At 36.6% G+C, this 72,089-nt stretch overlaps 2 protein-coding genes, 1 long non-coding RNA gene and 1 other non-coding gene across 9 annotated transcripts; all 4 read left to right on the top strand.

Annotated features, from left to right (window-relative positions):
- The first annotated feature begins 39,326 nt into the window (after nucleotides 1–39,326).
- Nucleotides 39,327–52,755, top strand: LOC110626416 (L-ascorbate peroxidase 3). 6 transcript variants are annotated; one of them, XM_021772299.2, is made up of 11 exons: nucleotides 39,327–39,624; nucleotides 45,744–45,821; nucleotides 47,430–47,627; nucleotides 47,708–47,832; nucleotides 47,937–47,986; nucleotides 48,726–48,791; nucleotides 48,868–48,916; nucleotides 51,575–51,657; nucleotides 51,741–51,820; nucleotides 51,915–52,017; nucleotides 52,322–52,644. In XM_021772299.2, the coding sequence occupies exons 3-11, from the start codon at nucleotides 47,515–47,517 to the stop codon at nucleotides 52,346–52,348; spliced, it is 696 nt and encodes a 231-aa protein (XP_021627991.1). In that variant the 5' UTR covers nucleotides 39,327–39,624; nucleotides 45,744–45,821; nucleotides 47,430–47,514; the 3' UTR covers nucleotides 52,349–52,644. The 6 variants fall into 6 exon arrangements, with proteins under 6 accessions (XP_021627991.1, XP_021627989.1, XP_021627990.1 ...); XM_021772297.2 differs by having other exon boundaries at nucleotides 39,328–39,624; nucleotides 47,427–47,627; nucleotides 52,394–52,755; XM_021772295.2 differs by having other exon boundaries at nucleotides 39,329–39,624; nucleotides 52,394–52,755.
- An 880-nt stretch (nucleotides 52,756–53,635) lies between these two features.
- On the top strand, nucleotides 53,636–53,707 carry TRNAQ-CUG. Its single transcript has one exon. It is a non-coding gene; the product is annotated as a tRNA-Gln (tRNA).
- Nucleotides 53,663–57,054, top strand: LOC110625965. The gene is made up of 2 exons (XR_002489640.2): nucleotides 53,663–53,930; nucleotides 55,935–57,054. It is a non-coding gene; the product is annotated as an uncharacterized LOC110625965 (long non-coding RNA).
- Nucleotides 57,055–59,784: 2,730 nt separating this feature from the next.
- LOC110625916 (myb-related protein 308) lies at nucleotides 59,785–61,071 on the top strand. The gene is made up of 2 exons (XM_021771614.2): nucleotides 59,785–60,293; nucleotides 60,399–61,071. The coding sequence occupies exons 1-2, from the start codon at nucleotides 60,031–60,033 to the stop codon at nucleotides 60,895–60,897; spliced, it is 762 nt and encodes a 253-aa protein (XP_021627306.1). The 5' UTR covers nucleotides 59,785–60,030; the 3' UTR covers nucleotides 60,898–61,071.
- The last annotated feature ends 11,018 nt before the right edge of the window (nucleotides 61,072–72,089 follow it).

Below are 72,089 nucleotides of genomic sequence, written 5' to 3'. Positions count from 1 at the left end.
GAGCATTTCCTTCTTGGGACACGTGGTATCAGCAGAAGGGATTGAGGTAGACCCCAAGAAGATAGAGGTTGTAGCTAACTGGCCCAGACCCACGACAGTGGCTGAGATTAAAAGCTTTTTGGGACTGGCAGGTTACTATAGGAGGTTCGTTCAGGACTTCTCGAAGATAGCTGCTCCTATGACCAAACTGACTCAGAAGAACCAGAAGTTTATCTGGTCAGACCAGTGCGAAGAGAGCTTTGAGGAGCTTAAGAGGAGATTGACTTCAGCCCCAGTGTTAGCTCTGCCTGTTAGTAACGAGGATTTCACAGTGTTCTGTGATGCGTCTCGAGTGGGATTGGGTTATGTTTTGATGCAGAGTGATAGGGTGATTGCTTATGCTTCTAGACAGTTGAAGAAGCAAGAGTTGAATTACCCCACCCATGACCTAGAGATGGCAGCAGTTATCTTTGCACTCAAGATGTGGAGGCATTACCTCTACGGGGTTAAATGCGAGATCTTCACTGATCACAAGAGTCTACAATACATCTTGAGCCAGAGAGAGCTGAATTTGAGGCAGAGAAGATGGGTAGAATTGCTTAGTGATTCCGAGTGTAAGATCCAGTATCATCCGGATAAGGCGAATGTGGTGGCAGACGCCCTAAGCCGGAAGTCACTAGGCAGTTTATCCCATATAGTAGTAGAGCGGAGACCAGAAGTGATGGAGCTTGATAAGCTCATTGAAGAAGGGTTACAGCTAGAGTTGTCTGGTACGGGTGCATTAATAGCACAAATGAGAGTGACACCTGTGTTTCTGGAGCAAATAGCTCAGAAACAGCATGAGGACCCAGAGTTGATGAAAATTGCCAGGACTGTTCAGTCAGGCAATAGTACAGAGTTCAGATTTGACAGCAAAGGGATCCTTCGCTATGGGAGTCAACTTTGTGTACCAGATAGTAGCAGTTTGAAGGAAGACATTATGAGAGAAGCTCATAATACGAAGTATAGTGTTCACCCAGGAGCCACCAAGATGTATCAAGACCTGAAGAAGGTATATTGGTGGCCAGCTATGAAGAAAGAAGTGGCGCAATTCGTGACAGCCTGTGAGGTTTGTCAAAGGGTGAAATTAGAACATCAGAAGCCGGCTGGAATGCTTAACCCACTACCTGGAAATGGGAGAATATAGCTATGGATTTCGTAGTGGGCTTACCGGCAGCATCCAACAGGATAGACTCCATATGGGTGATTGTGGACAGACTCACGAAATCTGCTCATTTCATTCCAGTTAGGAGTAACTATTCTGTGGATAAGTTGGCACAGGTATATCTGGATGAGATAGTGAGATTGCATGGAGTTCCAGTGTCTATAGTTTCAGACAGAGGACCTCAGTTCACCTCTAGGTTTTGGCGAAGTCTGCAGAGTGCGATGGGCACGAGGTTGGATTTTAGCACTGCTTTCCATCCGCAGACTGATGGACAGTCAGAGAGGACCATCCAGACCATAGAGGATATGCTCCGAAGAATGGTTCGGCCGCCGAACGTGCTGAGGAGGTGGCTTCGGCTGCCCAAACTTGCCCCCGAGCTTTTGGACTTTCGGCTTTGGAGGGGAGTTTCGGCCGCCGAAGGTGCAGCCGAAGGTTAGAGACTTTCGTCTCTGGAGTGCCTTTCAGCCCCCAAAACTTGCCCCCGAAAGGGTTCGGCTGCCGAACGTTGAGATTCGGCCGCCGAAAGTGCATGAGTTTCGGCTCTGGAGAGGACTTTCGGCCGCCGAACCTGCCGCCGAAAGTGTTCTATCCAGCCTTCCTTTGCATGCTTTGCATGGATGTTTGCGTGAGTTTAAGGGGAGTTTTGGGGAGGTTAATAGAGTTGTTCTTGAGTTCGTTTGGTCCCTCATTTGAGTTTATCTGTGCTTACATAGACCAGAGGAACCAGAGAGAGCAGCAATGAGTACTGCTCCAGAGTTTACAGAGCCTGCAAAGTCAGTCCAGATAGCCAGAGGTGAGTGGAACTAAACTTAATTCTTTTAATTGAGAAATGGAATGTTTTCAGCATGTTTCATGCATCATGGTTATGCAGTAGGTTGATTGCATTAGAATCCACGAATATGTTGCATTGCATAGTTCTTTGTTGATGTGGGTGAATGCTGAATGATCCAATAGTCACTGAGATAAGTCCAGGAGCCTTTGACTACGCCCTGGCAGGTATAGAAGTCCAGGAGCCTTTGACTACGCCCTGGCAGGTATAGTAAAGTCCAGGAGCCTTTGACTACGCCCTGGCAATGGTAAGTACAGGTTTTATATACACATATACATATATGAGACAGGAAATCCAGGTGCCTTTGACTACGCCCTGGTATGAGATACTGGGACTATTTGGTGACAGGTTTACCCTTGATGTGGATTGTCTGTGATATGATGCATTCCATAAGATCATGTGTTAATGACTTGTTTTACTGTTCTACTCACTGGGCTATAGAGCTCATCCCACTCCCTTAACCCCAGTCTTGCAGGTTCAGTGTACAGTGTATAGGGGAGATCAGTAGAGGACAGCAAGAGTAAAGAGATTTGTAATAGCTTAGAGTGGACATGTAATATTAACGAGATGTACTAGTTGTGTATACAGTTACAGTTGTGCTTGACTTAGTTTCTAATACCCGGCTAGACTCTGGTATCGGAATTCCTACCGTCCGGTGGAATCTCGGGTGTCGGAGACCTCTAGAAGGGTAAAATCATGTTTTTATAAAATGCTTTAATGTATTTCATGTTTTTAAGCTAGAAAGAAAATGAGTTTTTGCATGAAAATAATCTTGGAGGAAGACCCAGGTTAGGCCGCTGAACCTCACGTTCGGCCGCCGAACATTCATGTGCTTCGGGAGGGCTTTAGGCCCCCGAAAGCATAAGTGAGGGAAGTCCAGGTTCGGCCGCCGAACATGGCATGCATGCGGAGGCACGTTCGACCCCCGAATGTGGCCTGGCCAGCCACCTATAAAAGGGTCCCTTAGCCGAAACGGGTGAGCTTTTCTCCCCATTTTCGGCCAAGGTGAGCTCTCCGCCGTCCCTCACCGATCTTGAGTTTCTTCCTTCAAATCTTTCGCGATTTTCACTAGTTTTCACTTTATTTTGAAGATTTTCAAGCATAAAGCAAGTTTTGGAGCTTTGAGGTTCAAGAAACTCAATCTCTCCCATCTCCGAGCTAGGGTCGTTTTCCTCTCGATCTTCAAGAGGTAAGGGCCGATCTTGAGCTCACTATGTGTTTTAAACAAGTTTTAAGTTGATCTATGGGGTAGAAATGCATGTTTAGGTTTTGGTTGGTTTTATGGGTTATGTTAAGTTTTTGAGCAATGTATGATGTTTGTGGTTGCTTGATGTGTTGTAGTTGGGGTTTATGATAGTTTGAAGCCCCTAGGAGCTTGTATGCTTGTGTATGCATGTTGTAGATCAGATTTATGCATGTTTGAAAGGTTTGGGAGGCGTTTGTGCATGATGGAGTTGAGTTTCTGCCACTTTGGAGAAACTCAGGTTCGGCCGCCGAATGGACTTTCGGCTGCCGAACCCGCTTGTGGAAGCAGCCTTCGGCTGCCGAAGCCTGCCCCCGAAAGAGGACTTTCGTCTCTGGAGGGCAGTTTCAGCCGCCGAAAGTGCCGCCGAACATGCATGAGTTTCGTCTCTGTCTGGGAGTTTCAGCCGCCGAAGGTGCCGCCGAACCTGCCTGACTTTCGGCTCTGGAGGGACTTTCGGCCGCCGAACCTGCCGCCGAAAGTGCCCTGTTCAGCCTTCCTTTGCATGCTTTCCATGGATGTTTTGAGGTGTTTTAAGGGGGTTTTTAGGGAGTATTTTTAGAGTCATGTTCTAGTATGTTTGGTCCCTCATTTGAGTCCACCTGTGTAGGTTCGGACCAGAGGAACCGAGGACCCCAGCAGTGAGTCAGCTGCTTCAGTCATTGTCAGAGCTAGCTGAGGTGAGTAGAATAAACTCTTATCTTTTAATAAATGAAAATTTTAGCATGAATCATGCATCACGGATGCCATGTGATATTTTAGGTTGTTTGCATTAGAAATCACGAATATGTTGCATTGCATAATATGTTGTTGATGTGGATGAATGTTGAATGATCCTTTAGCCGCACTACGTTATGATATGATGTGGAAAGACCAGATGTGGCCTGCACTACGCCCCTGGCACTATGTAAGAGAAAGACCGAAAGTGGCCTGCACTACGCCCCCGGCATGATTGGATATGTTATGATATGTTATGTATAAGAGAAAGACCAGATGTGGCCTGCACTACGCCCCTGGCACTATTGGATTCAGTAGTGGGCTATTGGTGACAAGTTCATCCTTGATGTGAATTGTTTATGATATGTTGCATTTCATGAAAGCATGAAAAATAAATTGAATGTTATATTATTCTGCTCACTAGGCTCTTATAGCTCACCCCTCTCCCCTTATCCCCCAGGTTTGCAGGTACAGGGTAGACCAGGAGGTCGGCAAGAGTAAAGTCTGATTTCATGTAATAGTTAGAAGTTGTGGACATGATGAAATTGTAATGTAATGCTTTATGTAGTCATGATATGTAATGATGATATTGAGGATTAGAGGTTGTGCTTGACCCTATGTGTATGGTATCCCTTTTAATGCATGATCACTATTATTATTGATGAGATGAGTAATCAAGCTTAATGTATGTTATTGATACCCCATTGGAGCATGTGATGAGGGCTCCAGTGCGAGGTTTACGGTTATGTTAGTGTGCATGCATAGGTTAAGCTTGATTTATGAAAGAAAAAGTTTACATATTCATGTATTGTATGATCATGTATGGGATTACACAGGTTCTCAGGTTATATGTCAGGCTTGCTACGGGTCCCGGCGGCCTTAAGCCGATCTGGATCCTAGCGCTGGTAGCGATCCGGTTTTCGAGTCGTTACATAGTTATTTTGCGTTGTAAATCTTTTGTTATGTACATGATCTGTATATGTATATGTTTTATAGAGTATGTGGAAAACCAGGCTTAACAGGTATGAGTTAACCCATCTAGAGCAAGCTCTAGTCAGGGTACAGAGTACAGAGTACAGAGATAGTGCATGCACAGGTTAAGCCTTGGTTCAGAAAAGAGTGTTTATTTTCACAGAAAATGTATGATCATGTATGAGATTTACAGGTACACAGAAAGTATAGCAGGCTTGCTACGGGTTCTGGCGGCCTTAAGCCGACCTGAATCCTAGCGCCGGTGACGGTCCATTTTCGGGTCGTTACAGACAAGTTTTTAGAGCTGTTGCCGTATGAGGGGCAAGCTTATGATACAGACCAGAAGAAAGCAAGGAGGTATACCATGAGACTTCAGTCCAGATATTCCTCTTTGATCCAATCAGTAGAGAGGGAGAGTTTCCATGCTATATTGGATATGGCTCGGAAGATGGAGGCTAGTGCCATCATTCAAGGGACAATTAAGTAGTCTGTGGCACAGTCTTCAGGTTCCAAAATCCCGGGGACAAGTGATGTTAATCTCTCCCCTCTGAGCGAGGCTGTCACGAAGAGTAAGAAGGGAGGCAGAGGCCTCAGAAGATCGAAGAAGAATAAGTTCTGGAGCAAGTTAAAGTCTGGTATGGGAATAGGTGATGGTTCGAGCTCTGGTTCGGATGGCTCCGGGTGTACGAGGTGTGGTAGACCGCACAGGGAAGTCTGTCGGATTGGGACAACAGCATGTTACAGGTGCGGACAAGAGGGACACATGGTACATGAGTGTCCCACTGCGACCTTGTTGGTACAGTCCCAACGGACAGCTTTAGACGGTATGGCTCAACCAGTAGCTCCAACCATGTCTCAGGGCAGTGGTAGAGGCAGAGGAAGGGGGACGGCCCCTTCGTCAGCAGATTCCCTAGGTGAAGGTCCATCAGTTCCAACTCGGATCTTCTCCATGGCTCAGCAGGAAGCTAACACATCGGACATGGTGGTGACAGGTAATCTCACTCTCTTATGTTTTGATGTGTATGCTTTAATGAACCCCAATGTGTTTCTCTTTCCTTTTTGCTTAGAGAGTCGTAGAGAGGTTGGATTTGATAGCTTATGGGTTAGAGTATCCCCTTTGGGTCAGTGGACCCAAGTGTGATCCATCAGTGGCAGAGTTAGTCTGCCGGTATAGTTCAGAGTATGTTGAGCGTAGATGCCTTCCAGCAGACCTAGTGGTTCTAGATTTGACTGATTTTGACGTCATTCTAGGGATGGATTGGCTTTCTACTCATGGTGCTACCTTGGATAGCTGAGACAAGGTAGTCAGGTTCAGAGATCAGGATGGATCAGAGGTAGTCCTTAGAGGGGACAGTGTAGGGATACCTAGAGGTTTGATATCGGCCCTACAAGCTCGTATGTTGCTCAGGAGAGGTTGTCAGGGGGTTTTTAGCTCTTGTGAGAGAGTTCAGTAGTCAGGTCAGGGAACCCACCTCAGTACCAATAGTCAGAGAGTTCTTAGATGTTTTTCCAGACGAGCTGCCAGGTTTACCATCTGCTAGGGAGGTAGAGTTTGAAATTAAAGCGATGATGGGGACCAGACCTGTCTCTACCCCTCCCTACAGGATGGCACCTGCAGAGTTAAAGAAGTAGGAAAAGCAAGTTGCAAGAGTTGGTAGTTGAGGGTTTCATCCGACCGAGTACTTCACCTTGGAGTGCTCTAGTGTTGTTTATAAGGATGAAGGATGGACCCCTAGGACTTTGTATCAACTATAGGCAGTTGAACAAAGTCACTACCGAGAATAAGTATCTGTTACCTTGGATCGACGATCTATCTTAGACCAGCTAACTGGAGTGGGTTGCTTTTCAGAATAGATCAGAGATCCGGGTACCATCAGTTAAGAATGAGAATAGAAGATGTACCGAAGACGGCATTCAGAATCAGATATGGGCACTATGAGTTCCTAGTAATGTCGTTCGGGCTAATAAAGGCCCCTACAGCGTTCATGGATCTCATAAGCAGAGTTTTTAGCTAGATTCTGGATCACTTTGTTATTGTCTTCATAGATGATATCTTGGTGAATTCCAGAAATACAGAGGAGTAGGCCCATTATCTGAGGACAGTTTTGCAGACATTGAGGGAACATGGCTAGTATGCCAAGTTCTCCAAATGTGAATTCTGGTTGAGGAGCACTTCATTATTGGGGGATGTTGTATCAGAAAAAGGAATTGAAGTGGACCCCAAGAAGTTAGAAACTGTAGTTAACTAGTTTAGACCCACCATGGTGTCAGAGATCAAAAGTTTTCTGGGTTTGGCAGGTTACTACAGGAGGTTCGTCCAGAACTTCTCTAGAGTTGCCGCTCCTATGACCAGATTGACCAAGAAGAACCAGAGGTTTGTATGGTCTGATCAGTGTGAAAAGAGTTTTGAAGAGCTGAAGAAAAGGTTGATGTCAGCACCGGAGTTAGCCCTGCCTACCAGTAATGAAGTTTTCACAATGTTTTGTGATGCGTCCCGTGTGGGACTAGATTGTGTGTCGATGTAAAAGAACAGGGTAATTGCTTATGTTTCCAGACAGCTGAAGAAGCATAAGTTGAATTATCCTACACATGATCTAGAGAGGGCAATTGTCATCTTTGCACTCAAGATGTGGAGGCATTACCCGTTTGAGGTATGATGTGAGATCTCTAAAGATCGAAAGAGATTGCAGTACATCTTGAGTCAAAAAGAAATGAACCTGAGGCAGGGAAATGGGTAGAACTGCTTGGTGACTATGATTTCAAGTTTCAGTATCATCCAGGTGAGGCAAATGTTATGTTAGATGTCCTCAGCCGGAGATCACTTGGCAGCTTATCCCATATTACAGTAGAGAGAAGGCCGGTGGTTAGAGAAAGAAGTAGAACTGCTGTGAGTCAGCAGAAGAGTTATGTAGATGTCCGCAGGAAGCATGTAGAGTTCCAGAAAGAAGAAGAGTTTTATCAAAGTGCGCAGCGGAAGTATATTGAGGTTCAGGAGAAGGTTGGAGTATTGATGGAGGTGTCTCCTAAGAGAGGGTGATTCGTTATGGGAAAAAGGGTGAACTAACTTTAAGATACATCAGACCCTTTGAAATCCTGCAAAGGATTGGGAATGTATCCACGAGTTAGATTTGCCTACTTCAATGGAGGAGATCCATCCGTTTTTCCATGTTTCCATGATATGTGAGTTCGTGTCAGATCCGAGCGAGGTTCTTAAAGGACCAGAGGTGAAGATCTCAGGGGAATCTCACCTATGTTGAGTAACTAGTACGGATCGTAGACACACCAGTCAGAAAGTTCAGGAACAAGGAAATCCCGATGGTGAAAGTCCCTTAGAATCACCCCAGTATGAGAAGTACGCCTGGGAGACCGGGAGTTCTTACTCCAATAGTACCGTGTTTCTTTTAAGGCTAGAGTTTATATGTTTTTTTATGTTTATGTTATGTGTATGCATGTGCTAGTTGAGGAACATTCGGAGACGAATGTTCTTAAGGGGGGGGAGAATGTAATACCCGGCTAGACTCCGGTATCGAAATTTCAACTTTCCGGTGGAATCTCCGTTGGAATCCGAAAATCTCGGAATGTCGGAGCCTTCTAGAAGGGTAAAATAAGAGTTTTCTAAAATGTTTTTAAGTGTTTTAAGGTTTTGAATGAGAAAGAAATTGAGTTTTGAAAGAAAAGACCAAGGAGGGAAGAACCCAGGTTCGGCCGCCGAACATGGGGCTGTTTAGGGGGCACGTTAGGCTTCCGAAAATGGCTTCCTTTTGCTGCCGCCGAACCCCAAGTTTAGCCGCCGAACGTGGGGGAGTGGCGGGAGCAGATTTAGCCGCCGAAGGGAGTTTAGCCGGCCACCTATAAAAGGCCCCTTGTCTGGAAAATGGGCGAGTTTTCTCTCTCTTTTCGAGCATAGGTGAGTTCATGCTCTCCTTTGATTGTTTTTATGCTTTTTCATCAAATCCCTCAAGTTTTCATGAGTTTTATCCTTGTTTTGAAGAGTTTTAAGCTTAGAACGAAGTTTTGAAGCTTGGAGTCCGGGGCTTGGATTCTCCACATCTCCAAGTTTGGGTCGCACCAGCCCTCGATCTCCAAGAGGTAAGTGTAGATCCTCATCCTTTACAATGTTTTAAGTAAGTTTTATGAAGGATTTTGGGGTAGAGATGCATATTTAAGCTAAAAGTAAAAATGTTAGAGTTATGTGAGTTATGAGGTATTGTGTGTTGTGATGCATGTTTAATGTGATGTTTGTTGGGGTTTAGGCTAGTTTGAGACCCCCTATATGTTTACATACATGTTTATGTACGCTTGTGAGTGTTGTAGTTGAGTTTGGAAAGTTTGGAAGGCTTTTGTGCATGTAAGAGCTGAGTTCTGCCACTTCTGGAAGAACTCAGGTTCGGCAGCCGAAGGCACTTTCGACCGTCGAACCTGCCTGTGGTGGCTTGTTTTGGCTGCCGAACCCTGCCTCCGAAAGTTGGACTTTCGTGTAACAACCCGGAAACCGGACCGCTACCGGTGCTAGAATCCAGATCGGTTTAAGGCCGCCGGGACCCGTAGCAAGCCAAACGTACATCCTGTGTACCTGTTAAATCCCATACATGATCAAACATATACATAAAACATTAAACTTTTTCATTTCATTTACCAAGCCTAACCTGTGCATGTACAACTCATAAGCATAAAATCCCACATTGGAGCCCTCATCAAATGCTCCAATGGGGCAACATATCATATATTAAGCTTGGTTTATATAAACATCAATAAATCATTTCCTCAACAAGATCATGTACTGAAAAGAGGATTTACCAACATACTAGGGTCAAGCACAACTCTAAATCTCAATAAACATCATTACATTACATTACAATACTATACTTTACATTACATCATTTTCATGTCCACATCTAGCTATTACGTAAAGCATGACTTCTTATTCTTGCTGACCTCCTGATTCTATCCCGTACCTGTAACCTGGGGGATTAAGGGAATGGGGTGAGCTACTAGAGCCCAGTGAGCAGAATAATAAAAACATTTAAAACATATGCCATCATGGAATGCATCACATCACAAACAAATCACATCAAGGATGAACTTGTCACCGATAGCCCACTACACATTCCAATAGTGCCAGGGGCGTAGAATGGGCTTTACTAGTCTTTCTCTTACATTAACATAACATAACATTCCAATATGCCAGGGGCGTAGAATGGGCCTCACTGGTCTTTCTCTTACATTAACATAATATAACATTCCAATATGCCAGGAGCGTAGAATGGGCCTCACTGGTCTTTCTCTTACATAGTGCCAGGGGCGTAGAATGGGCCTCACTGGTCTTTCATACCGTATCATCACTATCTCATATCATATCATATCATAGTGTGGGCTAAAGGATCATCCAACATTCATCCACATCAACAACATAATATGCAATGCAACATATTCGTGAATTCTAATGCAAGCACCCTAATATATCTCATGGCATTCATGATGCGTGAATCATGCTAAAACTTTCATTATTTACTTTGAAATATAAAGAGTCATTCTACTCACCTCAGGCTAGCTCTGACAAGACACTGAAGCAGCTGTCTCACTGCTGGGGTCCTTGGTTCCTCGGGTCCGAACCTACACAGGTGGACTCAAATGAGGGACCAAACATACATGAACATAACTCTAACATACTCCCCAAAAACCCCCTAAAACACCTTAAAACAATCATAAAAAACATGCAAAGGAAGGCTGAACAGGGCACTTTCGGCGGCAGGTTCGGCGGTCGAAATTCCCTCCAGAGCCGAAACTCAACCACTTTCGGCGGCACCTTCGGCGGCCGAAAGTCCCTTCCAGAGACGAAACTCATGCATGTTCGGCGGCACCTTCGGCGGTCGAAACTCCCTTCCAGAGCCGAAAGTCCACTTTCGAGGGCAGGGTTCGGCAGCCAAAGGCTTGCCTCCACAGGCAGGTTCGGCGGCCGAAAGTCCCTTCAGCTGCAGAACCTGAGTTCTTCCAAAGGGCAGAACTCAGCCTTCACAATGAACATTTGCCTCCCAAACCATCTAACATGCATTTAGCTATTCTACAACATGCATACACAAGCAAATAAGCATTTAGGGGTCTCAAACTATCCTAAACCCCAACACAAACACATAAAGCAACTCAAACATCATACATTACTCATAAACTCAACATTAACCCTAACATACAATCAACTAACTTACACATGCATTTCTACCCCATAAACTTCATAAAACTTGTTTAAAACATACAAGAAAGGTAGGATCTAGGCTTACCTCTTGAAGATCGAGAGGAAAGACGATCCTAACTTGGAGATGGGAGAAATCTAGCTCCTTGAACCTCCAAGCTCCAAAACTTGCTCTAAGCTTCAAAAATCTTTAAAACCAAGTTAAAACTTGTTAAAACTCGAAAGATTTGAGGAAGGACACCAAAACCGACCATGGGAGGGCATGGACTCACCGTTGGCCGAAAATAGGGGAGAAAGCTCGCCCATTTTCGGCCATGGGCCCTTTTATAGGTGGCAAGCCAGGCCACCTTCGGAAGCCAAAGGCAACTTCAAAATGCATGCATGTTCGGCGGCCAAACATGAGGTTCGGCGGCCAAACATAAGCCGCATTTGGAAGCCTAACGTGCCCCCCTAAACTATCCCACGTTCGGCGGCCGAACCTGGAAATACCTCCATGGTTTTTTTCATTCAAAACTCAATTTCTTTCTTACTTAAAACCTTAAAATACATTAAAATATTTTATGAAAACATGATTTTACCCTTCTAGAGGTTTTCGACATCCGAGATTCTACCGGACGGTAGGAATTCCGATACCGGAGTCTAGCCGGGTATTACATTCTCCCCCCCTTAAGAACATTCGTCCCCGAATGTTCCTCAACTAGCACACTGTTAATGTATATGCCCTAGGCCATTATCTTGGACCTTTTTGTATGTCATTTTGGTTATTAATAAAAGAGATTTTTATCATTATTATTTGTTTGCATGTTACGTAATAATGATTATCATCCTTGGTTTCTTATTATTATGTTGATAATAATAAAATATAACTGGTATGATTATTGATTGATAATCATGAGATGATTATGTATATGTTGATATAATTCAATAATTATAAATACTTGTTAGAGAACAAAGTATTGGATGGACCCGCATTGAGATCACTACATGGGTCATTATCATAAGTGACTCTCAATGTAGTTATGTCTTAATCCTTTGACTTGAGATTGTCATAGTTTCCAACATAAGGACTATTATGTTTTGACATAACCAAACGTTGTCTTTAATCGAACAATCATAAAGGTTATGATTGAGCATAATAGAAATTATGTAGAGGATAATGAACAATCAAGATAGGATTTGTCCCTCTCTATGAGAGAGATATCTTCTGGACCCCTCGATAAGTGAGATTGAGAAATGCATGGCCGTGCTCAAATGAATTGATAGTGTGATCAAAATCATTTGAATTTATCAGTCTACTTTAAGATCAAGAAATCATAAGTTTGAACATTATAAGTTTGACATTGACCATGACTTATGTTCAAACTAGATATCGTGTGACAAAAGGATTAATACATGTTCTATTTAATAGGCTATATCGGACTATTGATACTCATATTAGTTGGGTAGTCATAATGTCTTGCTAGAGGCCACTTATAACTTATAGGCCTTGTTGGACTGGGCCTATTGCCAATTAATGTGAGCCTATTGGGTCACACACAAGAACGTTATTGATGTGCTATATTAATGGGCTAAAAGCCCATTAGTATAATTAATAATAATAAAGTGTTATTATTATTAATTATTTATTATTATAAGATAATAATATTTAAAAGATCTGCAGTCTATCTGTAACTGTTACAGATAAAGAACTCTATCACATAAAGATATTTGAGTATCTGTGAGATTGTGATAGTGGGTTCTGAATACTACTCTTTTGGGAAAAGAGTAGTACAACTCTTTTAGGAAAAGAGTTGTGGGAAAACAAAAAGACTGAAACATATAAATACTCTTTCTACGAAGAGAGTGTTGACGACAGTTTTTAGAAAATTCAGTCTAACTGCTGCAGATTGTGGAGCACATAATCTATCCATTCTTGAGAGAGCTAGCACTCTAGAAGGATAGAAGACGTTCGTGTGGATACCATTGAGGGTGTTCGTTTTAAAAGGCAGCACCATCAATCCGGCATTGTATCTTCTTGACGAGATTAACAAGTTAGTCTCATATCCTTCTTTTGAATTAAACGAAGCACTCGGATTCTGGAAAAGGAAATCAAAAGAGATTTTATTTTTCCGTTGTGCAACTGGGTTGCAATAATCTCGGGATTTCCCAACAGTGCTATCAGAGTATACCTGTGCTTTTCGTTTAAATTAATTATGTCATAATTGATATTATATATGCGATATATATTTATTAGAATGGCATGATAATTATGGATAAATGATTGGATCATTTAGAAAATTTTAAATTTTTATTAGAAAAAATTAAAATAAATAAATAATTAAATTAAAAAAAAAGGGAAATCAATTTCTGGAAATCATGTTCACGAGGAACACGATTCTTGTGGCCATGGTCAGCTGCTGTGAATAGTGCGGTAGAAGATGGGCCATGGTCAGCTGCTGTGAATAGTGCGGCAGCGGCTAGGGAAGAAGATGCAGTTGCAAGCCAAATTATGATTTGGTCCCTGCAATTTTGAAGATTTTTCAAACATAGTCTTTTGGGCAGAAAATAAATTTTAAATTATTTTCTTTTAGTCTTTAAATTAGATTTAAATGACTATATTTTATTATTTTGTCATATATTAGTATGAGATACTATGCATTTTTGTCTATATATATATGTATGCATATAGGATGCTATAATATATATATGCAAGACAAAATAATTATAAGAAAATAAATTATTTTATTTTAGTCTTTAAATCAGATTTAAATGACTATGTAAAATAATTTTATTTTAATTTTTATTATTTTGTTATACATTTGTAATACCCGGCTAGAATCCGGCATCGGAATTCCTGCCCTCCGGCGGAATCTAGGGTGTTGGATCTCTCTAGAAGGGTAAAATGTATTTTCTAAATGTTTTTATAATGATTTCAATGGTTTTAATTGAAAAAGAATTGAGTTTTGAAGAGAAAAGACCAAGGAGGAGTCTGCCAGGTTCGGCCGCCGAAAGTGATGTTCGGACGCCGAACATGGTTTGGTTTCGGGTGTGCCTTTGGCCTCCGAAAGTTGAGTTGGGCAGAAACCAGGTTCGGCTGCCGAATCTCCATGTTCGGCCGCCGAACTTGCATGAGTTTTGGAGGCACGTTCGGCCTCCGAAGGTGTTTTTTGCCAGCCCTATAAATGGACGCCATGACCGAAACAGGGAGTTTTCTCCCCATTTTCGGCCACGGTGAGTCCCTACTCTCCCTTGGTTCATTTTTAATGATTTCTCCTCAAATCTTGTAAGATTTAACGAGTTTCAACTTGGTTTTGAAAGATTTGAGCTTTTGAGCAAGGTTTTTGGAGCTTGGAGGTTCAAGAACCAAATCTCTCCAACCCCCGAGTTTAGGTCGTCTTCCTCTCGATCTTCAAGAGGTAAGGGTCGATCTTGAACTCTTTTTATGTTTTAAATAAGTTTTATGAAGATCTATGGGGGGTTAAAGGCATGTTTAGTTCATGAATAGGTTTATGGGTTTATGTTATGATTTGAACAATGTATGTTGGAAATGTGTTGTTTGAAGTGTTGTAGTTGGGGTATATTATAGTTTGAGACCCCTAGGTGTGATGTATGATGTGTATGCATGTGTAGAAACAAGTTTATGCATGATTTGAGGTGTTGGGAAGCAAATGTGCATGAGGAGCCGAGTTTCTGCCCTTTGGCAGAAGCTCAGGTTCGGCCGCCGAAGTGACTTTCGGCCGCCGAACCCTCTTGTGAAAGCAGTTTCGGCTGCCGAAGCCTGCCCCCGAAAGTGGAGTTTCGGTTCTGTCTGGGACTTTCGGCCGCCGAAGGTGCCGCCGAACCTGCCCGAGTTTCGTCTCTGGAAGGAACTTTCGGCCGCCGAAGGTGCCGCCGAAAGTGCTCTGTCCAGCCTTTTTCTTGGGTGTTTTCCATGCATGTATACGTGATGTTTAGAGGGGTTTTTGGGGGTATGTTTATGAGTTGTTAGAGTATGTTTGGCACCTCATTCGAGTCCACCTGTGTAGGATCGGACCCGAGAGACCGAGGAGGCCATTAGTGCTAGCAGGTGCAGAGTCAGTCGGCGTCTGCCAGGAGGTGAGTAGAACTAAACTTAATGTTTTATTTTAAGAAATTCTAATGCCTAAAGCATGAGCATGCATCATGATTATGTATAGTAGGTTGATTGCACTAGTTCACGAATATGTTGCATTGCATTATTTCATGTTGATGCTGAGGTAGGTTTGGACCAAGGCGACTCCAATAGCCCATATCTGTCATTGAGTCTTGTCTAAGTCCTTTGAGAGCCGGACGAGTACCTGTAGGAAAGTCCATGTGAGCTCTCTGTGGACCAGACACCATGTTATGTCTATGTTAGTCCTGTGAGCTTCTTTGGGGAGCCGGGCACCGACAGAGGGATTTTTGGGGTCATGTCCGATCCTTGAGAGTAAAGATGCTAGCAATTCAAGAGTACTCTCAGAAAACACTCCGTGGGGAATAGTTATCTGCATGAACCCCGAGACGGACCAGAGAAAGTTATGTGATTTACTTGTGTTATGACGCATTTCATGAAAGCATGTAATTAATGAATGATTTTTTTCTGTTTCTACTCACTGGGCTTTTTAGCTCACCCCTTTCCCCTAACCCCAGTGTTGCAGGTTTAAGTCAGAGTCCAGAGGCTGCAGGGTAAAGTCAAGGTTAAGATATGCATGTTGTAATAGCTTAGATTATGTTTATGTTTAGTATGTTAGAGTGGACATGTATTATAAATTCATGTAAGATAATGTAATGTTAAGTAAAGTTGTGTCTATGGATTAGTTGTGCTTGGCCCTATAGACTGGTTAGTCCCTGTTAATGCATGGTTATGTTTATGTTATATGTTGAGTTGAGAACCAAACCTGAGGCATGTAATGTTACCCCATTGGAGTATATGATGAGGACTCCAGTGGAGGTTTTATGATTTTATGATTTTATGATGTATGTTTCATGTCAGGATACATGCACAGGTCAGGTTTGGGTTCAACAGATGTTCAGTTTTTTTCATGTTTTTATGGTTAAGTTTTAATCATGTATGGGATTTGACCAGGTAATAGTATGTATGTTTGGCTTGCTACGGGTCCCGGCGGCCTTAAGCCGATCTGGATCCTAGCGCCGGTGGCGGTCCGGTTTCTGGGTCGTTATAGAGTGGTATCAGAGCTTAGGGCCTCAAGAGTACGATGTGTTGAGCGATGTGCTCAGGGATTTGAGATATCTCACATCGGAAAGAGGTTGTCATAGAGGTTGTGTTAGTAGGGCAAGCACATTAAGAAAGATTAAGAGTAAGAGCATGTCCACTAGGATAGGATGTCGAGTCCTGTCTTGCTATGATGATGTGATATGCCATGATTTCATGCATGTGCATAAATGCTATGATGTATGACATGTTATGTATGCTATGTATGTATGATGTAGGTTCATGTGTTTCCACATGGACCGTATGATGCTGATGTTGTTTGCATGCTTGTGTGTGTGCTTCAGAGGAGTCAGGATGTGGGGTACTCGTCGATCTGTGGAATCGACAGGAGTTCCGTCAGAGAGGGAAGGTATGGACACCTTTCCCCCTACCCTGCCGAGAGCGCAGTCGTGGGGAGTCAGTAGATGGAGGACATCAAGGGACCCTAGGAGGTCTTTTGATGCAAGCAGAGAAGGTATGGATCTAAGGAGGATGTCAGCTAGTATGAGAGAGCCTGAGATGGATGTTCAGAGGAGAGATATGAGTTTGGATGTGGCTATGTTTGGAGAAGGTATGGGAGATTCCCAGGAAGATGCTCAGACCCAGGATTCTAGAATCTCGGGTTCAGGAGGGATTGATCCCTCCACTCTGAGTACAGCTGCCACGAGAGGTAAGAAATGGAAGAGAGGTCTCAGGAAGTCGCAGAAGAAGTTTTGGCAGAATTTGAAGGCCAGTCTGGGTTTTGGTGGTTCGAGCTCTGGTTCGGGTGCAACTCGTTGCAGGAGGTGTGGTAAGACACACCAGGGAGTTTGTCTGGCTAGGACGACAGTGTGTTTTAGATGCAGACAGGAGGGGCACATGGCACGTGAGTGTCCTAATAAGCTCCGGTCAGCTCAGTCTCAACGGGCAGCTTCAGGTGGAGCGACTCAGCCAGCAGCTCAAACGATGTTTCAGGCTAGTGGTCGAGGCAGAGGGAGAGGGGCAGCCTCTTCTTCAGCAGGTTCCCTTAGAGGAGGTCCGTCAGCTCCGGCTCGGATCTTCGTCCAGGCTCAGCAGGAGGCAGACACATCGAACACGGTGGTGTCAGGTACGCTCACTTTGATGTTCTGATGTGCATGCTTTTGTGAACCTTGGTGTTTCCCTTTCCTTAGTTACTCTAAAGAGTCGTCGAGGGGTTGGGTTGATAACTTCTAGGCTAGAGTGTTCTCTCAGGGTCAGTGGACCCAAGTGTGATCCATCTGAGGCAGAGTCAGTCTGCCGGTTCAGTTCAGGTGTCAACTGAGGGTAGAATCCATCCACCCGATTTTGAGGTCTTGGACTTGAATGTTCAGACGTCACTCTCGGAATGGATTGGGTTTCTACTTGTGGTGCTACCTTGGTCCGTAGAGACTAGGTGGCCAGGTTCAGAGGACAGGATGGGTCAGAGGTAGTCTTTTGAGGGGACAGTGTAGGTTGCCTAGAAGTTTGATGTCAGCCTGTCAGGCTCATAGGGTGCGTAGGAGGGGTTGTCAGAGGGTTCTAGTTCTTGCTGGAGAGTTAGTAGTTGGGTCGGGAACCAGCCTCAGTGATAGTAGTAGTTAGAGAGTTCTTAGATGTCTGCCTAGACGAGCTGTCAGGTTTACCATCTGTTAGGGAGTTAGAGCTTGGAATAGGAGTGGTGTCTGGACCCAGAACCATTTCTATCCTTCCCTACAGGTTGGCACCTGCAGAGTTTTGAGTTGGAGGAGCAACTGCAGGAGTTAGTAGATGAGAGTTTCATCCGACCTAGTCACTCTCCTTGGGGTGTTCTAGTGCCGGTTTTTGTGGAAAAGAAGGATGGATCCTTGCGGATCAGAAGAGAAGATCAGAGTAGCGCAGTGGAAGCAGGAGGAGTTTCAGGAGGAGGTTGAGGTATTGCTTGAGGTGTCTCCTTTGAGAAGGGTGATTCATAAGGGAGAGAATCCATTCGGATTTCCACGTTCCACTTTATGAAAGTTCGTGTCAGATCCAAGTAGGGTTCTTGAGGAACCAGAGGTGGAGGTCCCAAGGGATCTCACCTGAGTTGAGCAGCTATTGTGGACCATGGACACATCAGTTAGTTAGTTTTGGAATAAGGAGATTCAGATGGAGAGGTCCTGTAGAATCACCCCAGTTTGAGGAGTGTTCTTAGGAGAACCGGGAGTTTTGACTCCGGCAATGCCGTGTCTCTTTTAGGAGAAAGTTTAGAGGTCTTGCTTGCTTGATTGCTTGCTTGATGTGTATGTACGATGATATGTTCTTATGTTATGTTTTTATGCATGAGTAGTTGAGGAACATTCGGGGACGAATGTTCTGTAAGGGGGGAAGAATGTAATACCCGGCTAGAATCCGGCATCGGAATTCCTGCCCTCCGGCGGAATCTAGGGTGTTGGATCTCTCTAGAAGGGTAAAATGTATTTTCTAAATGTTTTTATAATGATTTCAATGGTTTTAATTGAAAAAGAATTGAGTTTTGAAGAGAAAAGACCAAGGAGGAGTCTGCCAGGTTCGGCCGCCGAAAGTGATGTTCGGCCGCCGAACATGGCTTGGTTTCGGGTGTGCCTTTGGCCTCCGAAAGTTGAGTTGGGCAGAAACCAGGTTCGGCCGCCGAATCTCCATGTTCGGCCGCCGAACTTGCATGAGTTTTGGAGGCACGTTCGGCCTCCGAAGGTGTTTTTGGCCAGCCCTATAAATGGACGCCATGACCGAAACAGGGAGTTTTCTCCCCATTTTCGGCCACGGTGAGTCCCTACTCTCCCTTGGTTCATTTTTAACGATTTCTCCTCAAATCTTGTAAGATTTAACGAGTTTCAACTTGGTTTTGAAAGATTTGAGCTTTTGAGCAAGGTTTTTGGAGCTTGGAGGTTCAAGAACCAAATCTCTCCAACCCCCGAGTTTAGGTCGTCTTCCTCTCGATCTTCAAGAGGTAAGGGTCGATCTTGAACTCTTTTTATGTTTTAAATAAGTTTTATGAAGATCTATGGGGGGTTAAAGGCATGTTTAGTTCATGAATAGGTTTATGGGTTTATGTTATGATTTGAACAATGTATGTTGGAAATGTGTTGTTTGAAGTGTTGTAGTTGGGGTATATTATAGTTTGAGACCCCTAGGTGTGATGTATGATGTGTATGCATGTGTAGAAACAAGTTTGTGCATGATTTGAGGTGTTGGGAAGCAAATGTGCATGAGGAGCCGAGTTTCTGCCCTTTGGCAGAAACTCGGCTCCTCATGCACATTTGCTTCCCTTTGGCAGAAGCTCAGGTTCGGCCGCCGAAGTGACTTTCGGCCGCCGAACCCTCTTGTGAAGGCAGTTTCGGCTGCCGAAGCCTGCCCCCGAAAGTGGAGTTTCGGTTCTGTCTGGGACTTTCGGCCGCCGAAGGTGCCGCCGAACCTGCCCGAGTTTCGTCTCTGGAAGGAACTTTCGGCCGCCGAAGGTGCCGCCGAAAGTGCTCTGTCCAGCCTTTTTCTTGGGTGTTTTCCATGCATGTATACGTGATGTTTAGAGGGGTTTTTGGGGGTATGTTTATGAGTTGTTAGAGTATGTTTGGCACCTCATTCGAGTCCACCTGTGTAGGATCGGACCCGAGAGACCGAGGAGGCCATTAGTGCTAGCAGGTGCAGAGTCAGTCGGCGTCTGCCAGGAGGTGAGTAGAACTAAACTTAATGTTTTATTTTAAGAAATTCTAATGCCTAAAGCATGAGCATGCATCATGATTATGTATAGTAGGTTGATTGCACTAGTTCACGAATATGTTGCATTGCATTATTTCATGTTGATGCTGAGGTAGGTTTGGACCAAGGCGACTCCAATAGCCCATATCTGTCATTGAGTCTTGTCTAAGTCCTTTGAGAGCCGGACGAGTACCTGTAGGAAAGTCCATGTGAGCTCTCTGTGGACCAGACACCATGTTATGTCTATGTTAGTCCTGTGAGCTTCTTTGGGGAGCCGGGCACCGACAGAGGGATTTTTGGGGTCATGTCCGATCCTTGAGAGTAAAGATGCTAGCAATTCAAGAGTACTCTCAGAAAACACTCCGTGGGGAATAGTTATCTGCATGAACCCCGAGACGGACCAGAGAAAGTTATGTGATTTACTTGTGTTATGACGCATTTCATGAAAGCATGTAATTAATGAATGATTTTTTTCTGTTTCTACTCACTGGGCTTTTTAGCTCACCCCTTTCCCCTAACCCCAGTGTTGCAGGTTTAAGTCAGAGTCCAGAGGCTGCAGGGTAAAGTCAAGGTTAAGATATGCATGTTGTAATAGCTTAGATTATGTTTATGTTTAGTATGTTAGAGTGGACATGTATTATAAATTCATGTAAGATAATGTAATGTTAAGTAAAGTTGTGTCTATGGATTAGTTGTGCTTGGCCCTATAGACTGGTTAGTCCCTGTTAATGCATGGTTATGTTTATGTTATATGTTGAGTTGAGAACCAAACCTGAGGCATGTAATGTTACCCCATTGGAGTATATGATGAGGACTCCAGTGGAGGTTTTATGATTTTATGATTTTATGATGTATGTTTCATGTCAGGATACATGCACAGGTCAGGTTTGGGTTCAACAGATGTTCAGTTTTTTCATGTTTTTATGGTTAAGTTTTAATCATGTATGGGATTTGACCAGGTAATAGTATGTATGTTTGGCTTGCTACGGGTCCCAGCGGCCTTAAGCCGATCTGGATCCTAGCGCCGGTGGCGGTCTGGTTTCCGGGTCGTTACAGAGTATGAGATACTATGCATGATAGTCTATATATATATATATATATATATGTATGCATATTGGATACTATAATATATATATATGCAAGACAAAATAGTTAAAATTAAAATTGAACCCTTACTCTAAAATTTTAAGTTTTAATGCCACCCATATATTAAACACCTATCAAGACTAAGATCACCAAAATGTAGGTTTTACCAAAGCAAAGTGCATTAGGTTATCCTAGTAAGATAGGATGAGTAATAGTTATTTATTTAATTTTGGTTGAGCTTAATTAGGCTATCAAAACGGTTTTGGGTCTAAGGCATTAGATGGGGTATAACATGCATTTGACATATGATGTCAACACCTCATAATTTAAGAGTTACATTAGATGTAATTGGTAAGGAGTTACCTACCTAAATAACTTAATTCTAAGCGTCATGCCAAAGCTGACTTAGAATTAGGTGAAATATGGATCTTAGCCCGCTAAAATATTATTATTTTGAGGGTTATATTTTAGTGGGAGATTATTACCACCTCAATATTAATTTACTAAATTAATCATGTTTGCATATTTTGTAGATAATTATGGCTGCTAATAACAATTTCACCTTATCACTGCGATCTACCCTTGAGAAGGATAAACTGAAAGAAAATGGGACTAATTTTGTTGACTGGTTTAGAAACTTGAGAATTATTCTCAAGCAAGAGAAAAAGTCCTATGTGCTTGATGAAGCTATCCCAGAACCACCTCCTACTGATGCTACTAATGCTGTTAAGAACAAGCATAAGAAGCATATGGATAATTCTAATGACATTGAATGTCTTATGTTGGCAACTATGTGCCCAGAACTTCAGAAGGATCTGGAGCACCTTGAGGCTTATGAGATGAGTGTCCATCTCAAACAGGCTGTCCAACAATAAGCTAGGCAGGATAGGTATGAAACCACCATCACATTGCATGATTGCAAGATGGCTGAAGGTGATTCAGTTAGTGCTCATGTTTTAAAGATGAAAGGCCACATTGATCACCTTGCTAGGCTTGGCTATCCTCTAAGTTTAGAACTCTTTACGAATCTGATCCTACATTCTTTACCTGGCAGTTTCTCTCAGTTTGTCATGAACTATAACATGAACAATATGAAGAAATCCATTCCTGAGCTGCATGGGATGCTAAAGACAGCTGAGGTAAATGTCAAGAAAAGGCCTACCCAAATTTTGAATGTCAATAAGGGTAAGCCCATGAAAAATAAGGGGAAGCTCAAGTCTAAAGGTGGTAATGGGCTTAAGGGACGAGGCAAGCCTAAATGGCAATCCAAGGCAAAAGTTCCTAAGGAAATAGTTTCTAAGGAAGGAATCTGCTTCCATTGCAAGGAACCAGAGCATTGGAAGAGAAATTGCAAACTCTATTTGGATGAATGCAAGAAGAAGAAGAGTGGTGAGACTACGACTTCAAGTATTTATGTTATAGATATTAATTTATCTATTTCTACTTCATGGGTATTAGATACCGGATGTGGCTCTCACATTTGTACAAATGTGAAGGGTTTCAAAAGGAGTAGAAAACTGAAAAAGGGCGATGTGGACCTACGTGTAGGCAATGGAGCAAGAGTTGCTGCCATAGCTGTAGGGACTTATGAACTTATTTTACCCGATGGGCTTTTGTTAGTTTTGAACAATTGCTTCTATGTTCCTACTTTGAGTAGAAATATTATTTCAGTTTCTGTTTTGGACGATGAAGGTTTTTCATTTCTTATTAAGAATAAGAAATGCTCCATTAATAAAGATGATTTGCTTTATTGTATTGCAAATTCATATGATGGCCTTTATGTCCTTAATCTAGATGATTCTAGAGACAACAATATCTATAACATAACTTCTAAGAAAACTAAGCCAAATGAGTTAAACCCAATATATTTATGGCACTCTCGTCTTAGTCATATAAATGAGAATCGCATATCTAAGCTCCATAAGGATGGTTTATTAGATTCATTTGATTTTGAATCATTTGAAAATTGTGAATCTTGTTTGCTTAGTAAGATGACAAAGGACCCTTTTACTGGACAAGGTCAAAGGGCTTCAGACTTATTGGGCTTAATACATACAGATGTATGTGGCCCACTAAGCATTAGTGCCAGGGGAGGTTATCAGTACTTCATTACATTCACTGATGATTTCAGTAGGTATGGCTATGTCTACCTAATGAAACATAAGCATGAATGTTTTGAAATGTTTAAAACTTTTCAAAATGAAGTACAAAAATCAACTTGGTAGAACTATTAAAATGCTTCGATCTGATCGAGGTGGTGAATATTTGAGCCAAGAGTTTGATGAACATCTTAGAAACTGTGGAATTGTTTCACAATTAACTCCTCCAGGAACTCCACAATGGAATGGTGTTTCTGAAAGGAGAAATCGAACTTTATTAGATATGGTTTGATCTATGATGAGTCAAACAAATCTCCCTTTATCATTTTGGGGTTATGCCTTGGAAACAGCTGCATTCATTTTAAACCGAGTACCATCAAAAGCGGTTGAAAAGATACCATATGAGTTATGGACTGGGAAAATGCCCAGTTTGTCTTTCCTTAAGATTTGGGGTTGTGAAGCTTATGTGAAACGCCCAATTTCAGATAAGCTAGCTCCAAAATCTATCAAGTGCAATTTTATGGGGTATCCTAAGGAAACCAAAGGATACTATTTCTATATTCCCTAAGAGAACAAAGTGTTTGTTGCTCGAAATGGTACCTTTTTTGGAAAAGAAATTTATCTCTCAGAGATTCAGTGGGAGTACAGTGCGACTTGAGGAAACTCAAGTACCATAAGAGAGCATTGAACCGCTAGTAGAACCACTTCCAGAACCACAAACAGTTGTGGAAACTGAAAGGGTGATACAAGTCCCATGTAGATCTGATAGGACACGTCATCAGCCTGAGAGATATGGATTTCTCATGACTGACAGTCGTGAACTTTTGCTCGAGGATGTGTACATGACACAACCTAAGGGTTTTGTAATCCCTGAGAATTCTAGAAAGATTTGCAAGCTTCAGAGATCCATTTATGGATTGAAGCAAGCTTCAGAGATCCATTTATGGATTGAAGCAAGCTTCAGAGATCCATTTATGGATTGAAGCAAGCTTCAGAGATCCATTTATGGATTGAAGCAAGCTTCTCGGAGCTAGAATCTTCGTTTTGATGAAATAGTCAGGGACTTTGGATTCATCAAAAATGAAGATGAACCTTGTGTTTACAAGATAGTTAGTGGGAGTGTAGTTGTGTTTCTAGTCCTATATGTGGATGACATATTACTCATTGGAAATGATATCCCTACCTTGCAAAAGGTTAAGACTTGGTTAGGGAATTCTTTTTCAATGAAGGACTTAGGTGAGGCCACATATATCCTTGGTATTAAGATCTATAGGGATAGATCCAAGAGAATAATCAGTATGAGTACTTATATTGACAAGGTGCTGAAAAGGTTCAGCATGCAAGATTCTAAAAGAGGATTCTTGCCCATGTCTCATGGTGTTCATCTCAGCAAGAATCAATGTCCTATGACATCTGATGAGCGAGAATGGATGAATAAGATCCCTTATGCTTCTGCTATTGGATCTATCATGTATGCCATGTTATGTACTAGACCAGACGTCTCATATGCCTTGAGCACAACAAGCAGATATCAGGCAGATCCCGATGAAAGTCACTGGACAGTTGTTAAGAATATCCTAAAGTACCTTAGAAGGACTAAGGATGCATTCCTAGTTTATGGAGGATTGGAAGACGAGCTAGTTGTAAGTGGTTACACAGATGATAGTTTCCAAACCGACATAGATGACTTCAGTTCGCAGTCAAGATTTGTATTCACTTTAAATGGTGGAGTTGTTAGTTGGAAAAGTTCCAAGCAGAGCACTATAGCAGATTTTACAATAGAAGCTGAGTATATAGCAGCATCAGATGCAGCTAAAAAGGCAGTCTGGTTGAAGGAATTCATCTCAAAGTTGGGAATGGTTCCCAGCATTGCAAATCCTATGGACCTTTATTATGGTAATAACGGTGCCATAGCACAGGCAAAGGAGCCCAGATCTCACCAGAGATCTAAACATATACTCAGGCGATATCACCTTATTCGAGAGATCATTGATAGAGGATATATCAAAATATGCAAAGTAGACACAAATGACAACATTGCAAATCCACTGACCAAACCTCTTTCACAGGTCAAGCATGATCAGCACACTAGATCTATGGTTATTAGATACTTATATGATTAGGCCTAGTGCAAGTGGGAGATTGTTAGTGTATATGCCCTAGGCCATTATCTTGGACCTTTTTGTATGTCATTTTGGTTATTAATAAAAGAGGTTTTATCATTATTATTTGTTTGCATGTTACGTAATAATGATTATCATCCTTGGTTTCTTATTATTATGTTGGTAATAATAAAATATAACTGGTATGATTATTGATTGATAATCATGAGATGATTATGTATATGTTGATATAATTCAATAATCATAAATACTTGTTAGAGAACAAAGTATTGGATGGACCCGCATTGAGATCACTACATGGGTCATTATCATAAGTGAATCTCAAAGTAGTTATGTCTTAATCCTTTGACTTGAGATTGTCATAGTTTCCAACATAAGGACTATTATGTTTTGACATAACCAAACGTTGTCTTTAATCGAACAATCATAAAGGTTATGATTGAGCATAATAGAAATTATGTAGAGGATAATGAACAATCAAGATAGGATTTGTCCATCTCTATGAGAGAGATATCTTCTGGGCCCCTCGATAAGTGAGACTGAGAAATGCATGGCCGTGCTCAAATGAATTGATAGTGTGATCAAAATCATTTGAATTTATCAGTCTACTTTAAGATCAAGAAATCATAAGTTTGAACATTATAAGTTTGACATTGACCATGACTTATGTTCAAACTAGATATCGTGTGACAAAAGGATTAATACATGTTCTATTTAATAGGCTATATCGGACTATTGATCCTCATATTAGTTGGGTAGTCATAATGTCTTGCTAGAGATCACTTATGACTTATAGGCCTTGTTGGACTGGGCCTATTGCCAATTAATGTGAGCCTATTGGGTCACACACAAGAACGTTATTGATGTGCTATATTAATGGGCTAAAAGCCCATTAGTATAATTAATAATAATAAAGTGTTATTATTATTAATATTAATTAATAATAATAAAGTGTTATTATTATTAATTATTTATTATTATAAGATAATAATATTTAAAAGATCTGCAGTCTATCTGTAACTGTTACAGATAAAGAACTCTATCACATAAAGATATTTGAGTATTTGCGAGATTGTGATAGTGGGTTCTGAATACAATTCTTTTGGGAAAAGAGTAGTACAACTCTTTTAGGAAAAGAGTTGTGGGAAAACAAAAAGACTGAAACATATAAATACTCTTTCTACGAAGAGAGTGTTGACGATAGTTTTTAGAAAATTCAGTCTAACCGTTGCAGATTGTGGAGCACATAATCTATCCATCCTTGAGAGAGCTAGCACTCTAGAAGGATAGAAGACGTTCGTGTGGATACCATTGAAGGTGTTCATTTGAAAAGGCAGCACCATCAGTTCGGCATTGTATCTTCTTGACGAGATTAACAGGTTAGTCTCATATCCATCTTTTGAATTAAACGAAGCACTCGGATTCTGGGAAAGGAAATCAATAGAGATTTTATTTTTCCGCTGCGCAACTGGGTTGCAATAATCTCGGGATTTCCCAACACACACATAGCATAAAACATAAACATACAAAATACATAACACTTACCTTAAAAGAGATGAGGATATTGCTGGAGCATGGATTCCCGTGTCTCCCAGGTACACTCCTCGATGTTGTGATGATTCCAAAGGACTTTCACCATCGGGATTTCTTTGTTCCTTAGCTTTCTGATCTGGGTGTCTAGGATCCACACCGGCTGCTCAACATAGGTGAGATCTCCACGGATCTCCACATTAGGCTCACTAAGAATCTTACCCGGATCCGACACGAACTTTCGTAACATGAAAACATGGAAAACCGGATGGATTCTCTCCATTGAAGCAGGTAAGTTCAACTTGTACGATACGTTCCCAATCTTTTGCAAGATTTCAAAGGGTCCGATTTACCGTGGAGCTAGCTTACCTTTCTTCCCGAACCGAATCACCCCTTTCATCGGAGACACTTTGAGCAATACCAAATCCCCCTCCTGAAACTCTACTTACCTTCTGCGGACATCTGCATAACTCTTTTGCCTGCTCACAGCAGTCTTGATCCTTTCTCTGATTATGGGCACCACTCTGCTGGTGATCTCTACTAGCTCAGGCCCTGCCAAGGCCCTTTCCCCAACTTCTTCCCAACAGATAGGCGACCTGCACTTCCTTCCATACAAAGCTTCATATGGGTGCCATCCAGTAAGGAGAGATAGAGATCAGTCGGGTTCCAGGCATCAACTCTATTTCGAACTCTATCTCCCTAGCAGGTGGTAAACCTGGCAGCTCGTCTGGGAAGACATCTAAAAACTCTCTGACCACGGGCACTGAGGCGGGCTCTCTAACATGACTATCCAGCTCTCTCACGTGAGCTAGAAAACCCTGACAACCCCTCCTGAGCAACCTACAAGCCTGTAGGGCTGATATCAAACCTCTAGGTGTACCCCTCCTGTCTCCTCTGAAGACAACCTCTGACCCATCCTGACCTCTGAACCTGACTACCTTGTCTCTGCAGTCCAAGGTAGCACCATGGGTAGATAGCCAATCCATCCCTAGAATGACGTAAAAATCTGTCAAATCTAGAACCACAAGGTCGGCTGGAAGGCATCTACTCTCCACAAACACTGGACATAACCGGCAGACTGACTCTGCCACTGACGGGTCACACTTGGGTCCACTGACCCATAGGGGACACTCTAACCCAGAGACCATCATACCCAACCTCTTGACGGCCCTCGGAGCAATGAAAGAATGAGATGCACCAGGGTCCATTAAGGCATAAACATCTGAACAACCAATGATGAGATTACCTGACACCACGATGTTTGATGCATTTGCCTCCTGCTGTGTCATCATGAAGATCCGCGCTGGAGCTGATGGACCTTCACCCCTGAAACCCGCTGAAGAAGAGGCTGCCCCTCTCCCTCTACCTCTGCCACTAGGCTGAGTCGCGGCTGGAGTTGCTGGCTGAGCCACACTACCCGAAGCTGTCTGCTGGGACTGTGCCACAAAAGCTGCTCTAGGACACTCCCGTGCCATGTGTCCCTCCTACCCACATCTGAAGCAGGCTTTCATCCCAAACCGACATACTCTCTTGTGCGGCTTCCCACACTTCATACATACTGCATTGTCTGCACCTGAGCTCGAGCCACTTCCTAATCCCAGACCTGACTTGATCTTGCTCCAGAACTTGTTCTTCTTTGACTTCTTGGTGGTACTACTCCACCTGTTACTGCCTGAACTCAAAGAAGAAGGGTCTAACCTTCCCCCACCTAGGGTCTTGGAACCAGAAGGCTGTGCCACTGACTGTTTAACTTTTCCCTCGATTATTGCACTAGCCTCCATCCTCCGAGCCATATCCACTATGGCATGGAAACTCTCCCTCTCTGCTGACTGGATCAAGGAGGAATACCTGGAATGAAGCCTCATGATATACCTCCTAGCCTTCTTCTGATCTGTGTCAAGATTTTGCCCAGCAAACGGCAACAGCTCCAAGAACCTATCTGTGTACTCATCTACACTCATCTCCTCCGTCTGCCTTAACTGCTCAAACTCAATCATCTTCAACTCCCTTGAACAATCAGGGAAAGCCCATCCAGCAAACTCATTAGCAAACTCCTCCCATGAAAGACTATCCACCCTCGGGTTCACATAATTTTTAAACCACTCTCGGGCCTTCTTGCACTTCAGTGTGAACCCAGCCATCTAAATGGCTCTACTATCATCAGCCCCTAACTCATCTGTAATCATCTTGACCGTTCTGAGGTACTCGAACGGGTCATCACCTGTTTCATACTTAGGAGCATCCAACTTCAAGTAGTCGGTCATCTTGACCTTGCTCCCTCCAGATGAGCTAGGTTTAGGTACTTGGGTTTCTGGGACCATGGTTCTGCTGGTGGTGGAGGAGGTGCAACATTCCCTGGAGTAGGGTTTGTTGTACCTGGATAAAAGGATGGGGGTGGGTACATAGGGTACTGTGGGTATGGTGGGTAGAAAGATGGGTATGGCATGTGAGAAGGGTAAGGGTTAAAGCTGGGGTAATCCGATGTACCTCCCATCGAATACCCGAGATTCTGTGAAAAGGGTGGGTATTGGGGTGGCTGAACAAACCCCGAGGCCTGAGTGCCTCCCTGAGACTCTCCCATGCCCTCTTCAGACATGCTCACACCGAGACTGCCATCCCTCCTCTGATCCACATCCATATCATCCCCCACATCTTCTGACATTCCACCTTGAACTGTTCCCCTTCTGCTCACATCAAAAGACCTTCTAGGGTCCCTTGACGTTCTCTCCCTGCTAGACCTACAGGACATTGCCCTAGGCAATGCAGGAGGACGGGCATCCGTGACCTCACTTTCCGGTGGGACTCTAGTCAATCGTGCAGATCGACGAGTTCTTCTCATCTTGCTTACTGAAAAACAGCACATATCACATAAAACATCAGCATCAAAATGGTTCATGTGCAAACACATGAACCCGCATCACATACATAGCATATCATCAATGCACATGCATAAAATCATGGCATTTCACATCATCATTCAAGACAGGACTCTACATCCTATCCTAATGGACATGATTTTCCTATTGTGCTTGACCTTCTAGAACATCTATGAGCCCGACACACTATGTAGGTCCGACCATATGAACCTAGGGCTCTGATACCAATCTGTAACGATCCGGAAACCGGACCGCTATCGGCGCTAGAATTCAGATCGGCTTAAGGCCGCCGAGACCTGTAGCAAGCTAAACATACATCCTGTGTACCTGTTAAATCCCATACATGATCAAACATATACATAAAATATTAAACTTTTTCATTTCATTTACCAAGCTTAACCTGTGCATGCACAACTCATAAGCATAAAACCCCACATTGGAGCCCTTATCAAATGCTCCAATGGGGCAACATATCATATATTAAGCTTGGTTTACATAAACATCAATAAATCATTTCCTCAACAAGATCATGTACTAAAAAGGGGATTTACCAACATACTAGGGTCAAGCACAACTCTAAACCTCAATAAACATCATTACATTACATTACAATACTATACTTTACATTATATCATTTTCATGTCCACATCTAGCTATTACATAAAGCATGACTTCTTATTCTTGCTGACCTCCTGATTCTATCCCGTACCTGCAACCTGGGGGATTAAGGGAATGGGGTGAGCTACTAGAGCCCAGTGAGCAGAATAATAAAAATATTTAAAACATATGCCATCATGGAATGCATCACATCACAAACAAATCACATCAATGATGAACTTGTCACCGATAGCCCACTACACATTCCAATAGTGCCAGGGGCGTAGAATGGGCCTCACTGGTCTTTCTCTTACATTAACATAACATAACATTCTGATATGCTAGGGGCGTAGAATGGGCCTCACTGGTCTTTCTCTTACATTAACATAACATAACATTCCAATATGTCAGGGGCGTAGAATGGGCCTCACTGGTATTTCTCTTACATAGTGCCAGGGGCGTAGAATGGGCCTCACTGGTCTTTCATACCGTATCATCACTATCTCATATCATATCATATCATAGTGCGGGCTAAAGGATCATCCAACATTCATCCACATCAACAACATAATATACAATGCAACATATTCGTGAATTCTAATGCAAGCACCCTATTATATCTCATGGCATTCATGATGCGTGAATCATGCTAAAACTTTCATTATTTACTTTGAAACATAAAGAGTCATTCTACTCACCTCAGGCTAGCTCTGACAAGACACTGAAGCAGCTGTCTCACTGCTGGGGTCCTCGGTTCCTCGGGTCCGAACCTACACAGGTGGACTCAAATGAGGGACCAAACATACATGAACATGACTCTAACATACTCCCCAAAAATCTCCTAAAACACCTTAAAACAATCATAGAAAACATGCAAAGGAAGGTTGAACAGGGCACTTTCGGCGGCAGGTTCGGCGGCCGAAAGTCCCTCCAGAGCCGAAACTCAACCACTTTCGGCGGCACCTTCGGCGGCCGAAAGTCCCTTCCAGAGACGAAACTCATGCATGTTCGGCGGCACCTTCGGTTGCCGAAACTCCCTTCCAGAGCCGAAAGTCCACTTTCGGGGGCAGGGTTTGGCAGCCAAAGGCTTGCCTCCACAGGCAAGTTCGGCGGCCGAAATTCCCTTCAGCTGCCGAACCTAAGTTCTTCCAAAGGGCAGAACTCAGCCTCCACAATGCACATTTGCCTCCCAAACCATCCAACATGCATTTAGCTATTCTACAACATGCATACACAAGCAAATAAGCATTTAGGGGTCTCAAACTATCCTAAACCTCAACACAAACACATAAAGCAACTCAAACATCATACATTACTCATAAACTCAACATTAACCCTAACATGCGATCAACTAACTTACACATGCATTTCTACCCCATAAACTTCATAAAACTTGTTTAAAACATACAAGAAAGGTAGGATCTAGGCTTACCTCTTGAAGATCGAGAGGAAAGACGATCCTAACTTGGAGATGGGAGAAATCTAGCTCCTTGAACCTCCAAGCTCCAAAACTTGCTCTAAGCTTCAAAAATCTTCAAAACCCAGTTAAAACTTGTTAAAACTCGAAAGATTTGAGGAAGGACACCAAAACCGACCATGGGAGGGCATGGACTCACCGTTGGCCGAAAATAGGGGAGAAAGCTCGCCCATTTTCGGCCATGGGCCCTTTTATAGGTGGCAAGCCAGGCCACCTTCGGAAGCCGAAGGCAACTCCAAAACGCATGCATGTTCGGCGGCCGAACATAAGCCACATTCGGAAGCCTAACGTGCCCCCCTAAACTATCCTACGTTCGGCGGCCGAACCTGGAAATGCCTCCATGGTCTTTTTCATTCAAAACTCAATTTCTTTCTTTCTTAAAACCTTAAAATACATTAAAACATTTTATGAAAACATGATTTTACCCTTCTAGAGGTTTTCGACATCCGAGATTCCACCGGACGGTAGGAATTCCGATACCGGAGTCTAGCCGGGTATTACATTTCGGCTCTGGAGTGAAGTTTCGGCCGCCGAACATGCACGAGTTTCGGCTTTGGAACCACTTTCGGCCGCCGAAGGTGCCGCCGAAAGTGGCTGAGTTTCGGCTCTAGAGGGACTTTCGACCGCCGAACCTGCCGCCGAAAGTGCCCTATTCAGCCTTCTTTTGTATGATTTCTATGATTCTTTTACTTCAAGAAATCAAATGTTTTAAGCATATTCATGCATCATGATATGTAATAGGTTGTTTGCATTAGAATCCACGAATATGCCGCATTGCATTATTCATTGTGGGTGTGGATGGACAACAGGAGGACCCATTAGCCCTCTAGATATTATGTTATGTAATAGAAGTCCTGAGGAGCCCCACCGAGGGCCGGGCACAGAGCTTATGTATGTAATAGAAGTCCTGAGGAGCTCCACCGAGGGCCAGACACAGAGTAGAGGGATTTTTGGGTTAGTCCATCCGTGATGTGATTTACTTGTGATGTGACGCATTTCATGATGGCATATGTTTATTTAAATGTTTTTATAGTTCTGCTCACTGGGCTGTGGTAGCTCACCCCTCTCCCCTAATCCCCAGGTTTGCAGGAGCACAGGTAGCTATAGGAAAGCCAGCAGAGTTATGGCTATGTTATGTAATAGAGTTATAGTGGACATGTAATGTAATGTACTGTAATATAAAGAAATGTATTGAGGATTAGTATTGTGCTTAGCCCTAATGTTTATGGTTAATCCCTGTTGTACATGATCCTTATGAAAATGTTTTAATGATATTATATGTTGAACCAGGCTTGACATATGAGAGGTTGACCCAACTGGAGCATTTGATGAAGGCTCCAGTAAGGGGTTTTATGTATACAGTTTAGTGCATGCACAGGTCAAGCTTGGTATATGTGAAAGTTTAAAGTTTTATGCAAATGTATGATCATGTATGGGATTTTTATCAGATGTACAGGATGTATGTTAGGCTTGCTACGGGTCCCGGCGACCTTAAGTCGATCTGGATCCTAGCGCCGGTAGCGGTCCGATTCCGGGTCGTTACATTATTAATTTTCATATTGTAAATCATTTCAAACGCAACCATAACATTATCGATAATCAACCGATGAGGGATAAAGGCAAACTGATTCTCAGAGATAATCATAGGAAGGACCCTTTAAATCTGTTCGCCAAAGCTTTAGCCATAATCTTATATAACACATTACATAATGTAATTGGACGAAAGTCTTTAACAGTTTCAGGGCTATCTATTTCAGAGATCAAAATAATCAATGTTTCAGTAAGAGAAGAAGGAAAAGTACCTTGTTGAAGCCATAGGCGACAACCATCGGAAACATCATTGCCAATCAAGTGCCAAAATCTCTGGTAAAATATAGGATTTAAACCATCCGGCCTAGGTACCTTGTCTGGGTGCATCTGAAAAAGAGCAGCTCTAAATTCCTCATTTGAAAAGGGAGCACAAAGATCAGCATTATCGATATCACTAATCAAGGGCGTACCAACTCAAAAACCCATTCACAATCCACATAACCACCATCAAAAATAGACTGGAAATAATGCAGAACATGATTTTTAATTTCCTGTTCATCCTCAATCCAGGTACCCAACGACTCTTTTAATTTAGTAATACGGTTCATTCTTCGTCTACCATTAATTTGTGCATGAAAAAATTTTGTATTTCGGTCCCCATTTTTAAGCCAAAAGCACTTTGCCTGTTGTTTAAGTCTAGCTTCTTCCTACTCAAGGAGACGATTTCAATCTTCCTTTAAAGAGGCGTGAGAAATATTATTGGTACCATTATCCAATAATCCCTATATAGTCTTCTTCTCTTGCCAAAACTCCCTATTTCTACTCCTACCCCACTACGAAAGAGCAGAAACTAAATCATCATATTTCATCAAAAGGTTGCGTGGTATAGAATTAACCCAAAATCCTTTAACAACCTCAGCCAGACCCTCATCACATAACTATGCATTATCAAATCGAAATCTCCTTTTATCTCCCCTATTATCCTTAGGAGTTCCAACGGTTTGTGATCCGATCTAAGAACATGAACAACCGAGCAGACAACATTAGTGAATTTACGAGCCCAGTCCTCAGTAGTAAGGGCTCTATCAAACTTCTCTCTAACCAGATTATTCGACTCTCTGCCCTTCTCCCACGTGAAGAAAGAGTCAATGATGGGTATTTGAACAAGATTACTGTCCTCAAGTGCCTGTCTAAATCCCTGCATAAGATAATTTGATAAAGTTGCTCCTTTTTCCTTCTCATCTCTCGAGCATAAATCATTAAAATCTCCCGAACAAAGCACAGAAGAGAGCTTCTACGAGATAAAGCTCAAATAAGGTTCCAAGATTGACGTCATTGTTGCAATTCCGGAAACCCATGTAAACCTCCATTGAACATTACCTTTCGAAATAACCGAATCAATAAAATTTGAAGAAAAGCCAACCACAGAAACTGACACATGACTCTTCCACATTAATGAAAGACCTCCTCTCAATCATTGTCTATTGACTGAGAAGCAACCATCAAAATGTAAAAAACTAGGAAAAAATTCCATATGAGAACTAAGAGCTTTTGTTTCCATAAAAAATAAAATGTTCGGCTTGAAACTAGTAACCAAATCCTTCAATGCATTAACTGTTCGAGGATTGTTGAGTTCTCGACAGTTCCAACACAGGACAATCATTATTTTCGACTATCCCAACCTTTGACGCAGATTGTCTTCCATGGAGGAAGGAAAAAGAAGAAGTTAGGTTTAATGAAGAGGAAAATGCGAGAGTATCGAGTCACAGAGGGACCACAGAGGGAGAGAATATCAAATAGTAAAATACTTAATAACTAAAATTAATGGAGAGACTAATTAGTATATTTTTAAAATATCAAAAATATTTTAATGTCTTTTTAAAATCGAGACATTTATGTTTATAATCAGTAATAAGTTCTAAAGTAGAATATTTTTTTTTAATCTACTCAAAACACACTAATATTTAGAAGTTAAGAGACTAGTCGACTACTAAAATAATTAATATTATCGAGTTATTGGCTAAGCTAAAAGAAATGGTGGATTTTCTGTGCACAAGCCAATCCCAAAGAATCGGCAGCATTGCACACACAAGAAGTTAACTTGTGGGGTTGGGAAATCACATACAGTTGCAGTCCTTAGATGGTTATGCACGTTTCAAGCCCCCAGTATCCTTTTTCTTATAGAGACTAAAAGGTTTGAGAATGGGTTGGAGTTTCAAAATGGTTTTATGGTTTAAGGAAGAAAAGGTGAGGTCTTCTTCTTCTTTTTTCAGGAGGAGGAGGAGTATGGACTATTTTGTTGACAGAGAGAAACGATAAGGACATTTTAATAAATCTGATAAAAGATAAAAGATATTTTAATATATTTGAGAAAGATAAGAACGTTTTAATAGATTTTAAAAAATATAGGCACTGACTTATTAATAATAGCAATATCCAGAAACTAAATAAGGGATTTAAAGATAAAATTGAATTTTAAAAATTTTCTCTCATTTTTCATCTAATTTTAACGAAAAAGTGGACGAAATGTCTATTTCATTGATGGAGATAAAAAATAAGAATATTTTAACTTTTATTTTGAATAAAGTTATTGATTCATTAACACAAATAATAGGTAATAAAAAAAATATAAAAAACTACAATGGATAATGAAAAGTTTCATAAATTAAGGGTATAATTAGGGGGTGAGCATTCGGTCGGTTCAGTTTAAATCGAACCGAACCGAATAAACCGAAAATCAAAATTTTAGTATTTATAAAAATCGAACCGAACCGATTTTGGTCAGAAACCGAATCGAACTGAACCGGTCTGATTTGATTCGGTTCGGTTTGATCAGTTTTGATTTTTAATAAATTTTTTATTTTTTACACTTTATTTTTAATATTTTAAATTTTAATTAAAATATTTTAATTTTAATATAATTTAATTTCTCTGTATTATTGAAAATAACATATTATTATCACTAATCGATTCGGTTCGATTTTTTTTATTTTTTTCTGATCAAAACTGAACCGAACTGAAATAATCAAAATTTTTGAAATTAAAAATCGAACCAAACCGAATTGAATAAAAAATCGAACCAAATTTTAAAATTAATTCGGTTCGATCGATTTTTCGGTTTGAACCGAATACTGCTCACCCCTAGGTATAATATAGATATTGATATTGTGTACCGATACTCCATGGAGAGAGAAAAGAAGAAAGAGTACGGAGCAAAGGTATTCTAGCGAAAGGGTTTTTTTTTGTTTAATCGTTTAGGAGCAGTTAAGATCCTCCGCTGTTAGTGGAGAGTGATTTTCTTTTTTTTATTTTTAGTTGTTGTATTTGATTTTCCACGATGGAGTTTTTTTCTCTCATCTCATATGTTCTTTATTTTTATGAAAAATTTATAATTTAGTCTCTGAATATTATCATTATTAATAAGTCAATCCCTATATTTTTAGAAATCTATTAAAACGTCCTTATTTTTTCTCTCCGTCAACGAAATAGTTTTTTCGTCTATTTTTACCATTAAAAATATAGTAAAAGACCAAATTACCCTCCTTTTTTTCCTCCTCCTCCTCCTTTTTCTTCTTTATCAATTCTTCCTCCTTCTTCTGCTTCTGCTTCTGCTTTTGCTTCTTCTTCTTCTTCTTCTTCTTTTTCTTCTTCTACTTCTTCTCCTTCTTCTCCTTCATCATCATCATCTTCTTCTTCTCCTTCATCATCATCATCTTCTTCTTCTCCTTCATCATCATCATCTTCTTCTTCTTTTTTTTCTTCTTTTTTGAGGAGGAGGAGAAGGAGGAAAAACTATTTCGTTGATGGAAAGAAACGATAAAAACGTTTTAATAGATGTGAGAAAAGATAGGGACTATTTCGTTGACAAAAAGAAACGATAAGAACGTTTTAATAGATATGAGAAAAAATAAGAACGTTTTAATAGATTTCTGAAAATATAGGGAGGGATGATTTCATGGACAGAAAGAAACGATGAGGAGGGACTATTTCGTTGACGGAAAGAAACGATAAGAACGTTTTAATAAATATGAAAAAAAATATGGACTATTTCATTAACGGAAAAAAACAATAAGAACGTTTTAATAGATATAAAAAAAGATAAAAATGTTTTAATAGATTTTTGAAAATGTAGGGACTAACTTATTAATAATTGTAATATCCAAGGATTAAATAAGGAATTTTATTTAAGGGTAAAATTAAATTTTAAAAATTTTTTCTCTCTTCCTTTATCTAATTTTAAGGGAAAAGAGGACGGAAGGACTATATCATTGATAAAAAAAAGAACGTTTTAATAAATTTCTAAAAATATAAGGTCTGACTTGTTAATAATGATAATATTCAGAAAGTAAATTGTAAATCTTTATATTTTTATTTGGTCTTTTATCTTTGTTTGGTTGATTGCAATTCTTCCTTGTTTGATGGAGTTCTTCCGGCAACAATTTGATTGTATTTTTGTAGTTTGAGACTTTGCTTTCTCATTGAGGCTCTTTCATACAAGTCTGTTTGTAAGTTTCAGTTTTTCCTAATTGCATACAAGTCTGTTTAGCTTTTTTTTCATAAATTTTATGGCATGAGTCTTCCCTTGAAGGTTCTAGATGATAACGGCAAGTAGTTTTGTTTGGCTAACAGATGGTGCTGACCCACTATTGGAATTGGTGGGGAAGACTCTAGAAATATTTATGCTGGATTTGGGTTGAACTTTTAGACTTGTTTAGGTTTGATTAGTTTTGCATCTCAGACTTTTAATTATCTTGTGTGTAGAGTGCTCTGGGTAATTTTTTGTAAATGGCCTTTTAGGCCTTGAAAAAATGTAACTTAAAATGCATAAGTGAAAAATAAAATTTCACTCATTTTTTTATTTATTTTTCAAAATATAAATAAGGGGTACATTATACATTTAGAAATAAAAATTTAAAATTTTAATAGCTGAAGTGTGTGTTAAAAGTGAAAATTATTATTAGATTCTTAAATTTTTTTAAAATTAATTTTTTATTTTAAAATTATTCAATTAAAATGTTATTATATTTTATAAAATTAAACTCTTTAATTCTTTTTATCAAAATACCATTAATTAATTTATTTTACTATTATCAGAAAAATTAAATTAAATATTTAAAAATATAGAAATCAAATAATTCATATAATTATAATATAAAGATTAAATAGTATAAATAATTTAAGATAATTAATAATTTTTTAATTAAAAGAGTTATATTTTTAAAAAAAAAATAAAAATATTTTAATTAAATAATTTTAAAATTGAAAACAACGGACTAATTTGATAAAATATAATAAATAATTTTTAGAAAATAAACTGTATCACTTTAAAGATGTCCGGTATTTTTACTATCCGTGATATTATTATATAAATAATGATTATATAATTAATTTAAAATTAATTAATTTAAAATTCTATTTAAAAAAATTAATTTAAATTAAAAATAAATTTATTAAGAGTGTGAAAAAGTTAAATAAAAAAATCAACAATAAATTTATTTCATATTCCTAGAAAAATTTGAAATTAAAGAAAAAAATATCATGTTTAAATGAGTTTGTTGTTTACCTTAAAAAAAAAAAAACAGATATTAAAAAAAACAACCATTGTGTTTGGACGAGGAAAGGAGGGGAGAAAATAAAATATTGAGTGGAAAATAACATTGACCGACATTTACTTAATTTTTTGTTACATAAATATTTTTTTATTTTTATTTATATCCTTAATACTTTATTGTGATGATTTATATAATGGAAGTAAATTAATAATTTCACTTATTTTCTTTTTATTATTTTTTCAAATAAAATAAAATAAATAAAATTTTCTTTTCATTCTTTTTTATTTTCCACTTATCCAAATGGAAGAGATAAAACAAATGAAGGAAAATAAAGTTTATTTTCCATCTTTTATTTTCCTTTCCCTCTCTCTATAATATCCAAACAAAGGATAGGTAATATGTGGACCAATGCTAGCCATTTAAACTAATTGATAAATTTTTTTTTTAAAAAAAAAAGAAAGAAAAGATGAAAACCCCATCATCTTGTTCTCAAAAGTATCGTCCGTCATCTTCCACTTTCTCCAAAATTTTCCTTTTTAATTCTATCTCCAAAATTTTCCTTTTCAATCCTAGCCCTATTTCTTTTCAATTTTTCACCCCAAATTATTATCTTATCACACCTTAGTCCCTTTCTTACATAAATATTCAACATATGGAGAAGAATCAAAAAGAAGTGTGAAAAGCATAGGGAAATTCAAAAGGTTTCAAAAGGAGAGGTGAAAAGTGAAAGAAGAGAAGGAATTAAGAAGAATTTTGAAGATTTAAGGTTTGTACTTAATTTCTCTTAAATAATATTTAATTTGTAAATTATATTTAATTTCAATTTTTGTTATATTGGATAAATTGAATCAATTAGATAACATTTGAGTTATAATAAATATTTAAAATTAAAATAAATGAAGAAAATAATAAGATTAAAAATTTTGATATCAATATGTAATTTGGCCCAAAGTCAAGCCACTATTGGAATTGTTGGGGAAGACTCTGTGTTTATGTTGGGTTCGATTTGGGTTGAGTTTTTGAATTTATTTAGGTTAGACCGATTAGTTTTGATTTGCTAATGGATAGTGCTCAGCCACTATTGAAATGGTTGGGGAAGACTCTTGATTTCTGCTGGGTTGGGTTTGGATTGAGTTTTTTAATTTATTTAGGTTAGACTGATTAGTTTTGATTTGCTAATGGATAGTGATGAGCCACTATTGAATGGTTGGGGTAGACTCTGAATTTCTACTGGGTTTGTATTGAGTTTTTGAATTTATTTAGGTTAGGTTAATTAGATTTTGGATGTATCACATTATTTTTAAGTGTAGTTAAACTGTTTTGTGTGTAGTTGGAGTGCTCTACTGTAATCGAACCGAATCGAGTCGAGTTTTGATAAATTCATATTTAATTAAAAAATAAATTTAAAAACTCGGGTTCGAGTTTGAACTCAACTCGAATTTCATTTATAAGGTCGAGTTCGATTCATAAAATAAATATCAAATTCGAGCTCGGTTCGAGTTCAATTCGTAATAAGTCCATATCACATTAACAAGCCAGTTCAAATTCCACTCAAAAAATTCAAATTTGAACTGAGATTATTTTATAAATAACTTCAATATAATTCAAATTAATTTAAATTATAAATAAATTTAAATTAAAAATAAAATTGAAATGATAAGACCATTAATAAACTTTTAAATTAAAATTTTTTATTTAACTGAAATATCTCAAATCCAAAATTAATGAAAAAACATGTAGAAGTATTGTCATTTTATAAATAAGTCATAATCCTCCATATTTCTTCAACTTTCGATATGGGATTAGTATTGGTGAACAAGTATGTTCACGAGTTTATTCGCGAGATTGCTTATGAGTTTGTTCGCGAGTTTGTTCATAAACTTGAAAATGAACCGAGCTCGCGAGTCTAAACGAGTTGAATACTGCTAAATCCAAACTCGACTCGTTTATTAAACGAGTCTAAAAAGTGAGTTCGAGTTCGGTTCGTTTAGAAAACGAACCGAGTCGAGCCTGATTGAATTTTTATCGAGTCGAATAACTCACAAACAGTTTGATTCGTTTACACTCCCAAATCTTCTTGATAATTTTTTATAAATTTCATTTTAGACCTTAAAATCAACTTAAAAATGCATATGTGAAAAATAAATTCTCTTATTTTTTAATTATTTTTCAAAATTGAAATAAGAGGTATATTATACATTTAGAAATAAAATTTTAATACCTTTTAAGTATTTGATAAAAGTGAAAATTACTATGCAAATTCTTGAATTTTTAAAAAATTAATTATTTTTATTTAAAAATTTATTACAAGAAAATAAGAACGTATCGACAACTTTAAAAAGATTTATAGGTAATTTCCAACTAACTACCTGCTACTTTCGGATGAATTAGCAAAATTAAAAAATCAAATGTTAAAATTATCCTAATGACAACTCTTTATCATAAATAAAAATGTATTTTTTTTAATAATATATCAACATTAGTGTGTCGTTGATATAATAACTAAATTATTAATTTTAAAATTTAAATTATTATCCGTGCTCATTATTATCGATGAAAAAAATTTTATTTCTTTTTAATATATTATTAACAACACGTTATCTTCTGTGTTTTAAGAATTACAATGTTATTTTTATAAAATGAGTTTATAATTTAATTTATGCTTCGTATGGTCGATAACATATTTAAATAACTAATAACTTAATTTATTACCGACAACAATAAATTGTATGTTATATTTTTAAATAATATATCGGATGAGTTTGTATTTCAATAAGATTTACATATTATTGTTCATGTTGTTAATACATTACTTATAATATAATACAATACTCAAGATCAACATGTGATCAAAAATTTCGTCGCACAGTTTTATAAAAAACAATACTGAGATATTTTCAAAGTTACTCTATTGTACCTCTAACCAGCTAACGTGTTTAGAAAAATAGATAATCAAGCGATTTCAACATAAGAATATCACAAAAAATTATTGACAAAGTTAATTAAGTATGGAAAAAATCTATATTATAATGCTACAAGATTAAACTTTAATAAATTGCTAAACAAGAAAAATTAAAATATTATTTATAATATCATATTTATTGATTATCTAATCATAGTTGACATCTTAAGGATGCTTTTATAATTTCCAAACTCTAATTCTAAGAAGGTGTAATTACAGGTACTAAGTCAAATAATCAAACTTAGATTACATTAAAAATTTATTCCCTAAATTATTTTGGAAAAATTTCATTTTTAAATGAGCTGCCGCGAATTTGATTTCTATTTTAGATCAAATTAATTTAAAATAAATTTCATAAAATATTAAAATATCAAAATAATAAAATTGGTCTAAGTGCAATTCAATTATACATTATTACGCAATCTGAAATAGTATTGGACATCTGTTAGATCATGTATTATTTATTTTCTTATTTTTCCATACTCTTCAAATATAGTTCTTATCTGATAAGTTTTGAATTAAGTGATGGTACATTAATTGTTATGATTTGAAATTTTTCATTATTAAATTTTTGAAAAGTGTGAATAGTCCAATACATAACTTGTTAAAAAATCGTATCATTTTCATGCTCATATCATATTTTCATTTCTCAAAAAAATTTATTCTCGAATATTCAACTATAATGACAAGAAAAGAATCAACATTAATTGATCCTCTTTAAATTTAGTATGAAATTCTGCGAATGAAGTACTGCACTTTGATATTTCTCTTCTTCTTTTTTATTTTAATCAAACAACAGAAATATTTTTTTTTCACTCTTTTTTTTCTCTCTTATTTCTTTTTTAAATATCACACAAGGGAAGTTATATTAGTTTTGTTCTTTGTCAAATTGTATGATTGGGGTTTTGATAAGATGTTGATCTTGGATTCTACATTCGTTGAAATCCGAGCACAACATGACAATTGATAGATGATCTATTTCATAAGTTCTACTGCACCCCTAACTAAATGATTTCAACTCGATAACGCTACAAGAAATTATTGAGTTACCTAAATACGGAAGAAATTCATATTAAAATGCTACAAAGTTGAGATTTGATAAATTGCTAATGGAGAAAACTAAAATATTACTAATAACATTACTCCATTCATCGTACAATCGTGAATAATTATATTATTTACAGTGAACTGTAATTAATTATATTATTTTTAACATATTAGTGTTTAAAAAGATTTTAATTTTTCATTTAAAAAAATATTAATCGAAAATATATTCTCGACCACTAAATGTGGTCTATAGTATTATATAAGTTAAGATTTTAATTTATTACCGACAATGATTATCACAGTAACATTAAATTTTAATTGTATTTTAGATTTTTAATAAATTACCGACAACTTCTTGTTATCTGTATTTTTACATGTTATTGTCTAAAGATATTTTAATTTAAAACATATTACTGAAAACTAAGGATCTTAGGTAATATTTAAATAATTTAGTTATCAATATATTTTAATAATTGAGCAAAGGTTTTAATTAATTATCGACGACTTTAAACGTCAATAACATTAAATTATATTTTATTATTTTAATATATTATTATTAACTACAGTCGTGAATAACATAAATTGTATTTTAATTTTTAATAAATTATCGATGATTTTTTTACATTTATTTTAATATAATTTAATTAAATCAAATACTAAAAAATATTCAACTATTCCTATTTATATTTTTAATAAACTCATTAAAAATAAATATACTTGCATTATGTAAATTGATTATTATAAAAATTTAATATTTATAAAAAATTTTAGAATCATCAATATATTTTTATTATAATTAATATAGCCACGATACTAATTCATTATATTATACATCAAAATAAATCAATTAAATAATTATATTTTATGAATTGAAGCATGATTAAAAAAATTTCAATCTTGAAAAGAAATTTATTTATTTTTAAATTGAAAAAAGAAATTAATTATATTTTATAATTATCATAATTTTATTTTTAATATATATTATTATAATTTTACTTTTAACATATATCATTATAATTTACATTTTAACAAAAAAAAAAAAATGCCTCCAACCTAAGACTTTTCCCTCTTTCTGCGCTCTCTCTCAAATCTCTCTCCCTCGACTTCTCTTCCGCTTTCTCCCTTGACTACGTAACTCTCTTCCTCTCTCTCCATTGCAATTCGGCTGTCCTTATTTTCAGGTTTTACTTTTTTTTTTTTTCGATTTAGGGTTTTAATATTCTGCATTTGATCATAACTTTAAAGCTTCATTCGAATAGATTGTAGCTTTCCAATGATAAGGTGTGTGAATCTGATCTTTTGAAATTTTATAACATTTTCACTTGAAATGCAAAGTCAAATTCGCATTCATTTGAAGTGCACACCTATGCAAATGGAAATAAAAATTTGGAATTTCTTAGCTTTCAATACCAAAGCACTCCATGATATGTGTGGAATGCTTAATTTACATGTAACGTCTCACTATAGCTATAAGTGGTAGTGTCTCTATTGGTACTCCGTTAATATTAGTTGGTTATGGTGATTTAATTTGTGCTATTAAGAGGTCGGTCTGTGTTTATAGCCATTTTTCTATCGCATGTAATTTAATGGTCTTGGGAATTTGGAATTTGGAATTTGGGATTTGGAATTTGAGAATTCGGAATTTGTGTTTTGGAATTTTTCTATCGCATTTTTCTATTGGAATTTGTAATTTAATGGTCTTGGGAAGTTGGAAAATTGTTTTGGTGTATTCTCCAACGTGATTACTTACTAATGGTTTAGGTTTATGGTTATGCATGCCTATGATGTAGCTTACTAATGGTTTAGGTTTATGTTTATGTATGTCTATGATGTAGCTGTGTGGAGATTTGTATGACTATAATTTGATCTATGTCAATCTTTCTGCTATTGATTATTGGGAATAGAAATCACAAGTTTAGGCTCTTTGATTGCTTAAATATTAGAAAAAGAAATTACAACAATCCTGGCTTTTAATTTCGCAAGTTTGTCTATAGAGTATAGAGTGATTCTAGACACAGGCAATTGTATACAACCTAGTTATTGAATGTGATGTGAGAAAATACTACTATCTGTTTGGAATGAAGTTGGTTTTTGTTATCGGATTGAAAGATCATGCAACATTAGCATGATATGAAAGTTTAGTCCCAGTGCATTTCTAACGAACATGATGCCACATTAATTGGGGTAATTAGAAAGAGATATGTATGTGGTAATTTTTTATGCTGCCGGCAATGTGTCCTAGGCCAATTTTACTGCATGCTCCATATGGTGGATGAGCATTTAGAAATACTTGTTTTTTTTTAATCCTATGAGTGTGTTGCTAATCATGAGCATTTAAAAGGTACTTGATCACTGTTGCAGCAAGCCTGCACATACAGTGAAGCAAGGCTTGCTGTAATATTGTTTTTAAAAACTTTCATTGTCCGAAAAATAAAAAGTAAGTTACAATGATAAGTCAATAGGAAGTCATAACTAATATGGGATGTTCCTTCTATTTTTCTTAGGGATATTAAGGTATTATTTAGACAATTATCAGCTTCAATATCCTTTTCCAGAACTTGTGGAGTGACAAAGAACACTCGTTTAGTTTTCCAAAAGCATGCCCTTTTTGTAGAACTTAGCTTACTTGTGATATTCCCACAATAGTGTGGCATGCTTCTTTCAAGGCACTTAGAGTAACTTCTATTTTGTGTGGGAAATACATATCATGGTTAGAATTTTCAGTTCACAAGATGAGACTCAATTTATTATAAACTTGAGTACAATATTGAATTTTACCGTATATATGTTAATAGACTTAGTTATATTTATTGTTTTTTATTTAGTTCTAATACTTTTATTTCTTATAAAAATATCTTATATCATTTCTTTTTTAGGCTACAAAAAGACTTTTTTTCATAGCGGTGAGTTTAAAAGCCAACTTGAAGTTTTCTGCAAGAATACTCGTTAATAAGGTATGATTCCAGTCGTATATAATTAAATGAACTTGTTTTTAATATTTAGATATTTGTAAAAGCTGCTCTAATTGAATCGAACAAATTGTTTATGCATGTTGTATGACTAACAATTAGTTCATTTGTTTTTTAATTTGAGGAATAACTCTATTAATTTTCTAATAGAGTACCCAAATATTATTAAAGATAGATGCCTGTTCATTATCCTACTCACATTTCATGTGAGAGAGTTTTGAATTGTCTTTATAAACACTTTAAAATTGCATACTTTGTTAGTCATCTGGCTTTTGAAATATTTTTTCATATATTTGTTAAGTTCTACCCATAGTTCGCCTTTGTTTTTCGGGTGCATATTCTATTTCGCGCACTTGGAGGACTAAGAAAAGATGCTGCCAAAATTTGATCAAATAAATGAAAAAGTATCAATCGTGTTGTATGGTGGAGATGATGCATTTTTTAATGGGTTAGGTTCATACCTATTTAATGGCCTATTTACATGTTGTAGTAGAAATATAACATGAGTACTATTAGAATATGGATGTACGCAAGATTGCAACAAAATGACGTATTGAATCCTGATTTCTTAGTTGAATTGAATGCATTTATAGAATTTGCGTGTAGTAATCCAGAATTTATAGATAGAAATAAAATTCGATGTCAATGTAGAAAATGTAATAATCGAAAGTACCTGTCTTTTAATGATGTCAAGTTACATCTTATAAAGTGCGAATTTAGACCGGATTATTATGAATGTATAGACACGGTGAGCCATATAGGGTTTCAACAAATGAAGTTGAGTTCACAAATCAAATTTTAGAATAAGTTTGACCCTAGTTACAATGATCATTATAGAAATATAGTTTTGGATTCTACTGGTTCCCATTTTCAATGCATGATTATAAGTGTTCGTTCTCTTAATAATGAGTATGAGAATGTATATGAAATTCCTAATCTTGATTCTCAAAAGTTCTTTGATATGCTAAATGCTGTTGAAGAGAAATTATAGCCTGGTTGTGAAAAACATTCTCAATTATCAACTGTTGCTCGAACGACGGAACAAATAGTTAGATTAGTGAGTGGTTTGCCAACTCCTCCACCATATAGGTTGATTGTACTTTATTTTATAATTAGTCTGATAGATTTTATCACATTAAAATTAAGTTAGATTTTAAATGAATTATTTTGTTAAATATTTACTGTTGTAATAAAATTAAATTTAATAATTACTTTTTTAGAATATTAATTTATTTTTCATTGAGTATTTATTGAAACAGGTTGAATATTTATTAATATAAGTTGAATATTTGTTGATACATATTCAATATATAAAAATTTTATAATTTATAATTTATTATTTATTAATACAGATTGACTATTTATTAGTGGAATTAGGTCTATATTATAAAAAATTTTGTTGGATTTTTGGTAAAAAAATATCAATATATTATATAATAATAATAATAATAATAAGAGAACAGCACATGATGTGACTTATATGACTCGGCTAATTAAATATCGGATAGGGTTGTTATAATAATTCCCAAAAATTTCCTCATTTATCTGATTTTTTTGGTCAAAATTTATCTGATCAATTCTTCTCTCTAGCAGTATAGACCCAAACGCCATTCTTTTTCTCTTTAGCATCACAAATTGTAGTTGGAACTTGGAACTTGGTGAGGACTGAGGAGTTCCGATGGCGTTACCGGTGGTTGATACAGAGTACCTGAAGGATATCGACAAGGCTCGTCGCAATCTTCGTGCTCTCATTGCCTACAAGAACTGCGCTCCCATCATGCTCCGCTTAGCGTAACCATCATCTCTCTCACATCATTTGTTTTCCCCTGCTTTTGTTGATTGATTAATTGAGTGGCTGTTCGTTTGTGAAGGTGGCACGATGCAGGGACTTATGATAAGAACACAAAAACTGGTGGGCCTAATGGCTCCATAAGGAATGAAGAGGAATACACTCATGGTGCCAATAGTGGGTTGAAGATTGCACTTGATTTTTGTGGTCAGCTTCTTTATTTTCCTTTCTACCCCTAGTTTTATACTTCTGTTTGTGTGTGTTTGACTATGTGCGTACGAGTACTTAAATGGGTTGTTTTCATTTTCCAGAAGAAGTGAAAGCTAAACATCCCAACATTACTTATGCTGACTTATACCAGGTGATTATATATGGACTTTTTGTAAGGGTTTTATTCGTGGATTGTTTTTCTTTTTATTGTTTATTTCTTCTAGTTACATCCACATATTTAATTGAATCTTAAGTGGGATTTTTTCTTTTTCCATTTTCAATTCTTCCTACCAATCATACCTTTACGGGGAGGGAAAGAAAAGGAGGGAATATGCTTGTTAATTCATTAAAAAGAAAAAGAAAACAAGGAAATTCCAATACTTTTTTTTTTTTTTTGAATAAAGGAAATTCCACTTCTTAATTATGTTTCAAAGTTGATTCTAGTGTACCGTCTTCTGCTGTTTTAACTTTGAGGCTTATGTCAAAACTGATAGAGCATTAGGTGGATGTCTAATTATGCAAAGAGTAACTTGGAGAGATATTCTGATATTTACTCAGTTAAATTTAAAAGTTGTTGTATAATAATATGGATTTGGAAACATTTTGATGTGCTGTTATAAGTGCCATTCTGTCTGCCCACCAAATACACTATATTTGCCAGGTCATGGATAGAGCACGACTCCATGTTGGTTAGATTAGTGCATCAAGGATCAAGCTTAAATATCAGAATTGATAGGATTCTCCCCGAGGTTGTACTTGAGAGAGAAAGACTATCTTGTTAATATTTAAGTGATAGTTGTTAATATTAGTGGCTCAAATACACAAGAATTGACATTGGTTTTGCAAATATGAGGAGCAAACTGACTTGTATAAATTATTTTCATTTTTAGCTCGCTGGTGTCGTTGCAGTTGAGGTCACTGGAGGCCCATCCATTGATTTTGTTCCCGGCAGAAAGGTTTGTGATTGTGCAGTTTCTTGAATTTATGGCTAATTTTCAAAATATATTATCATAACTAGTTACCTTCTTTTAGGATTCAAAAGTTTCTCCCAAGGAAGGGCGACTTCCAGATGCTAAAAAAGGTTGTGCTCCATTCTGTTAATCTCACTTCTTCAATTCATGAAGCCATGTGCATACTGAACTTTTTGGAGTATAACTTTTAAATTAGTTCAGTGAATGATGATGTTGGAGAACCACAAATAACAGTACTCAAAAGCAAGAATAAATAAACTCTTACATTATATTACCAGTTGTCAATATCAATAACAATAAACTCTATTAAGATACCAAGATGACATAAGTTTTCTAGTCTAACAACTGGTCCTACTAGTACTTGGATTGGGAATATCAAATAAGTAAATACTAACCAGATTCTGATTAGAAATACTAAATCAAATCAAACTTCCTGAAGAAAATCCTACTTCCTAAAGTTATTTTTAAAGTAAATAGACCTAAAATCTCTAATAGAAGGACCTGAATCAGATAACTTTTACTACTTGTGAGTTTATCTTTTATGTTGACAATGTGAATGATAGATTTTGACCTTCACTAAAAATGATGTTGAAGAATGATGGGGTAGGTTTCATTGTATTACATGATTAGAAGATGATAAGTTATTTTATGATGGAAAATAGAAATAATAGACTTGTACACACCTGAAAGAAATTAAAATTGAATGTCTGGTGTAACCGTGAGTTGCATCTTCAAGTTTTGCTTAATTTAATTATGGTGAGATCTTACAAATTTAATGGCCATAATTTTCAGTTGTATCGTGATGTGCTTGTTTGGTTGATAACTTGTGAGAAAGAGAGTGTAGGTTATGTATATATTTTTCAGGTTGTTTGTTTTGCATGTAGTACAATAAGCAATTTGTGATGCTTGCTCCCTTATCTCTTTTGGTAAAAGGCATGATGCGTTGAGGGAGGTAATTTGCATGAACAACCATGTAATCAGTTGATGCACTTATAAGTTTACACACTCTGATTTCCTTCCATATGCGAGCAATCATTTTATGTTCAAAGCTCTGCACTTTACTGCTTTAATTTTATGGAAATCATTGTCATTAAATTGCCTTGTGGTTTACTTTCTCCAACTAGAATGGTTCTGTATAGTGATTGTCACTTGTCATATTTTTTATTATATTTAATATAGAACCTCAATTTGTTGAATGTGGTGCTTATTTTCTGCATGATTCGGGATATCTTTTCAGTTTCCTGTGTTTAAAATAGTATTGTAAATTGTAAGTCCTTAACCTGACCTCAACTCTAGGTAGGCTTGCACTTACACCTCTAGAATGCTCAACCAGCATTCTCTTATTATGGTTTTGACAAATTGTTGCTTCCTTGTATGTTTATTGAAAGTAAATGACTGAGAAAGCTGATGTGCATGCACATAATTAATGGTTTAGCTCAAATTGATAGTTATATTATGTTAATGTAAATTTAACAGGCATATGGTGCTACACCTCAAAATCTTGACTTTCATTGGCCTTTTGAAGTTAGGATTACTTAAGTTGCTTTTGTTCCTTCATTCTTGTCAAGAACTTCACCGTTTTACAGTGTCACATTATTTGTTTAAATAATCACAGAGCACTAAAGTTATTTTGTGCAACTTAAGTTGTTGCACAAAGATCTTAATTAAGAGTCAAATTTCTATAAAATTTATTGCCGCGTGAAGAAGTTTGGCAGAGGTATTTTTTTTGGGATCAGGACATGGAATTAATATAATTGCATTAATTTATTACTATTTGAATATGAATAATGAGGTTTGTTGGCTATGTTGGGAAGCAAATTATGTTTTTAGCCTACTTCTGGTGAGAGGCAGTGGAGTGTGTGTTTGCACAGTGTTGTCCTAATTGATGCACCAATAAATTGCAGTATCAAAATTATCACCGTAGGAGAGTCATCTACTGTACGTTAAGAAAATCACTTGAAACTCTAAGATGAAGGATTCAAATTATGAATGACTCAAGTGTATTAGGTCAGTCACTTGTTTTAACAATTCATGACGCTGCCTAATTCATGAAGCTGCCTTGATTTTCTTTATCACTTAGACTAGATAGCACTACAGTTCTTTTTGTTCATTAGGATCCAAAAGTATTCCAAGAGACTTGATATTATGCAAATCATTAGGCAAAGTGCAAGAAAAGCAGATAAAAAGTTTGGTCTCTCTTATAGGGAACATTAGACACAGACATTGACTGACATATTTGGGGATCTGATATTTGTTCATTTGAAGATTAAACAAGCTAGTTGTTTGTCTGTGCAGTTCTGGATATGGTTTTGAAAATATTTGTTGGTCATTTATTGAAATTTTCTTGTGTTATAGCTTGTGTAATACTTGTTTGTAGCTTTATTTTTTTGTCACATTGTTATTAGGGAAATGTAGAGCGATAGATGTCTATTAATTGAATTCATTGAATAGGAAATACCAGGTTGTGATTGGGAAGAGACAAACATATTAAAGTAAGGGGTTTCTATCTTGGAGTTAGGTGTGGCCTTTGGCTGAGGGATTAGGTCATGTGAAAACTTGGATGAATAATATTTTGGTTGACTGTAGATTAAGATTAAAATGTGGTGGTGAAACTCAAAGTTTCGGAAAGGTCTCGCATTTAAGCAACATTATGCTAATGTTTTTATTTGTTGACCTTTCGTAAACAAAGTGTTTTAACAGATCCTTGGCAGAAGTATGTTCATGTTTGTGTTTCTATTTGAATGGTTTCTTTTTGAATTTTGTGGTAGGTCCACCACATTTAAGGGATATCTTTTATCGGATGGGCCTGTCTGACAAGGATATAGTGGCACTCTCGGGGGGTCATACTCTGGTAACTCTCTGACTTGTTTTATTCAGTTGCAGTAAGCTGTAAGATGCAAAACTATAATTCTTTGACTGCTATGCGATATATAGGGAAGGGCGCATCCAGAGAGATCAGGTTTTGATGGCCCTTGGACCACAGAGCCTCTGAAGTTTGATAACTCATATTTTGTGTAAGATTTAAATGAAGAATTGAAAATTTTCATACACCTCTTTTTATGCATTGTCTGAATTCAAATAAATCTGTTATTTGTTGTCTGATTCTAGGGAATTGCTGAGAGGGGAGACAGAGGGACTGTTGAAACTCCCAACAGACATTGCTCTGGTGGAAGACCCTCAATTTCGTCCTTATGTTGAGCTGTATGCGAAGGTAATATGGACCCCTCGTCTTACCAGTCAAATGACCATATATTCAGACGTGTACATGTACTGTTGCCAAATAATCACCTAATATGGACCCCTCTTCTTACCAGTCAAATGACCATATATTCAGACGTGTACATGTACTGTTGCCAAATAATCACCTTTATGGTGACTCTTCTTTGTAGATCTAATATTTGCATTTGTGGAACTTCATATCATCTCTTCTGAAAAAAAAATCTTGCAAAAAAGAAAAATAAAAAAGAAAGAAGAGTAATCATCATCTAAGCATTTGAAAATATTTGTTTCTGCAGTTGAAGATAAAGTCATGCTTGGAATAGATAAAATTGGAACGACTCATTGACTGAATAATTGTTGGGTGACAGGATGAGGATGCATTCTTTAGAGACTACGCAGTGTCACATAAGAAACTTTCAGAATTAGGATTCGCTGGAAGTTCCTCTGGCTCCAAAGCAATTGTTAAGAACAGCACCGTGCTGGCACAAAGTGCAGTTGGAGTTGTAGTTGCTGCTGCTGTGGTGATTGTTAGCTATTTATATGAAGTTCGCAAGAAATTGAATTAGAGAGAGAGAGAGAGAGAGAGAGAGAGATTGGTCTCTATTCCCTCAAATTATTCCTAATAAATCAGTGGCATGTAGTTCATTTTCACAGCCCATGAGCTGAATAGTGATATTTTGTACTAAAGAATACAATAATACAACTGATTCTTCTTCCCTTCTGAAGTAAATATTAAGGTATAATGATGGTTAGGTGTTATCTGTTGGGCTGCAAATACAATTTGATTATAATAGAAAAGTTGAATACGATCTATTAACTTAGCTAATAGAAAATTTGATTATTAGTTCTATCAATAATTACTAAAAATTTCTAACTCTTAATTATTGGTTTAATTATTTTTCAAATGCTACCAAAATAACCAGAAATTTTATTAAGGGAATTAACTAAAACTTATACATTCATATTTTTAACTGAAATAATAAAAATTAATATAAAATTTAAAGTATAATCATAAAATCGTTTGAAAAAATATTGGAATTAGTATTGTTTAAGAATATAATTTAAGCAAGAATTTAACTAATGAAGTAATAATCTATGATAAATAAAAAAAAGGATTATTTCATATTATAGTATTGAAATTAAATTTAATTAATAATTAAAAGATTTTTTCTGGTAACTCAGCATTATCATACTATATGTAATATGATAATTACTACTAAGCATGATATAGGGTGTTTCTATAAACAAAATTGTTAAAACTCACAGAAAATTCTTCGTTTCTATCTCTTCCAAGTTGAATATAATTAAGCAAAAATGCTCAAAAGCTGTGCCTTTATTTTATTTTTCTGATATTTATTTTAAATTGTTGCATATTTACTATAAGAAGAGTTGCATTTTTATATATGATACTAATTTTTGGTCTTTTTAATATACTAATTATTTATTTTTATTATGTCTTCTTTTCTTTATTTTTAATGATTATTTTAGCATGCAATAAGTGGAGCTTAATTGTAACACTTGATAGAAATACTAACCGTAGAAATTATTTAATATATTTACTCAAATGTCAAGGCGTTTTAAAAAATATAAAATAAAACTTGAGTCATTGCGGTTCCATGGTCTAGTGGTCAGGACATTGGACTCTGAATCCAGTAACCCGAGTTCAAATCTCGGTGGAACCTTGTAATTATTATTATTATTTTTTAATTTTCCTGCTGTTTCTTCTGAAATTTTCCACCCGCACTTTCCACAAATTTCTGGGCAACGAACAGAACGATTACAATGTTGAAAGTGGCAAAAGGAAGAGAGGAATCGTGCATGCAAGTTCTTCATCAGATTGTTTTCATTTTCAGAAGAAGTGAAAGCTAAACATCCCAACATAATGCTTACGCTCACCTATACCAGGTGATTACTTACGGTTTTCATAAATTGATGATTTTTTTTTTGGGTGTTTTATACCATTAACCCATGATTCCAGTTATTTGTTTTTCTTTTCTTCTTTTAGTTTCCTGATTGTTTGCTGTTGTTTCCCATTTTGTGTATCTTAATCCTATTTTCTGAAGCATAAAGATTGTCTTCCAGAAAAGGACAGGTTTTGATTCTAAGGAAAATGAGACTGCATTTTTCCGTAAAATCATAATGGGAATTTTTTAAGTTTGTATATTCTTTCCCATCTGATGCAAGACATTCTGCTGGTTTTAAAATTATTAGTGAAATTTGAGGCTTCGTGAAAGCTGAAATGAGTAGGAACTTAGTTGGAGAATTTAGGGTTTGTGCAAGGATGAACGAGGAAATTAAATGAAAAGAGAAGTATGACAAAGGGCTTCCAAGATGTAAGCTTCTGATAAATGACCATTAATTTGTCTGGCACATCTTCAATATCATTAGTGAATTTCCTACTTTAGTTGGTTTCTATTAACTAGAAATCTCACCTCGAAGTGAGAGCAGTTCCTTAATAGCTAAGTTAGAAATATTCACCTCAAAGTGAGAGCAATTCACTGTAATATGATAGACTGCATACCTGATTCACATATACTTACATCTGATGGTTTGTGACTCGTGTTAGGCTTTTCTTTTCGATAGAAGACTATCCATGTTTAAGCATATATTCATGATGATCCGTTAAACCTAATCCCATTTTATGTGAGCTATATGACCTGTTCTGTTCAGAAGACATTTTAAGAGTGTTCTTCGTACTAGACTCTTATGTGACAGCTCCATGAAAATATAACTCTTGACATCTGAGCCGCATGAGCTGAAACTGAAAGCTGATGCTTTGTAATCAATGTCCTCTCCCTCCCAAAATATTGATTTGCAATTGCCAATGCAAGATAATGTCCTGCTTAGTTTCAAATTTGAAAAAGGAGTAACATTCTTGCTTATACCTTCCAGAATTGCAGTGCCATGTGTCATGACAGACACTGCTATTTTACCAACCTTTCAGCTCCACTAGTATATATTTTGTTGGCTCACATCCAAGTTTCATTTTTGCAACATTTTGCTACCTCTGTTTATTACAACACAACTCCTTGCCTGACCAGTAAATAATTCAATCTAAATGGTTAAATTACTAGTTAAAACCTTTAGCCATTTTCTCTTGTTATGGCTGGAGTTAAGCAAATGACACAGCTTTCATCAATGAAGAATACAAAATCCACTATATAATTGACTTCCACGTGCAGAGACAAGCCTGAGTTTTATGAAATTGTCCATGCTAAAAGAGATGGATCTTTGACTACATGTGAAATATCGTAATCCTGTGGACCATCAAATGAGAATATTGCCTCCATCCTATACAGCCAGTGCTGACACTAGGAAAAACAGCATTGTCATGTGCAAAGTCTGAAGGCAGGACTCTGTTTTTCTTTACAAAAGCTTCATGTTCAAATTTTTAAAGGACACAGACTTGCACCATGCTAGTGAGGACCAAATGCCTGGTGGACCATCACCAGTTTGGCTGTTCCTTCCATTTTGCTTGAAGTTCCTCTAAATTGGAGAATTATAAGTAAGATATCTACCATGGAAAGAGAGCAAACAAAGATCATTGCACTTATCTGCTCGGCCAGATTGCAACAAGAGCACATGCCTTTGTATAGAATTGGAAAGATGAATTTTTGACAAGGCCTGAAAGGTTTGGTTTTGCCCAATTGATTTGGACAGTATTAACCAAAGACATTTCAAAAGAGAGGGCGCTGAACAATTTTGAAAAACTATAGTGTGGTTCAAGAATTTTGGTCCTGTCCATTTTGTTTTCATGAGTTTAGTTACTGAGCATATTCATTCATTAGTCTAGAGCCCAAATTCTTAGCAAGAGTTATTATCAAACCTTACCATTTGGAGCGCTAACAGTATTTTTATGTGTTTATTTTAGTCTTGATATTTGTTTGTGTTGTTTCTTCTATGATGCAGGAATGTATTTTAATATTTTGTACTCACTGGTCGCATAGTGGTTGGAGCCCTGTACTGATGACTCTTGATGAAGAAGAGGAAGAAATGGTTGAAGTGGAGGATCTTATGCTTGAACCCGAGCCAGAGCCAATTGTAGGAGATCAAGATAATCTCAAGTTAAGTTTGTGGAGCCTTGATGCCATTCTAGTGCCTATGGGACCTGTTGAGGCGACTCATGCCTCCTAGACTCAATGTGGCAGAGTTATATTTAATCCTCTTCCAACCTCGATGGTATCTTTTCATGCTTGTTAGTGTGGAGTAGAACTGCTAATTTGGTTAACTTGAAGCTTTGCCTTGTCATTTCAGCATAAATTTATTATTCCTTTTTCAGAAAAAAATGGCTTTAAATGTTGTTTAGATATGGGTGGTGTCTGGCTTTAGCTGGTGGATAGTAATCAGTATTCCCAAAGTTGGCAAAGATATTGGCTCTTCTAAGGCAGTGTACTGCCTCTTCTATTAGCTACTTGATAGCTGTTCAGCGCTCGGGGAAGCATGTTTCTTGCCTTCTTGAATTAAAACCTTCGTAACATGTCATGTTCTTTTCGTTAGTGCCAACTTCATTGTGGCCTGTGGGGCAGGTAAGGAGATTCTTTGGAGACTTTGCGGCTATGTGGTGTCATCGCATGAGAAACTTTCAGAACTAAGGTTCATTTCGGGTTCCTCTTGATCCAAGGTAAGAGCAAAGGACTACATACTGTACTGGCAAAAAGTGCGGCAGGATTTATAGTTGCTGCTGCTGCTGTTGTGATCTTTTACCTATTTCATAGAAGTTTGCAACATAATGAATTGGAGAGAGCTTGATTTTTGTTCTCATTTATTTGACTAGAGGATTTAGTAAGCCTAGTGGTCTTCCTCCACTTCATGTCCTAATGCAGATTTTCCGGAAGGCATCATGAATTGCTCTTAGTCTGTCTACTTCTATATTCTTCCACTTTGACCCTAAAAACATGGAATCCATCAAAAGTCAACGCACCTGAACTCAACCATGATTAGCTGTCTTCTTTTTTCCTTGCTGTTTTTCTACTGTTCTCAAGCTTGTTGTAGAATTTACATTTGGAATATTAAGGCTGTTTTCTTTTAATTTCTTTTTGTTTTTGTTGTTGTGCATGAATCAGAGGTCAGAATTCAGAAAGGTCCTATTTACTGAGAGAATGAAGGACATTGAGATTAAGTTATTGGCCCAGTTGGGGTGCTGGGGAGATCCCACTGTTGATGAACAATGGGGTGCCCTTGAAACAAATGTATGCGATTGGATTGCTTTCTGTGAATGATTGTATCCTAAAATAATAAATGAGAAATAATTTGAAGAGGCTCATTTTTTAAAGCTTTATCCTAATTGTGGGTCACTGAAGCTGACCTTTGTGCTTAGATTGAGGAGTCCCACATGGGGGAGGACAGCCAAAGAGGTAGGTAAGGGTTTTTAGGACTGACCCACGATTCTTGTTCCAGTACCTAATCACATGACGTCCACGTGTTTGCTTTTCTGGCTGTCACCACATGTTCTTCAATCTTGATTCTTGCCAATCCTCTCATCTCAGCCCTCTAAAGTCTCCAAAACCCAGTTGGGTAATTATAAATTCTCTCTTTTCTTTTTCAGAAAAATTAAAAGTTGTCAATAGTTCTCTCTCACTCTACAGTCCATGTTATCATAATTTTTCTTTCCTTTTAAAGAGGGGCCATGTGCCTGTGTGTACATTTATAGAAGAGAAGGATTGGTAGAGATACTTGTTATAGCAATCAGTAATCAGTAGTGTTAAAAAACCTAACTGGGTGGTGATGAGTTCTACCAGATTAATAAGCGTAAGTGGGTATGTGAAAAATTTTGGTTTTGAGGGTAGTAGGTTTTATTTCTGAAAATAAAATGGATAAGCATAAGTGGGTTTATGTGAAAAAACTACTTTTTGTGGGAATAAAATCACAAAAAGTTTCAACATCAAAGGGAGGCCAGAGTTGGACAAGGTGCAGAGGCAGTGGGGTAAGGTGAAAAAGTAGGTGAAATACACAGATAATTGCACAAGTGGATACCCCTCTCTCCCTCTGTCTATCTCCTTAACCCTTATCATCCACTTGAATTTTATGATGAGAGAGAGAATCTGCAAGTTGAAGGAGATAACAACAAAAAGATTTCAGGAAAAGTTATTATTTAATTTTTATAGTATAAAAATATTTATTAATTAATTTATTTATTTTAAAAAATATATAAAATATTCATGAAATTTGAAAATTTTACTAATTAATTTTTTTTATTAATTTTAATCGTTAAGTGTTAAGAAAAATCTAAAATACCTTTAATTAAAATGATTAATTAATTTACATTTTTCTAAATTTAAGAGATCTAACTAATAAATTTTTTTATATTATAGAAACTAAATAGTAAAATACGTACTATCTAAAATTAATAAATGACTGATTAGTGAATTTTTAATACTATAAAAACATTTAAATGTTTAAATAAAAATTAAAAGAATACTGATATCATAGAGATTAAATCAACCCTTCCATCCCAAACCCTACCCCTTTGCCTAAACTTGCACCACAAGATTGAGGGGTTAAAATAAGCAAAAGTGGAAGGTGAACTAAAGCCCACATACAACCACAACCACACTCATTATCTTTTTTTTTTTTTTTCATCTTCCTTCTTCCCTTTATCATTTTTTTCTTGAACTCAACCTCCAACTCTTCTAGAAACCTTCTCTCTCTCATAAATTATAGTGTAGTGTACCAATAGAATAAAGAACCACAACTACCATCTCTATACATATGCCCAAGAATAGCCATACCACTTGTGCATCTCGTTTCCAATTGCCCACCACAACTAACTTACTAAAAAAAATAAAATTAAACTCAAGATCCTAACTGACAGCAATTTCCATATAATTATTTTGAGTTAAGAAGGAGTGTGTTGAAACAAATCCAAGAGAGAAATATATATCAAATTGTACTTGCTTTGTTGCATAGATGATAACTTGCTACTCAAGAATGTATATCATAACCAGAAGAAGATATGAAAGTTGACCTCCCATTTGGTGCTAGTTCCAACTACATAATATAGTAAAAGAAAAAAAATATTATTTAATCTTTATGATATAAAAAAAATTATTGATTAATTTCTTGATTTTAAAAAATACGGCAAAGTTTTAAAAATTTTATTAATTAATTAAAGAAAAATCTAAAATTTTCTCAATCGAAAAGATTAATTAATTTATATTTTTATAAAATTGAATCACCAATTAATAAATTTATTCATACTATAAAAATTAAATATTAAAGCAATTAATACCTAAAATTAACATAAGACTTATTAATAATATTTTAATATATTTTTTAAATCAAGAGACTTACTAAAAGGATTTTTTATAGTACAAAGAATAAATAATAAATTTATCCATATAAATAATGTAGACTATATTAGCACTACTCCTACATAAATTTTGGTATGTAAATGTTATTAATGTGTAGGGATGATTTTTGAGAATATCAATTAAATTAAAGTTTTTTTTATTTAAATAATTTTTTTATATACCATTTAAAATTCACTAATTTAATTAATTTAGATTTAAATAGGACATATCATTAAAGGATAAGAGTGCTCTCAAGTTTTAAAAAAATTTTCACTTTTTCAGGGCAAAATTGTCTAGATATTAAAAGAAATGAGAGAGAGCGAGCTGTACAGCGTATGTGTTGCCTATACTTTTAACATACCTTACTTTACACCTACCTGAAGGTTACCCATAGTTAATGTCGTTTTAACTTATTATATGATTGATGCTATTGCTAATATCATCAAGACACAGGCCACCAGCCACTCCCTCTAACCTCTCTCACCAACTCACATCTAGAAGAAATTATCTCTCTCTCTCTCTCTCTCTCTCTCTCAGTCAAAAGCCTATATAAAATCCCATCTCACCTCCTCTCAAGGGCCGGCCTTAATGTTCCAGCAACAACTCCAAGAACTTAACGGCCTCCATTTTCCACCAAATTCACTAAGAAATTCTTTTTTGTTTTGAAAAAAGAAAATTTAAGTGATAGCTGATACTGCTTCTTCTTCTACTTCAAAATGGGAAGGTCTCCTTGCTGTGAAAAAGCTCATACAAATAAAGGTGCATGGACCAAAGAAGAAGATGATCGTCTTATTGCTTATATTAGAGCTCATGGTGAAGGTTGCTGGCGTTCTCTTCCTAAAGCTGCTGGCCTTCTTAGATGTGGCAAAAGTTGCAGACTTCGTTGGATCAACTATTTAAGACCTGACCTTAAACGTGGGAATTTCACTGAAGAAGAAGATGAACTCATTATCAAACTCCACAGCCTCCTTGGCAACAAGTAAGAGCCTAACTAAATCATCAAACAAAATTACTTTGCTCCCACAAGCTGTTGATGGTCTTGAGGCTAATGGGTATTCTTTATTTTTTAAACATTTTCTTGCAGATGGTCTCTTATAGCTGGGAGATTACCAGGAAGAACAGATAATGAGATAAAAAATTATTGGAACACACACATAAGAAGAAAGCTTTTGAACAGAGGAATAGATCCTGCAACTCACAGGCCACTCCACGAGCCGGCACAGGAATCAGCAGTAGCAGCAACGACGACAACAACAATATCTTTCAGCCATGTTAAAGAAGAAAAAGACAAGATTATCTGCACAACTGCAGCTGTATGTAAAGAAGAAAAAAACCCAATTCAAGAAAGGTGTCCAGACTTGAATCTTGAACTTAGAATCAGCCTTCCATACCAAAGCCAGCAGCCGGAGGCTATGAAAACTGGAGCCAGAGGTCTTTGTTTTGCTTGCAGGCTGGGGCTACAAAACAGCAAAGACTGCAGTTGCAATCTGGGTTCCAGTAGCAGTGGGAGCAGTAACTCTGGCTACGACTTCTTAGCCACGAAAAGTGGTGTTTTGGATTATAGAAGCCTGGAGATGAAATAAGATACGAAACTATTCTTGATCTTGTAGCTGAAAAGAAATTGAGAGAAATGAGAAAAGGGTTTGTTATTAGATTGAAAATCTGTCTAAATTTTCTATATTTTCTCTAATCTGTATCATTATTAGAGCATAAATTTTATAAATATATATACACTGCTAGTACAGGTGGTTATAATTGATGAACGTTTTTCCACCCATTCAAGTACAACTTTTTCTTTTGTTTTCCTAGTAAGTTTATGATTTTTCTATTGATTTTCTTCCCGGGAAAGTAGAGCTTTGTAAGCCTCTTATCAGATCTCAAAAGGGTCATATTATGGTAGTTGCTACGCTGCGCAGCAGGTAAAGATAAACTAATAGTTGATTAATAATATTAATAATAAAATAATAACAATAATATAGTGCAAGAGCCAACTCTACGCAGCTTAATGACTCTTTAAATTATTCTTTCAAATCAATCATTAGCCTTTTCCACTTTTTCATAATGAAACACTTAAAAATTCAAATTATATATTAATTAAATTATTAAATTAATGGTAATGTTGGTTTGAAGAGTGTAGAAATTAGATGAAAATTTATATGATTAAAGAAAAGCAAACTGCATTTTTTAGATGAAGACTGTAACAAACTATATTTAAATATCTTTAATTTTATAGTATTTTTTTAGAGCAATTTATTCTGATTTGAAATAAGCAAAATTTTCTTTTATTTTTATTTCAGAATTTTAGAAAAGATTAATTTGTTTGTTGGATACTGGAATTCAGTGGTGGAGGAAAGCAAAAGGTGATTTTCCGTTTGAGATAAGAAGGATTTTGGTTTGAAAAAATTTATCGAATTAATTTAATTTAAAATTTTAGTTTGATTTTTTATTTATTTCGCTTTGATTTAATTTTTAATTTTAAAAATTATTTTAATTTAGTTTGATTTTAATTAAAAAAATTAAATCAAATCGATTAGTAATAATAATATATTATTTTAAATAATATAAAAAAATCAGATTATATTAAAATTAAAATATTTTAATTAAATTTTAAAATATTAAAAATAAAAAATAAAAAATAAAAAATTTATTAAAAATTTAAATTAATTAAATTAAATTAAATCAAATCGATTCGGTTCGATTTAATTTTAAATTGAGGACGCTAAAGCTGGCCCGCGCTGTTGGTTGGTGAGCTATCTCTTCTAAATGCAATAAAAGCAGAAGAGAAAAAATAGGGTTTTAAACAAAAAGCGTGAAGAAACTAACAACTGTCCGTAGTACCATCTTCTACCAACCAAACATTTAATTATCTATGCCATGACCCAACCAACTCTTTTTTTCATTTTATTTCCATAATTTATGTTTTGTTTAATACACCATAATTTAATCAAATTTATAATGCAACTTATTAAAAAAATTACATGCCATAACTAAAATCTTTTTCATGGCTTAAATGAAGAAGCTATTTATATTTGAAGAGGATAGGATAGCTAGTGTTTCTTAGTAATGAGAAATTGATGGGTTTTCCAAATGTTGACTTCCATTTCCTATTTTTCAATTTTAAAATTTGAATTAGGTAACAATTAGTTCTAGAAACTTTGTTAGGTAGCAATTTAATTACTTAACAATTCAAACGATTACTTGATTAATGTTTCTATCAAACACTCACCCTACACCCCAAGGCCAAACAAATTCAACCCCAAAAATTTTAAATTTCATATAATTAGGACTAAAATGTCAATTACCAAATCTTCCAATAGATATTAAGTTGTCACATCTTATGTAAACTTTAGCAAGTAGGTCGATGAAACCCACCGCCCAAATTGGCAAATTGGAGGGTCCTTTCACTTGTAGAGTTAATTAGATCCCATGTAATTGGCCTTTCAAAAAAAAAAAAAAAGCTTGCTTCATGAGCTGCAATAAATATTAACAAATTAAATTAATAATATTTTTATCACCTTCAATATCCTAAATAAAATAATGGTAAAATAATTTAATAATAAACAATTAAATCTGATTCAAATTTAATATAATATTAAAATTTTTCATTTAATATTAAACTTTCTACGGTAGAAAGAGGTAATAATATTACCTCATATATTTTATATGAGTCATAAATATATTTTTTTTAAATTAATTTTTAAAATAAATTAAATTTAATAATTATAATATTTAAATTTATTTTAATAAATTTACCTGGAATGAGTATCCAAAAATATCTCATTGTTGTAAATGAAGGAAGAAAAACTTAAAAATAAAAGCGGTGAGAAAGATGAGTAGGCCTAAAAGACACAAAAGAGAAGTAATAGCTACTTAGAAACAAAACACCAATGGCAATGCCAAAGCCCATTCCTCAATGAAAAAGTTGTCACTTTTCAACTATTCACCTCTTTTCTTTTCTTTTTTAATTTCTTTTTCAAATGTGTTAGGTGGAGACATTAGAAGCTTCCATGGGATATTTTATTTTTATTTATTCTCTTACTCTCAAAGACCAAAAAATAAATTATTTAATTATTAATTTTATTTTGCTTCCTTCTCTATCAATTATGTAATTATTATTGTCCTATCTTAATTGTTTATACTTCAATTTCTGCCAACATCACATGCATGACTTTTGGAGGGTCCCCTCCAAGCTTTTCTCCCGGAAATTTGCCCTCTGCTTTCTTAATATCACCATCTATTCTTTAAGATAACTAATTCCTTAATTAACCAGTGAAATGGATTAAATAAAAAAAGAAACAAAAAAAATCGTTTGGTAATGGGAAAATAGCAGGATTGTAAATAGAGAAAAGAGAAGGGACAAAAAGGTAAAAGGGGGAAAAGTCAGTACCCTACACGTTACCAACTTCTCTCTTTTTGGGCGGTAGTTGGCAGCCGTCCGACGTAAGCTCATGTGCGGTGTTGCGGCGTTGGTCCCCACCTCTTGTCATCTTCACTTCTACCTGTGGCCCCCACCTCTTCTTTTTAAAGATACAATATATCTCAGCCCGCTCTTCCTTATCCACACCATCCTCCACACTTCCATTTTTTTTTTCTAAAATTTTCATTATATTTTATTTATATACTTTCATGCTTTTTTTTTTTTGCTGCAACGTGAATTGGTATTAAATAGAAGCAAAGAGAAAGCTTTTTTGAAGCCGGTGGAGAATCAGACCTGAATTGGTTTAAATATGGTAGTAGAAATTGAGAAAACTCTGGATTTTCATAAGGTCATCTGTCAAATTCCTAATGGATTGAATAGCAAGCTCAGGATTAAGGGTTTGATAAATCCTAATTTCCCTGATTTCAGAACTCAAGAAATGACAACAGTAACATCCATCAAATTACAGTTATCCCTAAAGTCATCAGATATTTTACACTATTAATGACAAAATAAAGAGAAACTTGGAGGACTGGGTGCATAAGTGGGGTGGCCTTCGCATGCTAGCACCAAAACAAGGCGTGCTCTACTCTTTCCTCTTGATTGCAGATAGTGCATACAGGATTCAAAGGGAAAATAAATTAAGTGAAAATAATAGAAAAGGAAAAAAATGGGAGAAGCTACAGTAAATGGAAATTATAAAGAAAAATGAGGAAAAGAGAAAAGGGAAGAAAAATGATGGTAAAAAAGGAAATAGAGAAAGTAATAAATAGGAAAATTATAAAGAAAAATGAAAGAAATAAAAGGAGAGGGGAGAGAATGAGAAAAAAAATAAAAGAAGAGAGAAAATAGATAAAAAAAATTATAGGATAATAAAAAAATAAAAAATAAAAGGAAAAAAATTAATAATAAAAAAATAAAAATATTATATTTATAAATACGAATTATTAATTAATAATAAATGTAATAGTTATTCATTAATTTTTTTTTCTGATAATTATCAACGGAATAAATGAAAAGTAATAAATTAAAAAAAAGGTTGAAATTTTATGCGAAATTTTTCATCTTAAATTTACTAATAAATTCAATCCGTTGTAATTTTAACACTTTTTTTATAAACTAAAGGGTGAAATTAATAATAAATTTTAAAATTCATTATTAATTTCAATATTTTTTTAAATTTATCAATAAATTAAAATACATTAATAAATTATTAACGGAAATTAACTCAGTTAGCAAATTATAACACAATTGCTTTTTTGAATTTATAAATTAGATTTTTAAATCCATTAATAATACCAACAATTTATCAATAAATTTTAAAATTCTGAATTTTTATACAAAATTTTTATATTATAAATCAATAATAAATTTTAAAATTTATTAATAAATTCATTAATGTTACTAAGGGATAAAAATCCATCGGTAATCCCATAGATTTTTGGGGTGATAATGTTATATGTATTTCTCTACACATAATTTTCTTTAAATAAATAGAATATAAAAATTTTATATAATTATTAAATATTTAAATATAAATTAGTCTATGTAATTAATAAATTAAAATTTATAAAATTAAAACGATTCGAAAATTTTTGAATAAAAACAATTGAATTTGAGTTAAATTTGAATCATTTAAACTAAATTTTAATTGAGTTTAATACCAAAAAATTTTTAATATCAAATTTTCAAATTTTCATTATAATTTAAAATCTCGAATTAAAATCTCTGGCCAATAATAATAAAATCATTGAAATAATGTTAGAGGTATTTTAGGGCACCAAAAGTTCCTACAGAAAGAAGGGTATTTAAGAACACCTTGGATATAATGGAAAACAAAACTCTCATTTTTGTCATCAAGGGGAGCTACTCATTATCTTTTTTACCATTTAGATCTTGCAAACCTAATTCATTCATAGTTTAAAGAGTTTTCGTTGGTCTTGAAGATTTCAAAATTGAGTCCAAGAAGAGCCTTTGGAGTTTAAAGCCTTTTCCTTTGATTTCATACCAAACTTATCAAGTGCTACAAGAGGTGAGTTGAATTCTTTTAGATTCTTGCTCTTCATCTTTTAAATGTACAAGTTTAAGAAAACAAGTTGCATGTGTTAAATTTAAAGATTTAATGATTGATTTGTGATTCTGAAAGACGGAAGGGGAGAGAGTAATCTTTATTAAATAAAAAAATGATCTCGTTGATATTAATAATGGCGCAAATTAATAAATTTTTTATTTCTTATGAAACTATGAAAAAATTAGATTATTAACTTTTGATTATGCAATTGGACAGTGCTTATAAAAAAATTTTTATTTTGTTTTGAAACTAAATGAATGAAAAATAGAAAATGTTTTCAAGTAATAACAACGGTTTCAAATAAAGATATAAGAGGTTCTCTACGCGGTTCTCCAATGTTGATTAGGATGAGTGTGCTTAAGCAATGCTGAGGAACTCTAGAAGCTACAGCAGAGAGCATTTCAATGGCAATATGCTTGAGAAAAAACAGTTGTAGGACTAGTTAGAGCAAGCAATAAAGAACAAAAATACAGAGAAGCAACTTTTGAACAGACTTCAAGAGCTTAAAAGAGTTGATGAAATTCATTAGTATTAGAGATTAAAAATTAACTAATTGCTTTGTGGGATTCTAAGATCATCTTAATTACACCTTTAAATATTTCAAATATATCATAGAATGTTTAAAAAAAAAAGTAAAATTAATAAAAATAGTTCAATTTGTTTTGCTTTCATTAATATAACCAATATTTTTAATTTTGTTTAATTAAAATATAAATATTGTTTATATGTGCAGTTTAGTCGATATAAGAAGAATTAATATTAATTTTTAGAATTAAATTAAATTAAACTAAATTAAAATTATTAATTATAATTAATAAAAATATAGTTAAGAAATTTGACTATGTCTATCTATTATGCGTTTAAAAAATTAGGATGTCACGAGAATTATTTACTAAAATTTAAGAGCGTTAATACGCATTGGAAAAAAACAAATGCATGGTGCGAAAGGTACAACAGGCGCCAGTTAGCAAAAGAATGGCAGGTAGGAAAAGTTAAGAGAGTTTCGTGAGATATATTTGTAAGATGGGGCATTGGCAAGCAATCATAATCAAGCATGGGAATGGGATAGGGCTAAAGATATTGTTAGTGTGTGGTTGAGGTCTGTGGAAGTTCATGCGGATGTTAGGTGCTCTCTTAGGTGACTATGATTAATCGCTTTCCGGCGTACAAGTCAACGGTATGTCGTTTTCGTTATTAAAACTTCACTTTTTCATTTTCTAAAACTAAATATATGATTGGACCATTCCTTTCACTAGACTGCGTATTATCTACTCTCTTCACTCGCTTTTACTTATAAAATTTTTAAAATAATATTTAAAATTAATGAAATAATTTATTATAATTAATTATTTGATATCCAGAAAAATAAGAATTTACGTTTTTATGAACTTTTTTGAGGGAAAGGTGCTCTCTTCCTTATATTTTTTTTCTTTTGCCCGTTAGCAATATCTAACGACTTCTTAGTTACAGTGTCATTTATCATTGTCATACAGGTTCGTACATACGAAAGTGTCAGACGCCCTCTCCTTGCCAGACGACCATTTAATTTCTCCCGGCGCGCGTCTAGATAGGACTGCAAGGTGACTAGACCTGTCGTCCTTTCTCCTGTCACGTTTCAGGACTGAGCTTGGTGTGAAAGGGCTGAGGCTCACGAGAGACCCAACATTAAGGCTGGGTGGTTCAGACCGGTTTGTTGAAGAGACCCATGACTTTTGGATCTGGATCGCTATTATGGACTAGTCCTTATATCGAAATGATAAAATCCAACGGTCATCAATAATAATTATTTCTTAATTAATTAAATTATCTTTCATTCCATCTAATTATTTCATTTCAATAATTGTTTTTACTAGTCTACTACTAAGAATATAATTTAATTACGAGAGAAAAAGAAATGATAAGTAAAAATAATTAATTTATTTATTAAAATGAAGAAAAAATCGTAAAAAAGATAATTAAGTTAATATCTTAATTTTCTCTTAGCAGCGTATAATTTTGTACAAAATAATTTAAAAAATGAATAAAAAAATAAACATAAAGATTTTTTTATTATAAATATGAGAATATAAAAAATAAAAAAATTAATTAAATTAAATACAAAATTATTCCTTGCAAATAAGGGTATATAAAATAATATATATTTCACAAATTCACTTATATGTATCCATCATGTTAGTAATTTTTCATTTTTTGAACTTTTATTCATTCATTTTAAAACATAAAAAAATCTCATTAAAAAGATTATACCATTCAATTAATAAAATTCCAAATGTCTTTAAGGAATATAAAGCAGCGTTTTCCTTTCTTTTAACTTACAAAGAATTTTATTTTGAATAAATATTTCAATTTATTTTTATTTGTTCTTTTATTAACGTCATTAAAATACATTTAAACTACTTTTATTCTCAAAAATTATCCACTTATAGTATTTTCACATAGATTAATAAAATATTAATTAATATAATTAAAATAATAAATTTTATATTATCTTTTTAAATATGTTCTTATATAATATTTTGTCCGTCTAAACTTGATACTTGAGAATATATATTTTATCATTATTTTTATGCACGAATAAAATAGTTTGATTGTAACGACCCGAAAATCCGGACCGCTACCGGCGCTAGGATTCAGGTCGGCATAAAGCCGCCAGGACCCGTAGCAAACCTAACATTCATCCTGTAAACCTGCTTAATCCCATACATGATCAACACATACATAATAATTTCGAACTTTTCCTTACATTCATTCATTCTTTCATTCATTCTTTCATTCATTCATTCGCCAAACTCAACCTGTGCATGCACTATACATAAATATAAACATTAACCCCTCTTTGGAGTCTCATCAATGCCCCAATGGGGTGATATAACATGTATTGAGTTTGGTTACATAAGCATAAATAAAATCATGTACTCAACGGGATTAACAACATACTAGGGTCAAGCACAATTATAAACCTCAATAGACATCATTACATTACATTTCTATACTATACTTTTACATTACATCCCATTCATGTCCACATCTAACTATTACATACAACATAACTCTACTCCTGCTGACCTCTTGGTCTACCCTGTACCTGCAAGCCTGGGGGTTAAGGGAGAGGGGTGAGCTATAAAGCCCAGTGAGTAGAATAATTAAACATTCAATTTAAATTTCATGCTTTCATGAAATGCAACACATCACAACCAATTCACATCAAGGATGAACTTGTCACCATTTAGCCCTCCATACAGTCTAATCATGCCAGGGGCGTAGTGCAGGTACGCCTGGACTTCCATAGCATAACATACATATCCAATAGTGCCGGGGACGTAGTGCAGGCTCACCCGGTCTTTCTCTTCCATAGTGCCAGGGGCGTAGTGCAGGCACGCCTGGACTTCCATATCGTAACATCATGTCATAACGTGTGAGGGCTAATGGATCATTCAACATTTATCCACATCAACAACATAACATGCAATGCAACATATTCGTGAATTCTAATGCAAGCACCCTAGTATATCTCATGGCATTCATGATGCGTGTATCATGCTCAGAATTTATTTATTTACTTTGAAATAAAATAAGGTATTCCACTCACCTCTGGCTGAAGCTCTAACAGACTCAGAAGCAACTGAACTCACTGCTGGGGTCCTCGGTTCCTCGGGTCCGAACCTACATAAGTGGACTCAAATGAGGGACCTAACATACATAAACATGACTCTAAAATACTCCCCAAAAACCCCCTAAAACACCTTAAAACAATCATAGAAAACATGCAAAGGAGGGCTGCACAGGGCACTTTCGGCGGCAGGTTCGGCGGCCGAAAGTCCCCCCAGAGCCGAAAGTCATGCAGGTTCGGCGGCACCTTCGGCGGCCGAAAGTGCCCTCCAGAGACGAAAGTCCATTTTCGGGGGCAGGCTTCGACAGCCGAAAGGCTTGCCTCACAGACAGGTTCGACGGCCGAAAGTTCTTTCGGCTGCCGAACCTGGTTTCTCCCAAAAGGGCAGAAACACAGCTTTTCAATGCACACTTCCTCCCAAACCCTCCAATCAAGCATCCAACTCTCTCAAATCATGCATAGACACTTGCATCAACATATAGGGGTCTCAAACTATCCTAAACCCCAACTCAAACATGTAACAGCCCGGCCCTTCTCGCACGGCACTGTTACCGCTCACGGCCCAGGGCTATCCCTCGCCTGGCCTCTTGCCACCTCGGGCTTTCCACTGGCGTCGTGAGCAGCTCTTAACATCCCCTCACCCTCACGGGTTCCAGGCAGGATTTGTCCCTCGGGGGAGCACCTACGGCCCATCTTACCCCAAGTGGATTTGGCCCAAATTTCCCTTTGGAAATTAGGTCGCCTCCCCCACTGCTCGAACCCTTGACCTCCCACTTTAAGGGAATAGTCTGGTGAGAGTGAGTACCAATTGTTCCTAGTTTATGTAACAGCCCGGCCCTTTTCCACCGGCACTGTTACCACTCACAGCCCGTTACACCTCCTGGGGGCGGCCACTGTGAGCAGCTCTTAACATCCCTTCACCCTCACGGGTTCCAGGCAGGATTTGTCCCTCGGGGGAGCCACTACGGCCCACCCTAGCCCAAGGGTTTTGGCTTATGGCACTTTTCCACCATAAGTCGCCTCCCCCACTACTCGAACCCTTGACCTCCCACTTTAAGGGACGGTCCGGCTGAGAGTGAGTACCAATTGTTCCACTAGGAACAATTGGTACTCACTCTCACCAGACTATTCCCTTAAAGTGGGAGGTCAAGGGTTCGAGCAGTGGGGGAGGCGACCTAATTTCCAAAGGGAAATTTGGGCCAAATCCACTTGGGGTAAGATGGGCCGTAGGTGCTCTCCCGAGGGACAAATCCTGCCCGGATCCCGTGAGGGTGAGGGGATGTTAAGAGCTGCTCACGACGCCAGTGGAAAGCCCGAGGTGGCAAGAGGCCAGGCGAGGGATAGCCCTGGGCCGTGAGCGGTAACAGTGCCGTGCGAGAAGGGCCGGGCTGTTACATAAAAAGGACTGACTCAAAAATTCCTCAGCTCCATGCCCGGCCCTATTATGGGCACCACAGGACTTCGTATTGCCCGGCCCTATTATGGGCACCACAGGACTTCGTAACTCGGAGCTATTGCCCGGCCCTATTATGGGCACCACAGGACTTCGTACACAGGGCTAGTGAGTCGTGCAATGTCCATCCTCATCAACCACAATATAATAATGCAATGTAGCATATTCGTGATTCTAATGCAAACATCCTATATTATAGTCATGATGCATGAAACATGATAAAACATTCACTTTCTTAATTTAGAAAAAGGTTAAGTATAGTTCCACTCACTGGGCATCTAGCTCACCCCTCTCCCCTAACCCCCAGGTTTGCAGGTACGGGATTGATAGAGAAGCAAAGAAAGAAAAAAAAAATAATAATAGAGAAGAGTAAGTAACAGTTTTAAGTTTAAGTGTGATCATGTATGGGATTGATCAGGTACACAGAGTTGACAGTAGGCTTACTACGGGTTCCGGCGGCCTTAAGCCGATCTGGATCCTAGTGCCGGTGATGGTCCGGTAAGCGGGCTGTTACAAAACACATCAAACATGCATAACCAACACACATTGCCCATATAATCACATAAAACCTAACAAAGTTCAACTAACCTAAACATGCATTTCTACCCCATAGATCAACTTAAAACTTGTTTAAAACAGACAATGAGCTCAAGATCGGCTCTTACCTCTTGAAGATCGAGAGAGAGAGACGACCTAAACTTGGAAACCAAAGGAAAAGAGCTCCTGAGTCTTCCAAGCCTCAAAACTTGCTCTTTGCTCGAAAATCTTTAAAACAAAGTAAAAACTCATGAAAATCATGAAAAATTTAAAGAAAAGGACTCAAAATTGGCGAGGGACGGCGGAGAACTCACCTTGGCCGAAAATGGGGAGAAAAGCTCGCCCATTCGGACAAGGAGACCCTTTTATAGGTGGCTGGCTAGGCCACTTTCGGGGGCCTAACGTACCTCCACATGCATGCCATGTTCGGTGGCTGAACATAGGGTTCGGTGGCCGAACCTGGACTTCCCTCACTTATGCCTTCGGGGGCCTAAAGCACTCCCGAAGTGCAAGCATGTTCGTCGGCCGAATCTGAGTCTTCCTCTTAAGACTATTTTCATTCAAAACTTAATTTCTTTCTTGTTTAAACCCATGAAATACATTAAAACATTTTATAAAAACATGATTTTACCCTTCTAGAGGTTTCCGACATCCGAGATTCTACCGGACGGTAGGAATTCTGATGCT

The sequence above is a fragment of the Manihot esculenta genome, chromosome 11, assembly GCF_001659605.2.
Source record: "Manihot esculenta cultivar AM560-2 chromosome 11, M.esculenta_v8, whole genome shotgun sequence".
Classification (NCBI taxonomy): domain Eukaryota; kingdom Viridiplantae; phylum Streptophyta; class Magnoliopsida; order Malpighiales; family Euphorbiaceae; genus Manihot; species Manihot esculenta.
The sequence above is the reverse complement of the archived record's forward strand: the minus strand, read 5'-3'. Positions and strand labels throughout refer to the sequence as shown.

What these genes read in the sequence shown, in the direction of transcription:
- LOC110626416 (XM_021772298.2), top strand. Translation starts at nt 47,515, where the DNA reads ATGGCGTTACCGGTGGTTGATACAGAGTACCTGAAGGATATCGACAAG. An exon ending in CTTATGCTGACTTATACCAG is followed by an intron (nt 47,987 to 48,725) that starts GTGATTATATAT and finishes TTTCATTTTTAG; the next exon opens with CTCGCTGGTGTCGTTGCAGT. An exon ending in ACTTCCAGATGCTAAAAAAG is followed by an intron (nt 48,917 to 51,574) that starts GTTGTGCTCCAT and finishes ATTTTGTGGTAG; the next exon opens with GTCCACCACATTTAAGGGAT.
- LOC110625916 (XM_021771614.2), top strand. Translation starts at nt 60,031, where the DNA reads ATGGGAAGGTCTCCTTGCTGTGAAAAAGCTCATACAAATAAAGGTGCA. An exon ending in CACAGCCTCCTTGGCAACAA is followed by an intron (nt 60,294 to 60,398) that starts GTAAGAGCCTAA and finishes ATTTTCTTGCAG; the next exon opens with ATGGTCTCTTATAGCTGGGA.